General features: G+C 37.0%; 1 protein-coding gene and 2 long non-coding RNA genes across 5 annotated transcripts; 2 read left to right on the top strand and 1 right to left on the bottom strand.

Annotated features, from left to right (window-relative positions):
- Nucleotides 1-34,791: 34,791 nt before the first annotated feature.
- On the bottom strand, nt 34,792-50,787 carry LOC131626254 (GPI ethanolamine phosphate transferase 1-like). The gene is made up of 18 exons (XM_058897087.1): nt 50,353-50,787; nt 48,830-49,021; nt 48,159-48,314; nt 43,684-43,977; nt 42,544-42,761; nt 42,365-42,439; nt 42,086-42,152; nt 41,473-41,795; nt 41,018-41,251; nt 40,614-40,801; nt 39,973-40,114; nt 39,760-39,868; nt 38,624-38,726; nt 38,334-38,523; nt 37,657-37,755; nt 37,515-37,573; nt 37,093-37,198; nt 34,792-36,082 (listed from the first exon to the last, which is right to left on the bottom strand). The coding sequence occupies exons 1-18, from the start codon at nt 50,594-50,596 to the stop codon at nt 35,918-35,920; spliced, it is 2,964 nt and encodes a 987-aa protein (XP_058753070.1). The 5' UTR covers nt 50,597-50,787; the 3' UTR covers nt 34,792-35,917.
- Nucleotides 50,788-58,628: 7,841 nt separating this feature from the next.
- LOC131626253 (uncharacterized) lies at nt 58,629-60,966 on the top strand. Of its 2 annotated transcripts, XR_009291080.1 has the most exons (3): nt 58,714-59,084; nt 59,987-60,129; nt 60,489-60,966. It is a non-coding gene; the product is annotated as an uncharacterized LOC131626253 (long non-coding RNA). The 2 variants fall into 2 exon arrangements; XR_009291079.1 differs by having other exon boundaries at nt 58,629-59,084; nt 59,987-60,966.
- A 7,826-nt stretch (nt 60,967-68,792) lies between these two features.
- Nucleotides 68,793-71,130, top strand: LOC131626252 (uncharacterized). Of its 2 annotated transcripts, XR_009291078.1 has the most exons (3): nt 68,881-69,248; nt 70,151-70,293; nt 70,653-71,130. It is a non-coding gene; the product is annotated as an uncharacterized LOC131626252 (long non-coding RNA). The 2 variants fall into 2 exon arrangements; XR_009291077.1 differs by having other exon boundaries at nt 68,793-69,248; nt 70,151-71,130.
- Nucleotides 71,131-72,089: the final 959 nt, after the last annotated feature.

The following is a 72,089-nucleotide window of genomic DNA, read 5'->3' as shown; positions in this document are numbered from 1 at the left end:
ATGAAATGATGTTTGATCTCAATATGTTTAGCTTTTGAATGTAAGATAGGATTCTTAGATAAACATATAGCAGAAGTATTATCACAGAAGATAGGAATGTTACTCTCATATATCTGATAATCTTCTAGCTGACTTCTCATCCAGAGCATTTGTGTGCTACAACCAGCAACAACAACATATTCTGCTTCTGTTGTTGAGAGGGCAATAGTAGCTTGCTTCTTTCTGTACCATGAGATCAGATGACTTCCAAGAAATTGACAACTTCCAGAAGTGCTCTTTCTTTCTATTCTATCTCCAGCATAGTCAGCATCACAGAATCCTACTAAGTTGTAATCTTTGGATCTTCTGTAAACTAAACCAACATTAGTAGTACCTTTCAGATACCTCAGAATTCTCTTAACCGCAGTTAAATGAGATTCTCTCGGATCTGATTGGAATCTAGCACACAAACAAACACTGAAGAGAATGTCAGGTCTAAAAGCAGTTAGGTATAGAAGAGATCCAATCATACCTCTGTACAACTTCTGATCTACCTTCTTACTTACCTCATCCTTACCTAGGACACATGTTGGATGCATAGGAGTTTTGGCTTCTTTGCTTTCAGAAAGATTAAACTTCTTCAGAAGCTCTTTCACATACTTCGTTTGATGAACATAGGTTCCATCATAAGTTTGGTTGATTTGAATCCCAAGGAAATACTTGAGTTCTCCCATCATGCTCATTTCAAATTCAGCCTGCATAAACTCAGCAAACTCCTTTCCAAGTGTAGCATTAGATGTTCCAAAGATAATATCATCAACATATATTTGACAAATTAAAATATCCTTTTTAAATGTTTTACAAAAGAGAGTAGTGTCCACTTTTCCTCTAGTGAAACCATTTTCTAGAAGGAAAGAACTCAAACGTTCATACCAAGCTCTAGGAGCTTGTTTCAATTCGTATAATGATTTCTTTAATTTAAAAACATGATTTGGAGATATGGAGTCTTCAAAACCAGGAGGTTGATGGACATAAACTTCTTCATCTATGTAACCATTTAAGAAGGCACTCTTAACATCCATCTGATAAAGAGTGATGTTGTGTTGAGTGGCAAAAGAAATTAATAGACGAATAGATTCTAACCTGGCCACTGATGCAAAGGTTTCTGTGTAGTCAATTCCTTCTTGCTGACTATAACCCTGAGCCACCAGTCTGGCTTTGTTTCTTACCACTTCACCTTTCTCACTCAGCTTGTTTCTGAATACCCACTTAGTGCCGATGATGTTAAATCCTTTTGGTCTAGGAACCAAGTCCCATACATCATTCCTTGTAAACTGATTTAGTTCTTCTTGCATGGCAATTATTCAGTCTGGATCTTCTAGAGCTTGATCAACAGAAGTTGGCTCGATCAAAGAAATAAGACCTAATTGACATTCTGCATTGTTCTTAAGGAATGCCCTTGTTCTGATGGGATCGTCTTTCTTTCCAAGGATCACATCTTCTGAATGAGCTGAAGCAAGTCTAGGTGATCTTCTGACTGTTGGTTCTTCAGAAATCCTGAGATTCTCTAAAGATGCAGCAACTTGATCTTCTGATCCATTGCTTCTGAGACTGCCAGCTTCTGAAGCTTTGCTTCTTGGTTCTTCAACTTCTGAGATATCAATATCAAAATCTGCAAAATTCTCAAACTGCTTTGGTTTTTCAAGACCAAGCTTATCATCAAACCTGATATTGATTGGTTCTTCTACAATCAATGTTTCAGTATTGTATACTCTGTAGCCTTTAGAGCGTTCAGAATATCCAAGAAGGAAACACTTTTGTGCTTTAGAATCAAACTTACCAAGATAATCTTTAGTATTCAGAATAAAACATACACATCCAAAAGGATGGAAATATGAAATGTTGCGCTTTCCATTCTTCCACAATTCATAAGGAGTCTTATTTAGAATAGGTCTGATAGAGATTCTATTACGAATATAACACGCAGTGTTTATTGCTTCTGCCCAGAAATGCTTAGCCATATTGGTTTCATTGATCATGGTTCTGGCCATTTCTTGTAGAGTCCTATTCTTTCGCTCTACAACTCCATTTTGTTGTGGAGTTCTAGGACAAGAGAAATCATGGGCAATACCATTTTCTTTGAAGAACTCCTCAAAGAATTTGTTCTCAGATTCGCCACCATGATCACTTCTGACCTTTATGATTTTGCACTCTTTCTCAGATTGGATCTGAGTGCAGAATTCAAAGAACACTGAATGAGACTCATCCTTGTGTTTCAAGAACTTTACCCATGTCCAGCGGCTATAATCATCAACGATGACTAATCCATATTTCTTCCCTCTGACAGATGCTGTTTTGACTGGGCCAAACAGATCAATGTGCAAGAGTTCTAACGGCCTTGAGGTAGAAACAACATTCTTAGACTTGAATGCAGGTCTGGAGAACTTTCCCTTCTGACATGCTTCACAAAGAGCATCTGATTTGAATTTCAGATTTGGGAGTCCTCTGACTAGATTTAGTTTGTTAATCTGAGAAATCTTTCTCAAACTAGCATGTCCTAATCTTCTGTGCCAAACCCATTGCTCCTCAGAAACAGACATAAGACAAGTTACCTTCTGCTTCTCAAGATCAGAAAGATCAATCTTATAAATGTTGTTCTTCCTCTTGCCTGTAAATAGGATTGAGCCATCCTTCTGACTTACAGCCTTGCAAGACTTTTGATTGAAGATTATATCATAACCATTGTCACTTAATTGACTTATGGACAATAAGTTATGCGTTAATCCTTCTACAAGAAGTACATTAGTTATGGAAGGAGAGTTACCAAGACTTATGGTTCCAGAGCCAATGATTTCGCCCTTCTGATCTCCTCCAAACTTGACTTCTCCATCTGGTTTAAGCACCAGGTCTTGGAATGTAGACCTTCTTCCCGTCATGTGTCGCGAGCACCCAGAGTCCAGGTACCATAACATTTTGCTTTTTGTCCTCTTTGCCGCCAAGGATATCTGCAACAGAAATTATCTTCTCCTTAGGTACCCACAATTTCTTGGGTCCTTTCTTGTTAGTTCTCCTCAAGTTCTGATTGAACTTGGGTTTAGCAAAATATTTAACAGGAGGAACAGCATGATATTCTTTAGGTTTGTCAGCATGATATTTCTTAGGATGTGTCACAAGCTTCTTGGTGTGAACAGTGTTAAACTTCTGTGCATGTGAAGTGAGCCTAATATCATGTGCATGGCCATATTTGAACTGATCATACAATGGCTTGTATGTGATCTTCAGATCATCAATAGGTTCAAATTTATGTGAGGTATCACCCTCATAGCCAAAACCAAACCTTCTGTTTCTTGAAACACCATATATCATAGAAGCAAGATGACTTCTGCCAATACTTCTAGATAAGAACTTTCTGAAACTCGAGTCATATTCTTTCAGAATATGATTCATGCTAGGAATGGATTTTTCTGTTTCAGAAGGAGATCCACTATCTTTGGATAGATTTAAAACTTTTTCCTTCAGTTCAGAGTTTTCCACTTCCAGCTTCTTAGTTTCAAATTCAAACTGCTTTTTCAGCTTTTTGTATTTGATACTAAGATGAGCCTTGAGTTCCAGAAGTTCTGTTAAACTGGAAACTAACTCTTCTCTAGATAGTTCAGAAAATACCTCTTCAGAATCTGATTTTGATGTAGATTCTGATCCATCATCTTCTGTAGCCATTAGCGCAAAGTTGGCTTGCTCTCCTTCAGAGTCTGATTCTGATTCTGATTCAGAATCATCCCATGTTGCCATAAGACCTTTCTTCTTATGAAACTTCTTCTTGGGATTCTCCTTCTGAAGTTTTGGACACTCGTTCTTGTAATGTCCAGGCTCATTGCACTCATAGCAGACAGCCTTCTTCTTGTCAGATCTTCTGTCACCAGAAGATTCTCCTCGTTCAAATATCTTTGAACTTCTGAAGCCTCTGAACTTCCTTTGCTTGCTCTTCCAGAGTTGGTTTACCCTTCTGGAGATCATGGACAGTTCATCTTCTTCTTCAGATTCTGATTCTTCAGGATCTTCTTCTCTAGCCTGAAAAGCATTAGTGCATTTTTTAACATTAGATTTTAATGCAATAGACTTACCTTTCTTCTGAGGCTCGTTTGCGTCCAGCTCTATTTCATGGCTTCTCAAGGCACTGATAAGCTCTTCCAAAGAAACTTCATTCAGATTCTTGGCAATCTTGAATGCAGTCACCATTGGACCCCATCTTCTGGGTAAGCTTCTGATAATCTTCTTTACATGATCAGCCTTGGTGTAGCCTTTATCCAGAACTCTCAATCCAGCAGTTAGAGTTTGAAATCTTGAGAACATCTTCTCAATATCTTCATCATCCTCCATCTTGAAGGCTTCATATTTCTGGATTAGAGCAAGAGCTTTAGTCTCCTTGACTTGAGCATTTCCCTCATGGGTCATTTTCAATGACTCGTATATATCATGGGCCGTTTCCCTGTTAGATATTTTCTCATACTCAGCATGAGAGATAGCATTCAGCAAAACAGTCCTGCATTTGTGATGATTTTTGAATTCTTTCTTTTGATCATCAGTCATTTCGCTTCTTGTGAGCCTTACACCAGTAGCTTTAACAGGATGTTTGTAACCATCCAACAGAAGATCCCATAGATCAGCATCCAGACCAAGAAAGTAACTTTCCAGTTTATCTTTCCAGTATTCAAAGTTTTCACCATCAAATACTGGTGGTCTAGTATAACCATTGTTACCGTTGTATTGCTCAGCAGAGCCAGATGTAGATGCAGTTGGATTTGTTTGAACTTCACCAGCCATCTTTTACTGAAGCGTTTTTCTCTTCCTGAATCTTTTCTAAACACGGTTAAGTGCTTGCACCTTAGAACCGGCGCTCTGATACCAATTGAAGGATAGAAAAACACTTAGAAAGGGGGGTTTGAATAAGTGTAGTCTAAAAACTTGAACGATAAAAACAATATGCACAGTTATTTTTATCCTGGTTCGTTGTTAACTAAACTACTCCAGTCCACCCCCACGGAGTGATTTACCTCACCTGAGGATTTAATCCACTAATCGCAACAGATTACAATGGTTTTCCACTTAGTCCGCGACTAAGTCTTCTAGAGTATCCTGATCACAACCTGATCACTCCAGGAACAAATGCTTAGACACAAGCTAAGACTTTCTTAGAGTACCCTGACCACCACGTGATCACTCTAATTACAACTGCTTAGACACAAGCTAAGACTTCCTAGAGTATCCTGATCAACACTTGATCACTCTAGTTACTTACAAATTAATGTAATCAAATAAGAGTATTACAAATGCTTCTGAAAAGCTATAATCACAACAGTGATATTTCTCTTAACGTTTAAGCTTAATCTCACTAATATATTACAACAGCAATGTAGTGAGCTTTGATGAAGATGAAGATTCTGAGCTTTGAGTTTGAACAGCGTTTCAGCAAGTTAATTGTTAGCAAATCGTCAACCTTGCTTCTCATCAGAACTTCATATTTATAGGCGCTTGAGAAGATGACCGTTGGGAGCATTTAATGCTTTGCGTATTCCGTACAGCATTGCATTTAATGTTTCACGCTTTTGTCAACTACCTCGAGCCTTGTTCACGCTAGGGATGGCAAACAGACCCAAACCCGCGGGGCCCACCCGCACCCGAACCCGAGTCAACGGGTGAAAACTCGAGTTGACTGGGTTTGGGTTTGGGTTCGGGTGCCACCCGATATTTCGGGTGCGGGTTTGGGTAGTGTGAAACCCGCGCCCGAAACCCGAAATTACACCCGAATATATATATATATATATATATATATATATATATATTATATAATATATATATATATATATATATATATATATATATTATGGAAAGTTGTAAGAAAATTGTAGGAAAAATATATTTTATGTATTTTATTGCGAGTTTGGGTTTGGGTGAAAAAATCCGAACCCAACGGGTGTGGGCGTGGGTGTTATTTTGTCACCCGAATAGCTTTTGGGTTTGGGTTCGGGTTCGGGTGGTAATTTCGGGTGCGGGTTTGGGTAGTATAAAACCCGCACCCGCGGGCACCCGTTGCCACCCCTAGTTCACGCTGTGTCTACTGACGTTGCCTTTAATAGCTTCCAACGTTCCTTTTGTCAGTCAGCTTAGCCTGCCACCTGTACTTTCTTCTGATCTGATGTTTGTGAATATAATATTTGAATATCATCAGAGTCAAACAGCTTGGTGCAAAGCATCTTCTTGTCTTCTGACCTTGAAGTGCTTCTGAGCGTGATACCATGAGAACTTCAGTGCTTCTGCTTCTGATCTCAAGTTCTTCTGATGCTTCCATAGACCCATGTTCTGATTCTGCCTTGACCATCTTCTGATGTCTTGCCAGACCATGTTCTGATGTTGCATGCTGAACTTTCTGAGACAAAGCTTCTGAGCGCTGATTTGTGCATACTCTTTATATATTTCCTGAAAGGGAAATTGCAATGTATTAGAGTACCACATTATCTCACACAAAATTCATATCCTTGTTATCATCAAAACTAAGAATATTGATCAGAACAATTCTTGTTCTAACATACATGACTTATAAAGGACTAGATATGGGTATATTAATCATGTGCAATAACTTGCTTTTTTGGAAAGATGGCATGCATAGACGTCGTCGTTTCATCTTCCGACCGGTCAAATGTCTATCACACTTGATGATGAATCATTCCTTTTACATCTTCAGATCATGGGAAAATTATTAAACTATTCCAAAACGAGTAGACTTGGGACACTCGACATGATGGTGACTTATTTAGGAGCTGGCCTGGGAAAATCCCAATAAAAGATAGATGGCACCAAAGGATGCCATGCTAGATTTTTATTATTTGGTGGATCTGTTTGAACACCACCAGGATGCAATTATAGATGATGATGGTGATGATGCACATGTTACATACCATAAAGTATGTGGATTAAGGTCATATCTACTGATTTTGGTCAGCACGTCCATATTTATGGATAAAAGTGTGACATAGGTATATGTTATCTATAACACCCGGTATTTAATTAATTATTTAATTAAATATTTTCAAATTATTTTGAATTTAATTGTTGAATTTGTGGAGTGTTGAGAATTGTTGACATGGGTTGTTATGATTAATTAGTCAATTAATTAATTGATTAAGTTGTAGAAATAGCATTGAAGAAATATTAGATTTATTATATGGACTTAATTAAGTGATAATGGTAGTAAAAGGTGGAGTGAGAATGTTAGGCCCAATAGGTTTAATGAAATTAGGTTAAGATAGAGATTAGGTTAATTAGAAGGGAAAAAGTCTTGGGGAATTGATCATGGGATGTTGCAGAGAAGAAAGAAAATAGGAGAAAAACTCATTCCCGTTTTTCTTGCAGCAGTCTCACTAAATCAACGATCCCCGATTCGTTAACCGTTGAATCGTGGCCAAATTTTGAGGGTAGGTTCGCAACACCTATATCTAACTTTTGACCGTTGGAATCTTCAAAATAAGGTCTGAGTTGCGAGATATCATCATCGCACTATAGCTGGATATTTGAGAAAATTTTCAGCTTTAGATTCTGATTAAAAGAGGTAAAGGTTAGAAGCTAAGGCTAGAAGGCTTCGATCGGTAGAATTATAGAGTAATCTTCAATCCAAGGTAAGGGTGGGGTTCTGACTCTATAATGGGATTTATGATAAATTGTATGTGGGATTGGGTTTGTATAATCGCCTCTGTTTGTGGTTGTGTAAAATTGTTGCGGTGTGTAGTTGTTTGTGGTGGTTGTTTCTGATATTTCTGAAATTGTTCTACTGTCAATGAATCTATTGTTGAAAATTGTTCTATATTGATGTTGGTATGGTTGGTATGTTGATGTAATAATACGTTGTTGATATTGTGATGTTGGTGATGTGATTATGATTATATTATCGTTATGATTATGCTGTTGATACGATGATGATGTTGTAGGCCTATGGCCAGTGTTGTAGTGGCGATATAGGCTTTTGCCTTTTGTGATGATGATTACCTCTAATAATTGGTAATAATAGTGATATAGGCGTATGCCTCGTGATGAGAGTTTAGTTGTGTTGTATGTGATTGTTGCATTCATTGAATCACATCCATTGCATAATGCATGCCTAAAAATTAGGGCAAACACGACGGCCTGAAAATTATGGCAAATACGATGGCCTAAAAATTATGGCAAACACGACGGCCTGAAAAATTATGGCAAACACGACGGCCTAAAAATGGCAAATGTTTAAGTTGGCCTGAAAATGGCAAAAGTGACGATGGCCTGAATGACTAATGTTTAAGTGGGAAGTTTTACTCCAAATGGTACCACATACATATGCATTGTTATGAGTCGTATTTTGAGTTGATTAATTGTTGTTGATGATGTTGTTGTGATGATGGATAAGTGTTGTATTAAATTGATGATTTTGTTGTAATACGTTGTTGATGACTTAGTGTGAAATTATGCTAACGATTTGTTGTGACAGGTATTGTTGGAAAGATGTGTAATGATTATTATAACTATTATTATAATTGTTGTTGCTAATTGCTATTATAGTTATTGTTATAATTGTCATTGCTATTTGTTATTATATTTGTTGTTATAATTGTTGTTGCTATTTGTTATTATATTTGTTTGAAAGTTGTGAAGTGGTAAATTATACGATTTTATTTCTATTATATTATTTATCATGCATCGTATTATATTGTTAGATATCTCACCCCTTCTGCTGATATTTTCCCTACCATGAGAAATTGGCAGGTACTCAAGTATAACTGTGGAAGTTTGAAGTTAATTTATAAAGTCTTCATGTTACTCTATAATAAGTCAAGAGGGTCTTGCTCTGATACGTAGCACTCGGGGGATGGACGATTGTTGTTATGTTTAAATGTTGTTATTACCTTAAGTTGAATTATGAATTATCATATTGATTTTGAAGTTGTTTAGTCGAATATATATGTTAAGCGAATTGAAGTTGAATAATATTAATAGTTGCGAAGTGTTTTCAGTGAATAAAAGATGTGATGTTGTTACCGTTGAGAAATATGATTCCGCTGTTTAGTTGATAATTGAAATATGTAGCTATAAGTTCATCCAAGTTCTAAGTGTTATGTATCTGCATAATTATGATTAATGTGTGTAGCTTATGTAAAGTAAATGTGACATCCCTTGTATGATTAAATTTTCCGCACTCTGATTTTATTAATATTCGATGGGTAGAATTAGGATGTTACATTAGTGGTATCAGAGCAGATCGGTCCGTCCGGCCAAGTTGTCTAATGTTATTTATTCCTCTGTATGCGACAAGTAAGTGAAACACTCGCGGTACTTGTTGCTTTATGGTTGTTGCAGGAATTAGTTTGAACAAAGTGGGGGAGAAGCTTTGCTTCTCGGATGTGGTTCAGTTGCAAGTTCACAAAGAGGATTGCAGTCTTGGTGTTTCGGAAACTGAATTTCAGCGAAAGAATGTGTCTCTCGAGTTATAAAAAGTTTGGGAGTAAGGAGATATATTAAGGGTTGTTTGGAATATGTTTAAGTTGAAGAAAAATGAGTTTTGGAGTGGAATTTCCGTAAGCAAAACGCAGAAAATTGCTGAATTTTTTGTGAAACTTCAAAAATTCATAACTTGAGTTCTGGACATCTGATTCGAGTCCCGATTGAAGCGTTGGAAAGCTAACGAGATGAAATTTATTTTAAAAATGGTTCCAGCAGCTGTAATAGAATTATTTGTAACAAAATGGTGTTGGAAAGAGATGAAGTTTGTTGTTACGCTTGTCTTGGAAACCAGACTTGTGTGTTGGTGTCGCGCGGGATATCAGCGTCAGAGTTTAGTGAATTTAAGGAGCAATTAAGAGGTACAGTAGAGGTGATCCTATAGGGAAAGATTCCGAATTCATTTATGGAAGCATGAAGCTTGTTGAATATGAACGATTATTACCACAATTGTTCGAAACGAAGTTAAGTAGAATGTGTTGTTGATGAATAAGTTGAGTGAATGAGATGTTCAGTATTAAGAATGATTGTTGTGTCGATGGATTTTAAGTAGAAGCGAAGTAGTAATGAAGGAGAAATAAACTTTTAGAAAGATTGAAGTCGTGTTTGGGATGCCAAAGTGGCGTCATGTGTAAAAGAAGGATTGTAGAGGATTTTTAACACCTATTGATGTGATGAAGACTTTGTTGAAATTCCGAGTGGAATGATATTTGGAAGTGGAAGATATTATGGGAATTAGAGAAAAAATACGAGTTAGGAATGTTGTTGCGGTCTTTGGTTGGGACTGTAACACCCCTTTCTAATACCCCAAATTAATAATAATAAATAAATATCTAGAGTAAACATGCATATAACAGGGGCGTCACATCGACGTTCTCAAAAACTAAAAGCTTTTAAAAACCAACAAACATACATCTATAAATATACAATGCATCTGGTCATCATAATAACACATTTTACTTAACATAATTCATTAAGAATATGCATACACAGCGGAAATAACGAATACTCATGAATTTCATAATGATCCATGTCCCATACCATGATCATGTCACAAATAATATCCAAGACGGAATCATAACATCATATCCAAAATATTTGGCACTAAGGCCTCTCATAACCACAATAAACATCATGCCAATTAGAAAGGTAGTATCAAGATACAAATCCGAATAAAATATGAGTTCAACACCACTAATCCTAACTCAGTGTTACATGACCAGAGCATCGACTCACTACCTAATCAAATAAAGAAACTCGGAGCTCCTCGGCTAAGTCCTCGGACAAGCAACTACTCGTCTGAACCTGTACGTTACCAACAAAGGGTAACATTCAAATAGAAGGGTGAGAATTCAAATTATTATAGAAAATATAATAATGGGAAATGCAACATAAATAAGCATACATTTTACAATTTATCACTCTTCATAAAAACATGCCTTCATAACCATACATCAAGTTAACATGTTTTATCATTAAATCACCAAGTTCCATCATTCAAGTAATTATATCTAATTACTAATTCAACAATTATAATCCACTAATGCCATCAAGTATACAATTATCACACAAAATCCATATTATGCATCACTCATCACATAATTAATTCACGCCAATCATATTGCAAAATCACACAAAACATAATTCTCACCGACACGTGCGACTCAAATGTGACTCTCTGCAATATACATGTGGATCCCATCTATTATTATTTCCAGTCGTGCCGATTGTCTTTCCTCTATAGACTAGATAACCACCTCAAAAGCCTCATTCCACGTTAAGCTTACAAATCTCATTCGGCATTAGATTTGGGACAAGTAAATAACCTTCGCGAGATTACCCAACATTGCCACTTTCAAAGACTCATGCTTGTGTATGTGTGCAACAAATTAAGACTCATGCATTTAAGACGATCTCTCTATCTCTTAAACTACACAATCACATCTTTACCACTTTGCACAACATTACACAACATGACATGCAATCTAATTCTCACCACCAATTAGCATTTAGCAATCAATTACATAATTTATGATTATCATTATCACAACATTCATGAACATTGATTATAAACAATTCATCCATAACATACATCCATAATTACATGTTATTCATAATCAAAATCATAGTTAATTACACAAGTGCCAACCAATCCTATTCTATCATGTAGACAATCATTTTAGCTTCAATATGCTTCAAACGACACGTAAAAAGGAGTTACGAATCAAAAGATACAACATTTCAAAGTTTAGAAAAGTTCCATACAACAAGGTCCGCTAAGCGACCTTCAAGCGCGCTTATGGAATTGAAATTTCAATAACCCCGCTTCAAGCGGATGAAAACAGTAGTGAAACATTTCTGAGCTCCGCTTAGCGAGCCTTCTTTATTTTTTAAAAACTTACAGTGTCCGTTTAGCGGCCTCGCGTCCGCTTAGCGGACCCGCGATTATGCAGAACAATAGCAGTAAACTCAGAACTGCGAAATCACACGCCCACTACTCCCAATCACTTCCAAACATAAATAGACATCAAAATCATGTTTAATCATGTCAATCCATAGAAATTAGCATAAAAGTTAGGGTTCATACATATTCATGAAATTCCAAAGATTGAAGAGATTCAGACAAACACATACATTACCCAATCATAGATTCTAAAAGAATTTGGATTCTAACCCTTACCTCTAGCTCTTAATCCACCCTCTTCAAGAATATACTTCCTCTTCTCTTTGTTACTCTTCTCTTCTTTATGCCTCTTTTCTCTTCTTTCTATCTTTTCTCTTCTAATTTAGGTTAAGTCATAAAATCATCTTCTAACTCTTATTATCTCATTGGGCTTAACCCATCCACTATTCTCATTTCTAATGCAACTAAGCCCAATAGCTAATTCTAATATAATTCTACCATTTATTAATTAGCCAAATGATATATTACCACACAATTAAATAATTAACATTCAAATAATAATTAAATAAAACACACAAACAATTATCAAATATCAAATAATCCTAATTAAATAAAATCTAATAAAAATAAGGTGTTACAGGGACAAGACGAATGGTATGTACGAGTATACTAATAACTCTAGAGTTTGAGAATAATTAACAATTGTGTAATGCTAAGAGGGTCTTGCTCTGATACGTAGCACTCGGGGGATGGACGATTGTTGTTATGTTTAAATGTTGTTATTACCTTGAGTTGAATTATGAATTATCATGTTGGTATTGAAGTTGTTTAGTCGAATAAATATGTTAAGCGAATTGAAGTTGAATAATATTAATAGTTGCGAAGTGTTTTCAGTGAATAAAATATGTGATGTTGTTACTGTTGAGAAATTATGATTCCGCTGTTTAGTTGATTAATTGAAATGAAATATGTTGCTATAAGTTCATCCAGGTCCTAAGTGTTATGTATCTGCATAATTATGATTAATGTATGTTGCTTATGTGAAGTAAATGTGACATCCTTTGTATGATTAAATTTTCCGCACTCTAATTTTATTAATATTCGATGGGTAGAATTTGGGTGTTACATTATCTACCTTATACATTCATTGGCATGGAGAGAATTCACGAGTAAAATTGAAGGGTTTCTTGTTTGGTGCACCTCTACTCCAAGTTAGCAGAGGGTATTTTATGGAATACTAGACAGTTGACAGGAAACAACTGTCTATTTATGATAATATTTTGCACTCCTTGTTGATATTAACTTCATAATACTTGTGTTACACCATCGCTTATATTTCATATGAACCATTTTCAAGCATGAATCCACCAGTATTTTCCATATTTTATCAACTAGACATATGTGGAAGACTACTTTAAGGCTTTTCCATGTGTGTGCTCGATCATCCCACTAAGAGGGAATTAGGCGACTGATTGGTTCTGATTTGCTCTTGATCTCATCTTGTCATATGATATTTGATTTATGTTGTTCAACAATCACTTATAGATATTACCCTTGGAGTTGATAGCCTTGTACTCTGGATGATTGGCTTGTGGGTCACAAGTTATGTACCCCCATCTACCTCCGCGATGTTAGAACAAGATTTGTTCTGATCAATTATCTTAGTTTTGATGATAACAATAATATGAATTTTGCTTAAGATAATATGGTACTCTAATCCAATGCAATTTCCTTTTCAGGAAATATATAAAGAGTACGCATAATTCAGCGCTCAGAAGCTTTGTCTCAAAGGGTTCAGCATGCAACATCAGAACATGGTCTGGCAAGACATCAGAAGATGGTCGAAGCAGAATCAGAACATGGGTCTATGGAAGCATCAGAAGAACAAGAGAACAGAAGCACTGAAGTTCTGATGGTATCACGCTCAGAAGCACTTCAAGGTCAGAAGATCAGAAGATACTATGCACCAAGCTGTTTGACTCTGATGATATTCAAACGTTGTATTTACAAACATCAGATCAGAAGGAAGTACAAGTGGCAAGCTACGCTGACTGACAAAAGGAACGTTAAAAGCTATTCTAGGCTACGTCAGTAGACACAGCGTGAACAAGGCTCGAGGTAGTTGACAAAAGCGTATAACATTAAATGCGATGCTGTACGGAACACGCAAAGCATTAAATGCACTCAACGGTCATCTTCTCCAAACGCCTATAAATATGAAGTTCTGAAGTGAAGCAAGGTTAACGATTCTGCACCAAAAACAACTCAAATCAACTTGCTTAAACTCTGTTCAAATCAAAGCTCAGAATCTTCATCTTCATCAAAGCTCACTACATTGCTGTTGTAATATATTAGTGAGATTAAGCTTAAACGTTAAGAGAAATATCACAGTTTGTGATTATCGCTTTTAAGAAGCATTTGTAAACTCTTAGAATTGATTACATTAAGTTGTAAGGAACTAGAGTGATCGTGTGGATCAGAATACTCTAGGAAAGTCTTAGAGGTTATCTAAGCAGGTTGTAACTAGAGTGATCGTGTGGATCAGTAGACTCTAGAAAAGTCTTAGAGGGTATCTAAGCAGTTGTTCCTGGAGTGATCAGTGTGTGATCAGAAGACTCTGGAAGACTTAGTTGCTGACTAAGTGGAGAACCATTGTAATCCGTGCGATTAGTGGATTAAATCCTCAGTTGAGGTAAATCATCTCCGCGGGGGTGGACTGGAGTAGTTTAGTTAACAACGAACCAGGATAAAAATAACTGTGCAATTTATTTTTATCTGTCAAGTTTTTAAAGCTACACTTATTCAAACCCCCCCTTTCTAAGTGTTTTTCTATCCTTCAATTGGTATCAGAGCGCCGGTTCTAAGGTGCAAGCACTTAACCGTGTTTAGAAAAGATTCAGGAAGAGAAAAACGCTTCAGTAAAAGATGGCTGGTGAAATTCCAACAGACCCACCTGCATCTACATCTGGCTCTGCTGAGCAATACAATGGTAACAATGGTTATACTAGACCACCAGTATTTGATGGTGAAAACTTTGAATACTGGAAAGATAAACTGGAAAGTTACTTTCTGGGTCTAGATGGTGATCTATGGGATCTTCTGATGGATGGTTACAAACATCCAGTAAATGCCAGAGGCGTAAAGCTGACAAGGCAAGAAATGAATGATGATCAGAAGAAGCTCTTCAGGAATCATCATAAATGCAGAACTGTTTTGCTGAATGCTATCTCTCATGCTGAGTATGAGAAGATATCTAACAGGGAAACGGCCTATGACATATATGAGTCCTTGAAAATGACTCATGAAGGAAATGCTCAGGTCAAGGAGACTAAAGCTCTAGCTTTAATCCAGAAGTATGAAGCCTTCAAGATGGAGGATGATGAAGACATTGAAAAGATGTTTTCAAGATTTCAAACTCTTACTGCTGGATTGAGAGTTCTTGACAAGGGATACACCAAGGCTGATCATGTAAAGAAGATCATCAGAAGCTTACCCAGAAGATGGGGTCCTATGGTGACTGCATTCAAGATTGCAAAGAATCTGAATGAAGTTTCTCTGGAAGAGCTTATCAGTGCCTTGAGAAGTCATGAAATAGAGCTGGACGCAAATGAGCCTCAAAAGAAAGGTAAGTCTATTGCATTAAAATCCAATATCAAGAAATGCACTAACGCTTTTCAGGCTAGAGAAGAAGATCCTGAAGAATCAGAATCTGAAGAAGAAGATGAACTGTCCTTGATCTCCAGAAGGCTAAATCAACTCTGGAAGACCAAGCAAAGGAAGTTCAAAGGCTTCAGAAGTTCAAAGAAATTTGAACGTGGAGAATCTTCTGATGACAGAAGATTTGACAAGAAGAAGGTCATGTGCTATGAATGCAATGAGCCTGGACACTTCAAGAATGAATGTCCAAAACTTCAGAAGGAAAATCCCAAGAAGAAGTTTCATAAGAAGAAAAGTCTTATGGCAACCTGGGATGAGTCAGAAGATGATTCAGACTCTGAAGATGAGCAGGCCAACTGTGCGCTGATGGCGACAGAAGATGACGGATCAGAATCTACATCAGAATCAGATTCTGAAGAGATATCCTTGACTGCAAAAAGGACAAAGCACAACATGTCATGGTACCTGGACTCTGGATGCTCACGACACATGACAGGAAGAAGGTCTATGTTCCAAGACCTGGTGCTTAAATCTGGAGGAGAAGTCAAGTTTGGAGGAGATCAGAAGGGCAAGATAATTGGCTCTGGAACTATAAAGTCTGGTAACTCTCCTTCCATTTCTAATGTACTTCTTGTAGAAGGATTAACACATAACCTCTTATCTATCAGTCAATTGAGTGACAATGGTTATGATATAATCTTTAATCAAGAGTCTTGCAAGGCTGTAAATCAGAAGGATGGCTCAATCCTATTTACAGGCAAGAGGAAGAACAACATTTATAAGACAGATCTGCAAGATCTTATGAGTCAGAAGGTGACTTGTCTTATGTCTGTTTCTGAAGAGCAGTGGGTCTGGCACAGAAGATTAGGTCATGCTAGTTTGAGAAAGATTTCTCAGATTAACAAACTGAATCTGGTCAGAGGACTCCCTAATCTGAAATTCAAATCAGATGCTCTTTGTGAAGCATGTCAGAAGGGAAAGTTCTCCAAACCTGCATTCAAGTCCAAGAATGTTGTTTCTACCTCAAGGCCATTAGAACTCTTGCACATTGATCTGTTTGGCCCAGTCAAAACAGCATCTGTCAGAGGGAAGAAATATGGATTAGTCATCGTAGATGATTATAGCCGCTGTACATGGGTAAAATTCTTGAAACACAAGGATGAGACTCATTCAGTGTTCTTTGATTTCTGCATTCAGATTCAATCTGAAAAAGAGTGTAAAATCATAAAGGTCAGAAGTGATCATGGTGGTGAATTTGAGAACAGATCCTTTGAAGAATTCTTCAAAGAAAATGGTATTGCCCATGATTTCTCTTGTCCTAGAACTCCACAGCAAAATGGAGTTGTAGAACGAAAGAATAGGACTCTGCAAGAAATGGCCAGAACCATGATCAATGAAACCAATATGGCTAAGCATTTCTGGGCAGAAGCAATAAACACTGCATGTTATATTCAGAATAGAATCTCTATCAGACCTATTCTAAATAAGACTCCTTATGAATTGTGGAAGAATAGAAAGCCCAACATTTCATATTTCCATCCTTTTGGATGTGTATGCTTTATTCTGAACACTAAAGATCATCTTGGTAAGTTTGATTCCAAAGCACAAAAGTGTTTCCTTCTTGGATATTCTGAACGCTCAAAAGGCTACAGGGTATACAATACTGAAACATTGATTGTAGAAGAATCAATCAATATCAGGTTTGATGATAAGCTTGGTTCTGAAAAACCAAAGCAGTTTGATAATTTTGCAGATTGTGATATTTATATATCAGAAGTTGTTGAGCCAAGAAGCAACGCATCAGAAGCAGAACCTCTCAGAAGCAAAGAATCGGAAGATCAAGTATCAGCTTCTCTGGAGAATCTAAGCATTTCTGAAGAACCATCTGTCAGGAGATCATCCAGACTCATCTCTGGTCATTCAGAAGATGTCATTCTTGGAAAGAAGGATGATCCAATCAGAACAAGAGCATTCCTTAAGAACAATGCAGATTGTCAATTAGGTCTTGTATCTTTGATCGAGCCAACTTCTGTTGATCATGCTCTAGAAGATCCAGACTGGATAATTGCTATGCAAGAAGAACTGAATCAGTTTACAAGGAATGATGTTTGGGATCTTGTTCCTAGACCAGATGGATTCAATATAATCGGTACAAAATGAGTCTTCAGAAACAAGCTCAAAATTAGAAGACGAGAAGTTCTTATATAAGGGTATCTTCTGAAATGAAAACTTTTCTTAAGAAGTTCTGATTAAAATCAATTAGAAATTGTGATTCAGTTACTACTAACGTTTCATTGTCTAAGTTGATTCAGAATCTCTTTAGAAGCAAAACAGCTGTAACTGGCTATCCAGATGGTAAACACGTGTTCACTATTCCTGGACAAGCGTGCGTGCAGTTGAGGGGACGTCTACTTAGGTAACTGTGCAAATCACGTCTTTTGTCTTTATTATCTCTCCTCATGTCACGTAACATTAAATGCTTTTCATCATTAACTCCCTTTCAGTTTTCTTTTTATATTCTTCAAACGTTTCTTTTCCCTCTTATATTTCTCTCACTTTGCATACAGTTTCTTTTTCGTTCTCTCTCTTTGCATTCATATCATAAACCCTAGCAGTCTCCAATATCTGCAAATCCATCATGAATCCATCGTCAAGCTCTGGGAATCAAGAAAATGATCGGAAACAAAAGAGAAAGGCGACTGCTGAACCAGAGACCAAACCAAAAAGAGTAAGGATCACCTATGACCCTCTCAAAGTGTATCAACCCCTTGACGGTACCCCTCAATCACCTCCCTCTTCAAAGACCTCCACCACCTCTTCCTCCTCATTCATCCTCTCGGAACCATCTTCTTCACCATCTGATATCTCCTCTCCTTCAACCCTTCCATCAGATATTTCTTCATCTCTCTCACACCCTTTTCCCACCAGAACACCTAATCCCTATAGTGTTGTTCTTCCCGACTCCAGGTTCACCGTCAACCCTCCAACCCCTACCACTCAATCATATCTGGAGCTTTTACATTCTGATGTAAATGGCTGGCTGGAGATTCTAGGTGCTGCTCACCTTAACCATCTGGATGAGTATGCTACAAACAACCTTTGGAATACCTTTCGTCAGGATTTTCTGGATAAGGCTACAGACACTCAGAGAAGGATCATGTCTGAAGCTCCTGGTATTCGTGGTCTTCGGCTGGAAGCTAGTGAAAGCAGCCGTCACCATCTCATCGGGAACAGAAGTGTTCTTGAGAAGAAGATACCTGCAGATGAGTTGGAAGAAGAAAATCTCTGCAGAGACATCGTGGTGTGGAAACCATGGTTTCCTGTGCTGACTGGAGATTTTCAGTGGCTGTTCAACTGGTTCAGAATGAACCCTTCTGAAAAAGCACCTCACATGGTCTTTCTAGTAGTGGTTTATCGTGCTGAAGTTGCTGGTCCTACTCCTCCAACAAACCTAGCAGCTATTCTTCAAGCGTTGGAAGCTGGAACTTCTGAGCTGCCTGAACCAGAATATGCTAAGGCTACTTCTGAGTCAGACTCAGATGAGGAAATGGTAGATGCACAAGCTGTAGATCTCCCAGAAGATCACCCTGCTGAGATTGCTGTCCCTCTTGGCAGAAATACTGGTGCCTCTTCTTCTGGTGAAACCTCAGCTCTGATGGAGACCTTGGAAACTCTTCATCAGAATCAAGCTTTGCTGGCTTCTCGCTTGGACGCGCAAGAAGCAGCCAATGCTGAGTTTCGCTCCTTCATGACAAGGCAAGCTACAAGCACTGGCGGGATTCATGATGTTCTGGCACGGATTTTGCGTAGGCTAGGATCTTAGTCTTTTGGTCTTTGTAGTTTTCTTTCCTTGTTGCATCTGTTTTCCTGCATTCCTCTTCTGTAATCCTTCGTTTGATTATCAATGAAATGTTTCTTTGCATTTACATTCCAGTGATTTTATTTGTCGTTTTATATCATCTGAATCTTTTGAAATATTCTTTTTGATGTTATGACAAAAAGGGGGAGAAGATAAATGATAAATGATTTGATTAATCTATCAGTTGCTGGGTAAGGCTCCCACACATTTACTAACAAGAACTGCAAGTTCTATATGGTTTAAGTGTTTTGCAGGTATAAAGAAGTGAAGAGAATCTTCAAAGCAAACACAAGAAGCAAAACCATGGAAACTGAAGCAAGCTGAGTGCTGTCAAGCTTCAGAGATCAGAAGCACTGATAATAGAATTTGATCCATATTTTTCTATTTGATCTGACAAAATTCTATTTGCTCTGATACATTATTTTAGCCTATATGGCTCTGATACATATAATGTGTTCGAATATACATTTTATGTTCTAACTCGTTCATGCTGACTTTTGTCGTTTAGTTTTTGTTCTGTAACATTTCAGGATGTAGAGATGCTCAGATGATGCTCTGGTACATTCAACAATGTTCTGATACAAATCTAGCATGAAGTGATGTTGGTAGAAATTCAAAGCTCTGAAGCTATCCGAGGGAAGCAGAAATCAGAAGCTGCGAATGTTCTAAAGATCCAGAAAACTCAAGTTCTGAAGCTGTCCTAAATGGAAGCAGAAATCAGAAGCTGTGAATGTTCAGAAGATCAAAGAAATTCAAGTTCTGAAGCTGTCCTAGATGGAAGCAGAAGTCAGAAGCTGTGAATGTTCAGAAGATCAAAGAAATTCAAGTTCTGAAGCTGTCCTAGATGGAAGCAGGAATCAGAAGCTGTGAGTGTTCTAGGGATCTAAAGAAATTCTAGTTCTGAAGCTGTCCAATGGAAGCAGAAGTCAGAAGCTATGAATTCTCTGAAGACAAGAAGCTTATATGATCGTCTCTACCGAAATAATCAGGGAAGTCTTTTATTAAAGTTCTTCGAGTATTTATTTCAGGGGGAGATTATTTATCTCAGGGGGAGATTGTTAATCTCAGGGGGAGACATATTCATATGCTTATGCTATAGCTGTGTAATTTGTCTTTTGCCGTCTGTTCTTTCTGATCGCAAATTCATATCATTTATATATGTTTTTGTCATCATCAAAAAGGGGGAGATTGTTAGAACAAGATTTGTTCTGATCAATTATCTTAGTTTTGATGATAACAATAATATGAATTTTGCTTAAGATAATATGGTACTCTAATCCAATGCAATTTCCTTTTCAGGAAATATATAAAGAGTACGCATAATTCAGCGCTCAGAAGCTTTGTCTCAAAGGGTTCAGCATGCAACATCAGAACATGGTCTGGCAAGACATCAGAAGATGGTCGAAGCAGAATCAGAACATGGGTCTATGGAAGCATCAGAAGAACAAGAGAACAGAAGCACTGAAGTTCTGATGGTATCACGCTCAGAAGCACTTCAAGGTCAGAAGATCAGAAGATGCTATGCACCAAGCTGTTTGACTCTGATGATATTCAAACGTTGTATTTACAAACATCAGATCAGAAGGAAGTACAAGTGGCAAGCTACGCTGACTGACAAAAGGAACGTTAAAAGCTATTCTAGGCTACGTCAGTAGACACAGCGTGAACAAGGCTCGAGGTAGTTGACAAAAGCGTATAACATTAAATGCGATGCTGTACGGAACACGCAAAGCATTAAATGCACTCAACGGTCATCTTCTCCAAACGCCTATAAATATGAAGTTCTGAAGTGAAGCAAGGTTAACGATTCTGCACCAAAAACAACTCAAATCAACTTGCTTAAACTCTGTTCAAATCAAAGCTCAGAATCTTCATCTTCATCAAAGCTCACTACATTGCTGTTGTAATATATTAGTGAGATTAAGCTTAAACGTTAAGAGAAATATCACAGTTTGTGATTATCGCTTTTAAGAAGCATTTGTAAACTCTTAGAATTGATTACATTAAGTTGTAAGGAACTAGAGTGATCGTGTGGATCAGAATACTCTAGGAAAGTCTTAGAGGTTATCTAAGCAGGTTGTAACTAGAGTGATCGTGTGGATCAGTAGACTCTAGAAAAGTCTTAGAGGGTATCTAAGCAGTTGTTCCTGGAGTGATCAGTGTGTGATCAGAAGACTCTGGAAGACTTAGTTGCTGACTAAGTGGAGAACCATTGTAATCCGTGCGATTAGTGGATTAAATCCTCAGTTGAGGTAAATCATCTCTGCGGGGGTGGACTGGAGTAGTTTAGTTAACAACGAACCAGGATAAAAATAACTGTGCAATTTATTTTTATCTGTCAAGTTTTTAAAGCTACACTTATTCAAACCCCCCCTTTCTAAGTGTTTTTCTATCCTTCGCGCGAGTGATGCGGAAGTTAGGGTATATGAAAGGTATACCTAGAGACCCACAAGCCAACATCCAGAGTACAAATTTAATCATGGGGTTAATTCGAGTATTGGATTTCAGAAGTGTGTTTTTCCCAATTATTAAGGAAAGACAAAAAATATGCAAGCAAGGTTAATCCAGTGATTGGAATTTGGACCATTTTTTTTAGCAAAAATGGGTCGTCACTCTAATGAAGTCATTTGGCGTATAATAGGTGCATTGGTATTTTAAAATTTGGAGGACACGAGGGACATTATGGAATTTTCATATAATGTGTGATCATTACATGGAGTGTAGATAATAACACCGTAGAAGTTTAGGCCGATAAATTCTTTGAAATGATCCAATGGTGGGGCTTTCTGGTGCCTAACTATTTCCTTTTTGAAATATTAGCGGAGCTGGTTGCCTCTGCTCCTTTGACGTCGTTATTAAAGCCTAGTGGTGGGATATAAAAATTATTATGGGTTCTATTTGGAGGCAGTGGGTATCCAAGGTTACTATGAAAGGGGTCAGTAAAGATGTGGCACGTTATCTCAATGACTTTCAATTTGGGGTTGGGATATTGAGTGGTGTTGAGGGTATTTCGCATAGTGCCAATAGGGTGTTATGCAAGCGACACAGAGATGGTTCCTTGGCTATGCTAATTATAGATTTCTCGAATGCTTTCAACATGGTAGATCGATTATCCCTATTGCATGAGGTAAGGGTCAAATGCCCATGTATTTCTTTGTGGGTTTAGTTTCTTTATAGCTAAGCAGCAAGGTTGTACCTTAGGGGTATGAATATTATATCATCCACCAGAGTGCAACAAGGTGACTCGTTTGGGCCGTTCCTTTTTGCCATTGTGTTACACCCGCTCACTCATCAGGTTAAAGAGAATTGTAAGCTTTTTCATTCCTGGTTTCTTGATGGAGAGATTATTATATGGGATTCACAGGAGATGGCTAAAGCTCTTAGTATCATTCGGGAGACACGTTCAAGATTAGGTCTCGAATTGAATATTCTTAAGGCTGAGATCTTTTGGCCTTTATGTGATTGTAGTAAACTTCGTGAGAATTTGTTCCCATTGAACATTTGAAGGCAGATGTTAGGGATGAAGTTGCTTGGATGAGTTGTTCGTCGAGATAAACGTTTTATTAAGGGGTTATCCATGAAGAGAGCATTTAGGGCTATTGAACTAATACACCTTCTACCATAACTAAGGGATCCCAAAATGAGCTTCTTCTACTTTGATCCTACATTGGTATTGCCAAATTATTTTTTGTCCTAAGAACGCGTTAACTTAATCATATGGATGAAGCAACTATATTTGATTTGATAAAGAGTTGCGAAGGGTAGTTGAAGACACTGTGGTTTGTGGAGGTCCTTTCTTCGGGGACATTCAATGAGGGCGGCTTCTTTTCCTGTTAGAGTTGGGGGTTTGAGTCTGTACTCGGCAGTAGAGGTTGCCTCGTACGCTTTTTTGGCTTCTAAGGCCCAATCTTGGGTGTTAAAAGATCATATATTGAGAGGCAGTGGGGTGTATGGTATGGAATCAGATTTCGACAAAGCTTTGGATGGTCTTAGTGTTGCGATTCCAGATTTTGACCTTAGCAATTTTACTAGCAAGGGCACCGTCCTCTTAAAGCATAACATGTTTTGGCAAGTGCCCTTTTTAGTAAAACTGTTAAGGACATGGATCTAAAGTTTCACATGAGCATAAGGCAAAAGACAGTTTTTGGTTGTTTGCAAGTCGCACATGCTCAAGACTTTCTCCTTGATATTTCTATTAATGAGTTGGGCCAACATATGTCACCAGTGGAGTATCGTACTATCCTAAGATACCGCCTTATGATTCCTTTCTTTCTGATTGATGAGGTTCTTCCTGTTTGCCGTAAGGAATGTATGAATACATTTGGTAAACACGTGATTCATTATAGGGAGCTTACAAGCTTCAAATATCGACATGAGCTTGTTAGGGAGGTCCTGTTTGATATATTTTGACGTGTTGGAGTATTTGTGAAGAAAGAGACGCCTATGAATTTTTTGACAGACCCACTTGAGGGAAGATCGACACTTAGGCCAATAGATGTTCTGATGTACAGGTGGGTAGGAGCGAAACATGCTTGTGTGGACTTGACAGGAGTTTCTCCACTCGTGGAATTGAGGGCTGGTGGCTTTACTGTGGGACAGACAGTTCTCAAAACTACTTTAAGTAAAGTGGTCAAACATGAGAAATCATATTCCAACAATTAATATGTTTTTATAACATTTGTCTTTGACACTTTTGGTTTCCTAACACCAGAAGAAGTTGATCTTTTACAGAGAGTTCAAAGACTTATGAATAGAAATGATGTATCTCTTAAGTCTATGAAACTAGTTTTTAAGATAATTTTTTTTTTGAAAAAGAAAAATAAATTAAAAGAACAACCCAGGCACAAGTTGTGCACAAGGTGATTCAGCAACAATACAAAGTCTGTCCCTTTCAACTACAGGCAATAAATATTCCACCAGAAAAAAGACCCACTAAACTACTCCCTCTTAGGCACTCACCACCATTATTACAAATAAGTTTAATACATGTTAAAAAAATTTATATAACAAACAGATTCAAAACCTTATACTGGAATAATAATATACTAACTGCATAACTATGTAGCAGCACCACTGATTCAAGATTGGAATTTTCAACAATTGCAGCCAAACTGATAATACTGCTGGAAACGAAACTTGCACCACTGCCTCTGCACCTCCAACAGAAAAATATTGATATCTCCCCGCAACCTCGATATCAAGATCCGAACCGGTGCCTCTTATGCTCAAACTGCCGCTACATTTCGACTCACGCATGCCACAGTCAACAAAGACTCTACACCAAACTCTTGTTCGCAACAGACAAAAGACAATATCAGAATTGCATCTCAACTCGGGTCCTATACTCCACATCCCCTAGAAACAGTGTGATTCAAACAAAGAGCTGCAAATAACCGATATGCCACAATTTCAAAACACTACTTTTCACACATAGCCTGCAACAGCTATCCTGAACCGCAACTTTCACCCTTGGACCCAATAGCAAAGCCTAACTAAGAATTCTCCTTGGGTCTGATGCCAGTGCTGCACATTACATCGAAGAGATTTCTGCTTGTAGCATAACCAGAACCAAGACATCCTTTGTACTCCTTCAAACATTTGGTCCGATGTTGTTGTCTTGTTCTTGAAAATAAATTTATTTCTTGCTTTCCAAATAATCCATATGCAGGCGAACCATACCGTTCTAACTCTTGATACTATATTTCTTCCATTCCCAATGAGCGCACCAAATTGATCAAAATGCTCCCAGCCATCAATAGGCAGCACCGCTAGTACTCCAAACCACATGATGACACGGGACCATAAACCTGCAGAGCTAGTACACTCAAAGAAAAGGTGAGAGCCCGTTTCAACTACATTGCAACCTCCCACGCACTTGTTACTCTCATGAACTATGACTCCTCTTCTAACTAAGTTATCCTTAGTTGGCAGCCTATTGTGAAAAAGCCGCCATACTAGGCACGATGTTTTGACGGCACCGACTTGAGCCAAATCTCAGGCCACTCTCTAGAGGTCTCAATTCTATTTTTCGCTCGCCGCGCATTATAACTCTCCTTCATCGAATACTCCTCTGCGTTTTCTCGAACCCCTATGTCTAGAGTACAAATGTCTTTCCACCATAATGAACTAAATTTATCACTCGTTCAAAGTATACCCTCGGTGCCACCGTATCGATCTGTCAAAGCTTTGATCCATAGACCACTCCTCTCCTTCCTAATTTTCCAGACCCACTTACCTAGTAACACGAAATTAAAATCTCTCAAGTTCTTTATTCCCACCCCACCCTCTTCTACAGGTCTACAAATTTTATTCCATTTTATCCAGTTAATTTTCCTCGCCTCCTCACTTCCTCTCCATAAAAAATGTTTAAAAAATGATTCGAGTTTAGAGATGATACCTGATGGAGTTTTGAAGAAGGATAAGTTTAATATTTTTGTATAAATTTTATTTGATATAAAAAAATTATTAAAAAAAAAAAACATATACAATATTTGCAATCACCATACTTTCCAGAATATAACACAACATCGTAGGGGTTAAACACACGGTTAAAATGTTCAAACATTGGATTTGACGACACTCTAAGTATGAGTTGTTTTTAGTCGGTTTTCACCTTTTGTATTATTCCATACTCTCAAACATTCAAACAAATGTGTCATAAGATGTCATCATACTTCATGTTGTTGGTGCACAATGAATAAAGATGGTGACAAAGAGAATAATAGAATAACGGCGCAAAAGAGATGAGAGAATAAATGTTGTATTCTACTATTAATGATAGCTATTACAAGGCTATTTATAAGAAAAGAAAATCTTGCCACATAAGCCCTAAAACAGTAAACTTAGTGAACAAGTCTAAGGTACAAACAGTACAGTACTACAAAAATACTAAAGTACCCTTACTACTAAACAGCTAAGCTAATGGGACCCAGATAACATCTTCTGGTCAATACTATCTTCTGAGTAACCATCAGAAGATCAGTCCATCTTCTGAATATTGAATTACTCTTCAATACCATCCCTTAATTCATATTCTTCAATCAAAACTGACAACGCCAATTCCATCCCTCAAGAGCAGAAATTGATCCGTCTTGATCGCCTTCGTCAGAAAATCTGCCACTTGCTTCTGAGTGCTACAGTGCACAACTTCTAATGTTCCATTCTGGACTTGGCTTCTCAAGAAATGATACTTAGTCTCAATATGCTTGCTTCTTCCGTTTAACACCGGATTCTTGGCAAGATTGATTGCAGACTTGTTATCAATCATCAGCTTCAGAGGCTTCTTCACCCTAATCTTCAGGTCTTCTAATAGATTCAGAAGCCACACAGCTTGACATGCAGCTACAGCGCCTGCGATGTACTCAGCTTCACAGGTTGATAGAGCAACAACAGGTTGCTTCTTGGAACTCCAAGAGATAGGGCCTCCCAGAAACATGAACAAATATCCAGAAGTACTCCTTCTATCAACTCTGTCTCCACACCAATCAGAATCAGAATAACTCAATAACTCTGATTCTTCCTTTCTCCCAGAAGGAAACAATATGCCAAACTTCAGAGTTCCCTTGACATATCTCAAGACTCTGACAGCAGGTTGGTAATGGGACCACTTAGGTTTACTCATGAACCTACTAACCAATCCAACTGCATAGCATATATCAGGTCTGGTATTACACAAACACCTTAGAGAACCAACCAGCTGTTTGAATACCGTAAGTCCAACTTCTGATTCACTTCTGACGGTGTAACAGCAGCTTTGCAATTCTCCAACTTGAATTTCTTCAGAAGTTCTAACTCATACTTCAACTGATGCAGAATGATACCATATTCTGAGTACAGAATCTCCATCCCTAGAAAATATGACATTTTCCCAAGGTCTGTAATCTCAAACTCATTCATCAGCACCTTCTTGAACTTCATCAGATCTTCTGGACAACTCCCCGTAAGAAATATGTCATCAACATAAAGACACAACAGAATCATATTGCTTCCAGAATGTTGCACATAAACTCCATATTCCATCTCACACTTCTGAAACCCTTGCTTCTTGAAAAATGAATCAATTTTCAAATTCCAAGCTCTGGGCGCTTGCTTCAATCCATACAGAGCTTTGTGTAATTTGTACACCATCCCTTCCTTATTCTTTTTCACAAAGCCAGGGGGTTGTGACACGTATACCTCCTCTTGTAATGGACCGTTCAGAAATGCAGACTTTACATCCAGATGCATCAAGGACCAACCTCTGTTCACAGCTAACGCAATCACCAGTCTGATTGTTTCATGTCTAGCTACAGGAGCAAACACCTCAAAGTAATCTAGTCCAGGTTTCTGAAGAAAACCTCTAGCCACTAGCCTTGCTTTGTGTTTACCAACTGATCCATCTGGCTTCAGCTTTACTTTGAAAACCCATCTGACGCTGATGGCTTTCTTCTTCTTTGGAAGTTCTGTCAGCTTCCAAGTTTTGTTTCTTTCTATAGCCTCAAGTTCTTCTTTCATGGCATTCAACCAGACCTTCTTCTTGAGCGCTTCTTCTATACTCACTGGTTCAGAATCTACTAACATGGCGCACTGAATGACCTCTCCTTCTGAGTCAACTTCTGTGTCTTGCAACATGTCAAAATCTGCAAACCTTCTTGGTATAGTTCTGACTCTTTGTGGTCGCTGAGCTACTTCAGAGTCAGCTACTCCAGAGTCACCACCTCCATGATCATCTCCAGAAGCTTGTCCTCCAGACCCTATGTCTTCAGAGTTTTCCCTTCCAGAATCATGACTACCACCAGACTCTGGATCATCATCAGAATCTGGATCAGAATCAGATTCTCCATCTGACTCATCTTCAGAAGATGCTTCATCTTCTGACTCGTCTTCAGAAGATTCTTCATCTTCTGACTCTAACTTTTCTTCAAAAGTTATCTCTACATCAGAAGTTGGTTGAGACTTTCTCCAATCCCAAACTTCTGATTCCTTCACAATGACGTCTCTGCTGACTTCAACTTTGTTAGTCTCTGGACAATAGAGCTTGTATGCACCTGTACTGTGGTACCCCACCAATAACATCACTTTGCTTCTATCATCCAGCTTCTTCCTTCTAGCTTCTGGAACGTGTTTGTAACACACAAAACCAAAAATATTCAGATGACTAACACTCTGTTTCTCTTTAGTCCACTTCTCTAAAGGAACAATTTCCTTCAGCCTCTTCGTTGGACACCTGTTGAGCACATATGCTGCAGTAGCAACAGCTTCTCCCCATAGATTATGAGGAAGCTTCTTCTCTTTAAGCATACTTCTCGCCATATCAAGCAAAGTACGGTTTCTACGTTCAGCAAGACCATTGTGTTGAGGAGTATAAGGAGCAGTAACTTCATGCTCAATTCCATTATCATCACAGAACTTCTGGAATTCTGTATAGTTATACTCGCCTCCACCATCCGTTCTGAGAATCTTTATCTTCTGACCACTCTGCTTCTCAGCCTTCACCTTGAACTTCTGGAATTCTGTAAACACCTCATTCTTAAACTTAATGAGAATTACCCACGTCATTCTTGTGAACTCATCCACAAAAGACACAAAATACCTATTTCCTCCAAGTGAAGGTTCTGGAAATGGTCCACACACATCAGAGTGCACTACTCCCAGAGCATGCTTTGCTCTTGGAGCAACTTCTGATACAAATGGCAATCTGGGTTGTTTGCCTTTCATGCATACCTCACATGACTTCTCAGGCTTTATAATCTTAGGAATGCCACGTACGATCTTCTTAGAACTTAGATGCCCCAGACTTCTATAGTTCAAGTGCCCCAACCTCTTGTGCCACAGCTTACTATCACCTTCTGAGCCTTCAGCACTCAGACACTCTGTTTCAGCTGTTTCTACATTCACCTTGAATGTTCTGTTGATTCCCTGTTCAGATTGCATAATCAACTTCTGATTGGAATCATACAACTTCAAGAGGTTGTTCTTCATAACAACTGAGAAACCTTTCTCAATGAGCTGACCCACACTCATCAGATTGCTTCTGATTCCAGGAACATACCAAACATCCTTGATCAGAACAGTCTTTCCATTCTTCACTTTGGCTTTGACATTTCCCATACCTTCTGCATATAGGTACTTATCATCAGCACATCTGATCTTTGTCCTCCTTTCAGAGTCAAAGTCTATCAGCCATTGTTTGTTTCCAATCAAGTGATTTGAACACCCAGTGTCCATATACCACCATTCTGACGAACATCTTTTGTCCGACTCTGAAGCCATCAATAGCACAGGTTCATCATCTGATCCTCCTCTGGCTATATTTGCTTCTTCTGACCTCCTTCCTTTGTTTGCCAAACAATCTCTAGCAAAATGGCCAAACTGTTTGCAACAGTAACATTGAACTTTCTTCTTATCCTTTCCCTTCTGATATCTCTTCTCATCAAAAGTTGAGGCTTCCTTCTGGAATCTATCACCACGTCTATGCTTCTGGTCCTTCTTGACAAAAGAAGCCTTCAGAGCTTGCTCAACTTCTCTCTCAGAAGTTCTCTCAGTCAGACGCAACTCTTGTGCTTCTAAACTGCTTTGCAACTCTTATATTCTCATGGTTTCCAGATCTTTAGAATGTTCAATGGATACAACAATATAATCAAATTGAGGAGTAAGTGACCTCAATATCTTCTCAATGATTACTTGTTCAGAAAGAGTTTCTCCACAAGCCTTCATCTCATTAGTGATCACAATCACTCTAGAGATATACTCAGAGACTTTCTCATTGTTCTTCATGTTGAGATTCTCATATTGCTTTCTCAGGGATTGAAGCTTCACCTTCTTCACTGATACGTCACCACCGTAACACCTGACCAGTATATCCCACGCCTCCTTTGACGTCATAGAATCAGCAATCTTCTCAAACACATTCACATCCACACATCGATGGATGAAGAACAACGCATTTTGGTCTCTCTTCTTCGTCTCTCTCTGCGCTTCTCTTTGTTCTTCCGTTGCATCCGCTGCAACCGGAATATATCCTCCAGTGACAAGATCTAGAACATCTTGAGCACCAAATAATACACGCATTTGAATCATCCATCTATTCCAGTTTTTACCATCAAGAACTGGAAGTTTGGTATTCAAGTTGCTTCCACTCATCTTTAAACTTGTGCAGACAAAAACAGATTTCACTCACACTCACACAGTGTTTCCCAACCCACAAACAATCAAGCAAAATGTGATTCAACACAACTTTGTTTCCCAGAAACAAAATCAATCACACAGTCACACAAACTCACGTTCACTCGTGTTTCCCTGTGTTTGGAACCGGAGCTCTAGATACCAATTGTTGGTGCACAATGAATAAAGATGGTGACAAAGAGAATAATAGAATAACGGCGCAAAAGAGATGAGAGAATAAATGTTGTATTCTACTATTAATGATAGCTATTACAAGGGTATTTATAAGAAAAGAAAATCTTGCCACATAAGCCCTAAAACAGTAAACTTAATGAACAAGTCTAAGGTACAAACAGTACAGTACTACAAAAATACTAAAGTACCCTTACTACTAAACAACTAAGCTAATGGGACCCAGATAACATCTTCTGGTCAATACTATCTTCTGAGTAACCATCAGAAGATCAGTCCATCTTCTGAATATTGAATTACTCTTCAATACATGTGCCATGTGAAATAAATTCAAGAAGTCAATCATGCAAGAAATTACAATTGGCACCGATGTCTAACATCCATCCTAACTTAGCTGCAGGTGTCACATGAGTGGAGATAACAATGAGTAAGGAGTGTACATGAGTTTAAGTCATTATAAATAGGAGGATAATTTCATGTATGATCATTCACTTCATACCTCACTTAAGCTCCATTCTGACATCATAATATCTTTGTGGTATACCCCACTTATTTAGATGAGCATGTAAGAAACAAAGAGCACATAAGTAGGGGTGTTCATGGGTCGGTTTGAGTTGAATTTAGCCAAAACCATAATCCAACTCGTACATGGTACACTGGTTTGGATGAGGAAAAATAACCACCCACAATATCATTGGGTTGGTTTGGGTAAAACCACAAATTTATGGGTTGGATTGGGTTGGGTAATGGGTTACTCAATATTATTTTTTCTTATATAATTATTAATGATATGTTATATTTTTTCTTAATAAATAGCTTAACATATTTTTTTTTTAACATCAAATGTCAAAATGTATAATGAAATTTATCATAAACATATGTTTGTAAAAACCAAAGTTACATTAGTAAAACCTAGAATTGCATAAACTACTTGCAATTTATTAGAATTAGCATCAAAATAATCAAAATGTGGCGTCCTAAATAAGTTAAAATCATTACTTACTAAATAAAAGATCTTCAAAAAGTTGAAATTAAATAAAGCAAAATTAAAAACATCAAAGTCATCACTTGTCAAATTACAAAAAAAAGAGAAAAAATATAGTCACTCAGTAACCCATGGGTTTTATGAGTTGGGTGTGATTTTACCCATAACCCAATTATTTTGAATGGGTTTTCATTTTTAAAAACCGTATTCACCCAATAACCCGACCTAACCCACTTTTTTGGATCGATTTAGATGAGTTTTACTAGATTTATTGGGTTTACCCAACCCATGAACACCCCTACACATAATAAGTTATTGGATCCGGGTTCTCTAGTGGGAATTTTAGAGTGACTTTCGCTCATTTTCAAGCGTATGATAAATTTAATTATTTAAATTCTACTACATGCTCAATTTTACCAAAGAAGAAGATGAAAATAGAAAAGCGACGGGAGGATAAAAGCACAACCCGCAATTTTTTAACTGTCATCATGTTGTCTCTGTCGACTTGAAAACATGCCCTTCTTTTCTTTTTTTCTTTTTTTTTTTTTTAAATTCAAAACATGCCTTGTTAATTGAAGAGGAAAATGAAAAAGAAGATAAGGTGTAGCATTGAAGAAAAAGAAGTGGAAATAGAGAAAATGTTTGGTTAATTTTCTCTTTGTGACCATGCCACCAATGTGAGTGGATTGTTGTTGCTTCTTCTTTGAAAATTCAATTGATTTTGGTTTTAATTGTGTTCTATAAAAATTGAAATATTCAGCCCTAAATTGGATTTCAGTAATGATAAATGGTATGAAGGTTTAGTTTAAAGAATTGCTAAGAATGTATAATTGTCTTAATATTAGTGATGGGTCAACAAGTCAAGTGCTATTTAAGAATCATGGCATATTGTTGTTAGTTGGTCACATATATATAACTTCGTGTTTTTTTTCTTTCCAAACAACATTTTTCATCAATTTTGCTTCCATTGTTTTTTTTTATAAAAATCTTAGTATCCGGTACGACCGATTAATCTAAGGGATCAATCCCAAGTGAAGCTATATATGGACTGACCCAACACATAAATTGTTTGCACCTAATGGGATTCAAACTTGAGACCTTGAGAGAAACACACTCTTAAGACCCTAACCTCAATCACTAGACCACCCCGCAGGGGTTATTTTGCTTTCATATTCAGCCATAAATTAAATTTGAAAATTTCTTTGGCCACCTCCCTATGGGGGTCACCCCCAGCGAAAATACCAAAATACCCCTGCTTCGGAAGTTCATTTCCGAAAGCGTTTTTTTTTTTAAAAATTGACTTATTTCGGAAGTTCATTTCCGAAAACATTATTTCGGAAGTGAACTTCCGAAATACTGCGATTTCTACAGATTTATCAAAACACTCCCCCTCCCCCAATCATTTACCCTAAATCAAAACAAAAAGTGGCAAAGGCGAAAATTTGTGCAAACAGAATTCCAAAGCTGCATCAAGGCTCCAATCACAATGCTAAACAACATTCAAAAGCCCTCAATCCTAACACTTTGTAAGTTTTGAAATTTTTAGATCTATTATTGAAATGCATGTTATTTAGGGTTTTAATTGCATAAATGATATATGGTTAGGTTGTTAGTAGTATTTAGGTTGTTTAGAAGCATTTTGATTTGGTTTGAATTTTGGTTTAGGGGTCTGCCATGGAAGTTGCAGAAAAGTGCATCGCAGGGGTGTTTCGGAAGTTCATTTCCGAAAACACCTCCCTCCCAGTTTTCGGAAATGAACTTCCGAATTGTATCAGAAGTTCAAATTTTTTTGTTTTTTATTTTGTCTCGCATATTAATCGATTTCAACTGTTTACAGGAACATGTCAGACAACCAACAAGCACGCAGGACTGCGTCTTCTAAAGAGGGCGCTAAAGGAAGAAAGGGTTCTTCAAAGAAGGAGGTGAAGGAGGTGAAGGAGGTGAAGGAGAAGAAGAAGCTTTTGACTGGTTCTGCTTCTCGTCCCCTGGGAGTCCATGGCTCGGACGCGCAGGCTCAGCCTTCAGGCGTGATCAACGCTGATGGTTCTGATACTGAGTGGGATGAAGATTGGTATAATTATCTTCATTCGGAGGAGTTCGCTCGTCGAGAAGAATAACGTGTTTTTATTTTGTTTGATGTGTATTTTGTAACGCTCGTCGGGCAGAATAACATGTTTTTGTTTTGTTTGACGTGTTTTGTTTTGTTTTGTTCGGATTTCGGATTGTATCGCACAATGTTTTTGTATTGGATTTATCATGTTAATAAAAATACGTACTACTGTAAGTAACAAATGACGGAGGAGGTGTAACCGGGGCCGGAACATATGACAGAGGAGGTGGATGTCCGGAGGAAGAAGAACCGGAGGTACGTCCACCGCGAGACAAAGGAGCCAATCATTGTAAGCTATAGTTTATCATTATCATCTGGGGACGTCATTTCTAAAAAATCAAGATTAAAAATAATAAGATTTTTTCCCAATTTTTTGTAATGACGTCCCCTGATGATAATGATAAATTATAGCTTACATTGATTGGCTCCTTTGTCTCGCGGTGGACGTACCTCCGGTTCTTCTTCCTCCGGACATCCACCTCCTCCGTCATATGTTCCGGCCCCGGTTACACCTCCTCCGTCATTTGTTACTTACAGTAGTACACCTTTTGAAATTTGGAAGCCTTTTTTTCTCCCCACCACTCTCTCATCCCCACCTACCCGTGTTCAACAATATGTAACTTTAATTTTATGTAATATTATCGTTGTAATATTCACCCGATTAAATAAAGCGAATTGTTGTTGTTTTTCATTTTATTCTGTCCAGACATATTTTCGGAGGTTCATTTCCGAATTCTCCAAGGGGGTGCGTTCGGAAATGAACTTCCGAAACACCACATTTTCTGAAAAGTAACTTTATTTCGGAGATGCATCTCCGAAATCAATATTTTATATTAAAAAAAATACGTTTTCGGAGATACATTTTTTAAAACACCTTTTTTAAGAAAAAAAGTACAGTTTCGGAAATGAACTTCCAAAACAAGGGGTATTGTGGTAAATTCACCAGGGGTGGGCAAGAAGGTTAGGAGGTGGGTGAAGAAAAATTCTTAAATTTTGCTTTCATTTTGTCTTGATGACAGTTGACGGCAGTTCAAGTGACCACAAAGGACATAAAAGCAAAATGTAGAAATAAATTGCAAATGGTTTTTTTCTACAGAAAATTTTAATTAGTTTTGTTAGTCACTTTTCCAAAACTTTGACTTTCTTGGTTGAAAAAATTGATTAGATGGCATCATCGCAACAGTTCAATTAATCAAACGGTGAAAAATGGATCAAAATAACTCTAACGTTCCCGCACAAATATTAGAGAATCCAGATCGTAAGTTATTCTTACGATCCCTTGTGTTCATACTGAAGCAATAACTTAGTAGATTGTCATCCACTCCAATGAAAGCACACCACTTGTCTTTCTTGGATTCCAAACTACTATAAATAAGGGTAAACTCCTATGTATTATCACTTCACTCCAATCACTTAAAAAACTGCTTAAAATTTTCCTCTTTACTTTAACATCGAAATGTATTGACAAATAATTCTCTCTATTATAGCATTAATGATTCAACAAACAAGATCCAACTTTGACATCATATTTGTCCTTGATGGGTTTGTGTTTCACTTTCATTGATTCAATATGCTTCTCTTTTATATCTGAGCAAGTGAAAAGATAAAGCAATTCCCAACTATATATACTCACTCATAAACAGCCAAAGTTACATCAACTACAATATACATAACATAAAATCAAAACTTCTTTTCACTTGCTTTGGACAAGCAATGCAAGTGCAATGAAATCACCTGGACCTACACTCGCCCACTGCTCAGTTGTGTACAACTCAAATGCAATATATAAAAGAAAACCCCATCGATGAAGGTTCGATGTATTGCAGCATAGAGTTTGCTTGCTTTGCCTTCACCATCACTATACCTCAATCCCATTTTTGAATTCTATAGCTGGGAATGAATATCGTTCCAAAATTTCAGCACCAGTTGTATTAATATCAGCGAGCACCAGAAATTCCAAGTGAAAGTTAGCCAGGGTAGAAACATTAAAGCGGGTTGGTCATAAAACCATCAAGGCCACCACCAAGAAATGTGTAGAGTCATCCATGATGATAAGACTGGTTGTGAAACCTAATTTGCCTTACGTGTGGTCTTCGCTGCTGAATTGCATTGGATATTTTTTGTGTATGTATTTGTGAGAGCAAATAGTAACAGAACAAAAACAACTTGGGCACTCACGATACCAAAATGACTGATACTATTTCCAATTTCCATCCAACTTCCTGTATTGCGAACCTGCCAACCATCAATTTTGATATATAAGATACCTGACCTCAAATATTTATCCCCCAGCATCAAAATTAGCTAATGAAAAATATCCAAATTGACGTTAGCAGTTACAGTAAAAAGACAATAATGAAGAAAGTAGACTAGAGGCCATTTTAACACGACGATCATTGAAGTTTTTTGTGATCACATTCTCAGTTATGCATTACATAGCTGATTTCAAACACCCAAAAAAGAGGAGGGTTTGTGTTGGGTAATCAATAGGCAACCTAAAATATAGTTAAATCTTCAAGGCACGGATCCAGCAGATATGAATTATTTAGTATCACAAAATCTGATTTTGACACAATGTAAATGATTACTGGTTAATGGTTATGCTTAAGTTAGAATTAGAGTATTTTAATCATTTTGGGTGAGAAATATCATTGGTCTCTTGAATCAAATGAGCACCATGTAAACTACCAGAATTATTATAAAAGACCAAGTAGGAAAGTGTGATAAATCCAAGTTGTGAACCTGAAATCAAGGACGATAATCAGGGATTCATTAGTTCATTAATGAGATCATTGGTAGACAAATACACCGTTGTAGATTCTTCACTCTAAATGTACTAAAAGTAATATGTTTGTCAGCTTCCAACTTTTTACATAGTCTTTTCTCTTGTCTGTCTTTCAAACCCTTTTCTCTTTCATATTATCAACATGACTATCATTTTTTATTAATAAACATATATTAAATCTTAATTAACATAATAGATTAAGAAAGTGAAAGAAAACAACAAAGGACATGGCGCTATGAGCCTAAACAAAAAGAAAACTGGTGAAAAAAGCATAGAAGCTGATGGTAACAGAAGAAAAGCATTCCCAGCATTTACGCCATTTCTATCTGTTTGCTTGATCAATTTGTAATAATGGAATAAAGGCATTATAAGGATATGAAAAATCAAGAGCTGTGAGACAAAAGAATCTATAAAAATCTATGAAACCTAAATGAAATTATGAAGAAAAGAATGAGTATACCAGAAAGAAAAAGTGAATGGTCATCACGTCTGAGAATAATATAACAAGAAAGTAGCATCCCATCCTTGGAACTTGGTTAAGTTTGGTTATTGCACTAAATGCACATCTGCAATTCCGTCCAGCGCAAGTAATATTAGAAGAATAATTGTAAGAAAGATATAGAACCACAACAACTGCTACAAGTCATAACTAGTAATAAATCTATCTATGAAAAAAATTGTTCCAGCTTTATATTTAAAAAAATAATGCTGACAATTAATCATGGGAAAATCCATAGCTTAAGAGGTTAATATGATCACACATCATTTATTTGAGATGCTTTGGCGGCAAGAAAGGACTTCCCATCTATTTTAGGAATTGAGTCTCAAAGATGTATACTTAAGGGATAGTGATAAATAGTGTTACCAGTAAAGTGCACTTACATTACAAGTATAAAGGGTATAAATAACTTGAATATAAGCAGCGCTGCCATCAGAAATGGCTGCAATTGGGAGGAAATATATTAGTACAAAAGCTTATTAAAGTAATAAGTCAAAAATTAAAAGAAGTTCAATTTTCACTTACACTAAAGACAGTAATGAACCGATAGACTGATGAAATCTCAAAACTAGCAATACTGGCAAAGTTTCCCGTTCCAAAGAAGGCAATGTTGAACAAAACCATCTGCATGATGCAGTAATTCATTAACATGTCAAATAAGTACCATTTATGTAAATAGTGACTTAGAGCCTATCTGATTTATATTATGAATATAACAAGAAATCTATGCGTAATTATACATGCTTTGATTGGCACTGAATCTTAATAAGCACTATTTTTTAGTATTATTAGAGTATGCTTCAATCATGTCATATTGTGTACCTTCTATTGTCTCTTATAGCATCAGATTGTGTACTGTTCATTAATAATGATGCTTTTGCATACTAATTTTGCATAAAAGAAAGATGGTGCACCATAAAATGATGTATGATAAGATATTCAATGGACAGGGCAAAGCTATGAAAAGCAAACCATGGATAACTGTTGAGGTTTCTTTTTTTTCCCAATGGATAATTGTTAAGGTTAACCAAAATATTCCATCCCATTTTAAAAATACTAGTCAGAGGAGGTTAATGGGATAGGGATGTGCATCATTTCATGAAGCTTTATGCAGCATTAATTTAATTTACTTAACTCAATAAAAGGATCCTCAAATTTAATCAAGTAATGAAGGGAAAAAGACTGAGAAAAATGAAACTTACAAAGGCCAATGGGATTCTCACATCAGAGAGCTGCAAAGATCTATTATCATATCCAAGAATGAGATGATTCGTAACGTTTTTAATGGAATTTGATGATGAGTTCTTAATATTTAAGTTGAAAAGTGTATTTTCAAAAAGTATCCATGCCATGAGTACAAGAGCAAGAGCAGCATAGAATACAGCTTCATATCTGCACAGGATTCCAGATAGAAAGGGTAAAAACGTAAGCATCATTACATCAACAAAAGATTCAGAGAGCATCTATAAAAGGTTTGTTTAAAGAGATTTACCCAATGGAGAGAAGAAGGAATGGAGGTGCAAACCCAAGGAATATGGAAGTTAGGCGAGATAAGATGCTATTTTCTGAAAACAATGGGAGTACCATAGAAAAACCTAAAGAAGAGGTGGTCAATATTACTCTGTACTGAATCTTCAATTTTAAATGGTTTATGCAGCACGGTAAATTTAGAAGTCAGCAACAACTATAATCAAAGCATTTTCCTACTATGTGGGACCGACAACACAGATCAAAATCAAATGATATCACAATGTCCTTTACGAATCATGTCTAAAGATAGACGTAAGCAAAGACGTCAAAGTAGATGAAAAAAGGTGATTACTCCACAAATGAGAGTATCTAAAATCCCGCAGAGTATTCAATTGCTTGAAGCCGCGAAGAACTAAAAGACAGATAGTACAGCATATACAAGTAATAACAATAACTTATAAAACTAAAAGAATCTAAATTAATAAACCTTGACTAAATACATTATTCAAATCTATAAATCCCCGTTTGCTATCCATATTGATTTTATGTATATTAGGAAGATCCTAAAGTCTCATGGAGATAGAGCATTGAAAGAGTATACATAGAGGGACACTCCTCACCTTACCAACCGGTTTTGTAAGGATGAGTTAGGTCAAACTCTAATATGGTATTAGAGCCTATTGATCGGACCATGAGCCGCCCACCGTTAATATCCACGCACCAAGCCCAAAAAAAAAAGTGTTGCGCGTGAGGGGGTGTATTAGGAAGATCCTAAAGTCCCATGGAGATAGAGCATTGAAAGAGTATATATATAGAGGGACACTCCTCACCTTACCAACCGGTTTTGTAAGGATGAGTTAGGTCAAACTCTAATAATGTAAAGGCAGGCTGGAGCTAGACATTTCATATTGGAAATCCAAAGAGGTAAAGTAGTATAATGTATCAATACAAAACAACCAAAGTTTGTTCACTGGATGGGGTCAGCTTCATGAACAAAAGATCCCATAATGTGAAATCATACATTATTTCTAATGAAAAAACGGGTAAGCATTAAAGTGTTTACCAGTAAGCTATCTAATACAAGGAGCAAGTATAGCTGTGTGATACAACATTGGTTTAAAAAACAAAAGGGAGAAAAATGAAAAGTCAAAACTATACCTGCAATGCTCCAATTTATCAACTGGTGAAATACAAGCAACTCTTGCTTTTCAGCTCTGTGAGTAGTTGATAAATACACCATGAGTGAAGACAAAGCAACCAAAAGAGCCTGGGCACGGAGAACAAACGTTAATCAGAGGGTTTATCATATATTATTGCATAACTAAGCTTCCAAAATTCATACACAAGTGGCAAGGAAGTGACGAGATGAACCTGAAAGTAAAATAGTGCTGAATATTTGGGATTTTTCAGTTCACAATTGCATATACTTAGCCAAAACTTACTCCCTCCAGCATGTAAAGCTAGCCACCTCGCAGCTATTCCTATAATGATAATAACAGCGCCACTACTAACTCTGCAAACATAACAGTTTGACATGCTCAACAGTGTTGTATGGATGGAATCTTAATATGTACTTATTTTAAATATTCAACGAGAAATTAGATAAATAAGTTTACAAAGATATCCCTTTAGTATCCTATCGGAATGGAAAACACAAGGTTTGGAGAGAAATTGAGGAAAAAATCATATTACAAAGGTTTCTGTATTTTGAGCAGAATGAATTATCATCTGAAAATTACAGTATACATTGGTCTATATACAACAGAAAAATAGGCATAATAATAAAACTACCTAACTGATTTTACATCAGAAAGTGCTGACTCGGCACTTTCAATTATGTGTTCAAGTAATCATGTAACTTTCAATTAAGTGTTCAAGTACCATTCTTAGTTTTTTAGGTTACAGTTTGTGAGTTCAGTTCAGCAGCGTCTCAGCATAACATTTCCAAACATTATCAAACTTGGAATTTTGCTAACAGTGTGGTAATTATATATTCAGTGGAAGTGACTTACACTAATAGATTATTGTCAGGAATTTCTGCTGGCATCAATGTGAAAATAGACAAAAACCAACATGAAATGCAGACATATATCGGTATGCCAGATCTCCAGGGAATTGATTTAAAAAGATAAAATGAAGCTGTGGCCCCAGCTAATAAAAAACACCCAGTATAGAGTTTCCTATCAGTGAAGCTGTTAACCTGCAATGTATACCAAACATTTCATCAGATGAAACAGAACTTACTATTGTTGACTCAAGTCATTATTAGGATTATTATCTCGGTTTTCCTATCTTAGTTTGGTTGGTCAACTATTTTTCTGTATTTTGAGATATTCTCTCTTGTGTATATATAGTTGAACAGTTATTCTAAACAATTCAACTGCTAGCTAGACAATATTATGAAAAATATACATACCAGGAATTCAGCAATAAAAACTGCGACAGCAGTAGTGGCGAGTAGCTTAATAATGCGGTACATTCTTCTTTCAAATAAGTGTTTCCATAGTGCCTTCATAAACTGGTATTCACTAATTATTTGAATCCATAGAAATGATGTCATTATCATGTATGCATGGTAAAGAGGAGGAGAATGCTCCAGCACAAATAGCAAACAAATCATTCCAGTCACAATACATCCACATAGATATATCTGCAAAATAAGATAGCATAGATTATTGATAATGCTTGTATGAACAGTAAATAAATAATACTAATAATTGAATTTTTCTTTCTATAAATATGTGCATTTTCTCCACAAAATTCCTTTCTTACATTTTAATCCATGTAATAGTAGCTCACACAAAGTTAATAATAAAATGGTAAAACAATTAGGAAAAACAGCGTATTGGTAAAACTAAGCACAAACATTACTTTTCGTTGGCTATTTCTCTCAGCTGCTCGCTCCATTCCAAAAATATTTCCTGGCAGTGAAGTATAAGACTGCAGAACGTGAAGAACAAGGTAGATCATCCAACCAAGATACCCAAGGGTGATTACAGACATGAGCATCAGCCAGTCATAAGTCTGAAAATAGTGAAGTCCTTGCAATGCCAAGCTTCTAAGGTTTTCGGATAAGTCCATTGCAGCATCATAATCTTTAGCCAATATCAGACCCTCAAGTTTGTCCAATATTGAAGAATAATGAGACAGTGGTTTGAAAGGTTTAAAGTATAACAACTGTGACTGCTTTATATCTGAAGTTGTTAATGAAACCAACAATCTTCAATCTATTTTCTGTCTACATTGTCTTCAAGAGAGAAACATAATTTCTATTATTTCCTTATATAACATGTATCCCATGAAATTCATGAATTGACTGCTGAATTCTTTATGTTTTTCAATTTATTGTTACACCCTTTGGCATATTCTTGTTCCCAAGAAGAAAAAAATGTATCTTCATTTATGTAAACCAAAACGGAAGATGCCTAGAGACAATGAAAAATCATTACATTCAACTACAATAAAAAAATTATGTGAAGGATACGGGATTTTTGAAGAAACTGGTTCAGAATTTCCTTTGTATTGGATAGAACAGCTTCAACTTCTTCAGCCTGGAACATAGTATACACTATATCTTAGTCAGAGCATCAACTGATTATCTTCAGCACATAAATGAATTTTAGTTTCCTACCCTTTCACCACAAGTAGAATGATGATCAATTCATAGAAACTACATAATAGTCCAATGAAAATATTGAAGAAAAGCATATTAACATGCTTTCCACTAAATCAAGAGCCCGTTATCAATCAGAACTAAAGGTACCTTGGTCATGTTAATGTAATCTCGTGGTAGAATACCGACTGAATTAACAGGACATGGCAGACCAAGTAATGTAGACTGTAAGAAAATTGAACAAGTACATCAGATAATGAAACCTAAAATTGAAAAGAGAGATATGCAACATGCCTTGAACATGTATCCTCTAAGAAAAAAATTACAACCATGAGTGGTGCAATATCAGCCTGATTGACATCCACCCTTTCTATCCCATGCAAGCCCCATTCAATTGGTGTTGGCGCGTCATGCACGTGGTCGTCAACAAACCTAAAACCGCGATCAGAATGATTGCTGCTCGATACTGGCAATGGATGTTTAACACCAGCTCCCCATACAACAAGAGGAGTATCAGTGTTTGTAGGATGTCCATCTCCATGGCTTCCTATGATGACAAATGAAATAAATAATTAAATGAAACACAATAGCATAATATAAACCCTTTTTTATTCCAAAACAGAATTCAAGCAAAAGAACAACTCAATTACTTGGAAACCAGAGATTCTTTGATGTCTAAAGTAACAGAACCCCAAAGCAATGACTCAATGTACACAATTTTGTAGATGGTATAATCCTATCAGGAGAGACAACTGAGAGTATAAATGCTAAACTAGAGTTGTAGAGAGAGTTTCGGAATCACATGGTTTCCAATTGAGTAGAAGTAGAACGTAGTATATGGAATTGCAAGTTCTATCAGACCGACATGAGTGCTATTTGGAGGGGAGAAAAAAATCAATCACAATGTAGCCACAAGATACATTGTTTAGGCATCTTCAATTATTATACAGAAGTGACAAAGAAACAGAGAGATGTCAGTGAATGAAATGGAGAAATGGTTTAGGTGTTTTATGATTGAAAATTTCCTCTTGACCTCAAAGGAAACTTTTACCATGGTGAAAATCCTTATCATTGTTTATGGTAATAAACAGATTAAGGAACAGATCAAGAAAAAAGTAAGCTGAAAATAATCCAAATATAGGAATTCAGAACACCCATATGCTCCTTGATAATGCATTGCCTTCCCTACTGATGTTGAGCTTTGTAATATCGCCTTCTCGATCAATGATTGGTCTATACTTAGGCATTATTTATAGTATTTCCTTGATAATTCATTGCCTTCCCTAGTAATAGTAGTGATTGGTTTATACTGAGGCATTCTTTTGACAAACTATTGCTTCAACATTTCTAACATCTTCAATGAACTTAACAAGTTTAAACTTAAGTATTGCAACCTTTGTCTCTTTATGAAATGAAATATAACATAAGAAAATATGCAGTTAAAAAGATGATGAAAAAAGTGTTGCAACCTTTATCACTCATTCCATGATCTGCTGTAAAAACATATGATGTAAGATTATCCTTGAAATAATCTTCAACAAGATTATATACACTTTCAGCTACATGGTCAACAACCTTAACATTGTTGAGATAGATAGATGAAAAGGGCCTGTGTGCATGACCATTAGAGTCACATCCAAGTAGGTGCAGGAATACAACAAGATTATCCTGCTGCAGCAACTTCTTTAATTTTGGGTCTTCATTGGACTGATTAAGAAGGCTTTGAAATTTATCAAGAGACCACAAGTCCAAGAATGATGCATCTGCATGAAGAAATGAAAAGTACCAAGTTAATGAAAATAAGGATTGGACAGTTTATTAAATCAATTGCCAATACGTTTAGTTTTAATATCTTAAATTCCTAATTAGCAAGATCAAGAAAAAAATGTTAATATAACACTTTGAGTACACCATTGTATAACTTACCGGTAAGAAAGTTTTAAAAAGTAGCAGTGTTTGAAATAATGGAGAAAAGGATTCTCAATATTTATACAATTAGAATTAAATATAGTCAAATTTTATACTACCTCCATATCTAAATATAAGATCCTATATAGTAAACCACAGGAATTTCAGAAAGTTTGTTGGAGTATTAAGTTTATTGACTATTTTGTAGAATCTTACAAGTTTATCCTTAGAAGAGAGAATTATTTAAGAGGATATCTCAATCCACCCCTTGATACTCTTAGGCACCCGGTGAAATTCCAATTATGCTCTCTACTTCCAAAGATATACGTCAGGAAGCACCTTTTTTTTGTCCAAAATTTGATTTTTTTTCCGGAGGTGTATCTACGGAAGTAGTTTAAAATCGTAAACGTTGGAAAATTTTCATAATAATTCAGTTAAAAGAAGGTTCCGTAGATACACCTACGGAACAAATTGGGATGATAATTTAGTTAAGAGAAGATTCCGTAGATACACCTACGGAACAATTGAAGCGCTCACAAACTACACAAAGTTGTCCCTTCGGGAGGAGATACCGGAATCAAGTACCCTGCCGCAGACTTTTCTAGCTTGATTGCTGGCTCTAAGCCTACCTCCTTGCTACACGATTAGTTCAAGTCGATTCGAATGACTGGGTCTGCTGGAACTAAGGCTATTTCCAGTTTTGCGGCTCTTTCTAAGAGACGGGAATGTAAATAGAAAACACTGTGCCCCGGAGACACGGTCGAAGCACGCCCGCCTGGGGAAAATTTCATAATAATTTAGTTAAGAGAAGATTCCGTATATACACCTACGGAACAAATCAACATTGAATAAAAAATAAGGTGCTTCCGTAGATACACCTTGGAAGCAGGGGTATTTTTGGAATCGCGCATGGTGCGTGAGAAGCCCAAGGGGTGGAATAAGAGATCCTCTTATTTGATGTTTGTATAAGAGTATTTAGTGCATATTGAAGAAAAGATGCAAGATAATTAGGAGTATATGGGTAAAAAAAATCATTAATACAATTTGAAATTTGAAGAGGATTTAATAAATGGAAGAAAGCAAAAACTTAAGAGGGTCCTATATTTAAGTATGGAGGTGGTAACTTTCTAATTTTAAATGCCTTAAAAAGTTTAGAGCCATAGATTTACAAGAACTTTCAAATTTTTGAATTTACAAAAAAAAATTGAATTTACAAGATAATGCTAACTTGTGCCCCCTAAGGGCACGTATTAAGAATTTCACAAATGAAAAGTTTGTATTGAAAAAAGTAATAAAAAAATTAATTATATACTTTTAATAAAATCAATATACAATTAAAAAAAACTACATTTAGCTCTTAACTTGTGCCCTTAGGGCACAAGTTAAATTAGCATTACTCTTCCAAGAAAACCATGTTTCTTGATTTACCCAACTTCTCATGCTTGTTTGCTGGTCGCCAAAAAGAAGTAAAGAGAGGAAGGGTGGGAAAGCACCAGTAATGAATTTTTTGCAGATGTATGCAATGAAAAAGTGATAAAAATACTGAAAAAAAGCATAAAATGACATACACAATTTAAAAAGTATAGAAACAGAAGCATCAATAAATTTGCTGTTTCTTCTCAGAGTATATGATCTTTGATCAGAAAGTCCCTTGATTGTTAAATCTATCCATCATCAATTGTAAAATCTGATCCTTCTATCGGGTCTAATCTCTCACTGATCTCATATAAACCAATAAAATCCTGGTAAGCAAATTTACAATTACCAAAGTAATATGATTTGATCTCCAAAGTATATACAGTTACAATCCATAACACTAAGGATTAAGATAGTAAACAGGATTAATATTGAGGTATGTGTAATTACAAATTCAAATAAGTATCAATTATCTTCCACACCTTTTTTATATCTTGACTCTTGAAGTTTGCGGCTATTTGTGCTTTAGCACTATCCTTAGCATCTTAGATATAAGCATGTTAGTTTCAATCCTCCACCTGCAAGTCTAAAACCTTAACAAGTGGATTCATTCTCATACTTCATGTCATATATCTGAGAAACTACAAATAGACTTAAAGAACAAATAGCTGCAAACTTCAAGAATCAAGAGTCAAGATATAAAAATATGAGGGACATAATTGACACTGGTTTGAGTTTTTCATTATGTAGGCCTCTTCATGTTGATGCTTAAGGTTTATGTGGATTCAATTATTTATTTTAGACATGGGACATCAAACTGCGTTACTTTAAGAATTGAAAATTTGTTTATTTGTTTATTCCGTAATCCTTATATTATTTGGTTACATCATGACAAAAACTTCAATTCGAATAGTGAGGTTTTATCTGGTTTATATGATACCATTGAGAGAATGATCCTGGTGGAAGGATCAATTTTTACAATAGCCAGTCGCTTGTAGATTCAAGACAGTCAAGGGACTATTTGGAATGAGCATGGAAATTAAGGGACAAGAATCTACTTGCTTATATACCAGAGGATGTGGATTAACCAAGTGATATTTATCTTGTAGATGATGAATGAGTTGAGAGTAGTTAGATTAAACTTTGTTGAGCATTTGCACTAAGTTTTTGTCACTTTGTTTATGACTTAATCTTGAATTATTTTGTAATTTTACTTGTCTTATTTATTTTCCTCTTTAAAGTGCCATACTTTTATTGATCATTTATCTTGAAACTCATAAAAGAATTGACTCACAATTTAGGAAATAGGTCTTCCAATTTAGTATAATACTGTATTTATCTCAACTTGATAACCACAAATCTGAGATAGTTGGGGCCAAATTTCATCTAGGACAACTGGACCATATGACATTTAGGATAGTTAGGGTCATGCAATACCTGAAACATCCGAGGCTGATAATTATTGATATAAGGCCGGTTGAAATTGCGAGTAAGGACTGTAAAATTTATGCACACTTGACCAAATTTTATGGAACCTGATAACATATTTGTCACAGCATATTATGGAGCAAACCACCCGTGATGAAATTATAGGTTTTCAAATAAGGGAGATAAGGAACTTAAAAATATATAAGTTGTTGATTGCTGCATCAACTAGAGATACTGTCCAAGGTTTTAAATAAAGTCCGTTGATGCAATTTAGGCTGTGACAAAACCGTTTTTTCTACTTTAACAGAATGAAAAAAATCACACCGAAACACTGTTACGGCCATGATATAATGTCGTTCATAAAAATGGATAGAGAATAATGTTTTCTTCAATTGAGATGAATAAAAGTCACATTTTTTTTACATATCTTAATATAAATTACATAATCATATCTCCTTTTGGCTCTTCCTCACTCTCTGAATTTGAGTTTTATTCTCTCATCTCTGGTTCTCTCTGTAGGTTGCATTGAGGGATTTGGTTTTTTCAATACAAACAAAAAACTAAGCAGTACATGAAATTATACCAATCAGACTCCTATTGCTAAACAAATAAGGAAACAAAAGCATGAAATATAAAGAAATTTGAAAACTAATTCTAGGCTATAATCAAGAGATACATTTCATATATTCTAAGCATTTTTAAGTAGACGGTATGCAAACTATGTGCTATTATATTGATTTTAGTATAAAATAAATTTAAACATATATAGTCTATAGTTCAATAGCCAAAAATTCAAGAAGCTAATTCAAAAATAAAAACCTTTTATAAAAAATAATGCCACTAAATTTTAAACATGATAATTGATTTGGTACCAAAGAATGAAAAGACAGGGCTGAATTTTGAAGGAAATAGAATGGTGTACACTTGTATGAAATATTTTTGGTACTAAGGGGAGTCTGTCACATGGATAAAATAATTAAATGAAGCTGTTATTCATAGAAATAAAGACCAAGAAGAACCTAGAACCAAAAAGAAAAAAAAAACAAGACCATGAAGAACCAATTTTCCAAACACATTAAGGTATTATATGAAGGTCCAAGTTATGTGTCTTAAACAAAAATCAATGGTAAAGGTTCTGTTCATTATTGAAACAGCGTATAATGAAAAACTACTGTGAAACTCAAACCATTACCCGTTGCAAAGTCTTCAAACTCGTGTGGATAGGTATCCCATGTGCTATGCTGCAAGGCACCACAAAAAATCGGAACTATGTCAGGACTTCCAAAAGAAATCGTATGGCGGCTTCTGTTAAACACAGAATCAAACTCAACAGGATTAGCCTTCCACCCTGTAACAAACCAAAACCAATCTTTTAGTAGACACTAGGCAGAAGAATACAGTCAAGCCTAGCTAACCATCTAAGTTGCTGACTATGTTCCTATGCGAGGTTTTCAAAATATGATCTGAAATTAGACTCTATTTGGGTAACCAGCTTAATTCGCAGCTTATAACATAGGGTTTATCATGAAAAGTGTTTACATATACGCTAATTTCTATAACAAAAGATAAAATAAGTTAAATTGTTTTTGTAAAAGATATAACTTGTTTTCATAAGCTATCTTGGAGAGCTTATGAAAATAAGCAGAAAACGGACATAAATTGTTTTCACAAGTTTTCTTAAACAACCTCACGAGTGCTTATGCTAGTAGATAAGTTCAAATAAGTCAATCCAAACAGACTTTAGTTCTTTTCTTCATTTTTCATCATTAAATTATCCAACTAATAGAGAAGTAATTTCATTCCATCTCATGCCCTTGTGTTTCTGTTAGATATAAAAATATAAAATGAGAAAATAACACAGACCTTTCAAAACAGCACTAGGATCTTCATAGAAGCCGGCAATTATGGAAACATGACCAGGCCTTGACTCAGTAGGAGGGCGAGCATGAGAAACCCCCCAACGACCTTGGTTTTTAATTATGCTCCTCAAAAACGGTGCTCTGTAATTCCCTTCCGAATCAGGCTCATAGAACTTGTCAGCACGCAAACCATCAGCTGCATCCAAATTCAAGTAAATCAAAATTTTATTACTTATTGCTCAATGCTGCTCAAACCCCTTGCGTCCCATAAAAAATGTTTCATTAGGATATTTGGTCTCGTAAACATTTTGAACATTTAATTGTCACAAACTATTTGTCAGTTTAAATCATCTAGCGACACCGACTAATATTTTCCACTACTATACTCTTATCTCAATTTAGCTAATTAGTATTTCATACATAAAATTATTTAACAAATGAAACTCATTTTATTCTTTAAATTATTTAGTACACTCAACACTTACATTAAAAATTGTTTCTAACCATAAACAACAATTAACATGAGACAGAGGAAGTATTTGACAACACCAACTTTAGTTTCACAACTTCAATTTTTGTTGCCAAGGCATATCTAGTCTATATTTGGATTCAACTTAGGGGGCATATTATTGTGCCCCAATGCTTTATGGACGTGATATTTGTGAAGCTACAGTTTGTCAGAGTGGCCAAATACGTCGACACCACAAATACAAATACACTCTAGGGATTTACTTATCTTAACAAGTACTTTTTGACACACAATAATCAGGTATTAGGACTCGGTTTGGCAAGGTCAATTTTGAGCTTATAGTGAAAAGCTTATAAGCTCGTATAACCAAAATAGATCTATTTGTAAACAACTTTTTCTTACAAGCTTCCTCAAGTATTTCTGTCCATTTTACTCTTAATATTTTACAAGAACAACAACCAAGCCTCTAGTTGTTTGACTTCTCTCTCTATCTGATCTACTCTCCTTACCACATAATCTACATGTCTTCTCTCTACATGATCAAACCACCTAAGTCTATTTTCCACCATCTTCTCTACTATAGGTGCTACCAACACTCTCTAATATTTTCATTTCTAATCCTATCATGTCTAGTCTTACCACACATCCAACGCAACATCCTCATCTCTGCTACACTAACTTTATTCTCGTGCTTATTCTTAACCGTCCAATATATTAATCAAAAATATATTTTATCATTTCATATTTATCAAATAGTTCAACTGAATTCTGAACACTACAAATTCAAATTTCTAGCTTATCCGATATCCATTATAAATCCATCTTCCATTAGCTAACTTATCAACTACTTGCTATGTTTTTACCAAAGAGAGTCTAATGTACCGATCACATTGGTATGAACCCAACTATATATCAATCATGATTAAATTAAACCACTGACGATCATATTGGTAATTTATACTGAACAACACCAACTAGTACTTAAAAAGGTGAAAGAAACATAACATCAAACAGTTGGTGTGCGAGCGTGTGTATGTGAATTTTGAGTTTGGGCATACCAACTAACAGAACGAGTCGTTTGGCAGGTGCAGAAAACCTCGGAGGAACAGGATCTACACCACGAACAATGGGAGATTTGAAGTATATATCAAAAATGCTAAGCATGTAAACAGCATGAAGAATCACACCGAGTACCACCAACCATCGCTCCCTTCTCTGCAACCACTTCACTCGCTTGCTCGTGGTGGCTTTGACTCCTGTTACTTGATCGTTTATGTTTCCTAAGATCCCATCGCTGCGCATTTTTGCTTGGATCGAGCTTTGAGGTGTAAGGTTCAAATGTTCGAAAAAGAGTACGAGTGAAGTGTGAAGTGACTTCAATGAATGTTTTTCACGTCTTCGGTTTAGTTTTGTCTTCTGTTGGGATTTGATTTGATTTTCGATTCTTTAGATTTGGTTGATGGTTTTCGGTATGAACCGCGAATAACCCATGACCCGATTGTGTCCAATATCTAATGGATACTATACCAGGCCGAGTCAATTATTTAAGGCAACTTTTTTCTCCACCTTTGTTTTGTGAATCGCACTTTTGAAAATTTAAAAACCCTCTCATCAATTTTTCGAGATGCATCTTTGAACACATTGTTGATATTTTTATTAAAATTATATTCGGAGATGCATCTGTAAATACTTTTGTGGTGTAATCTATTATTTTGAAAATGCATATTCGAAAATTTCTCTGCATGCATTGTGGACATAAATAGTGTTCAAGTTTGTATGTTTTTAATCCAAATTCATTTTAATATGACTAACAATTCCATAATCTATAATTTGATTCAATCATTAAAATCTCAAAACACGAAAATGCGTTAATAATTAAAGGGTTAAATGCAATTCACCCCCTGCCATTAGGGCGAGTTTCGGGTTTGTCCCCCTGAACCTTTTTTTTTAAGAAGACACCCTTATAAAAGTGTAAAGCCAAATTCACCACACCCTTTTACTCCACATGCTGACTGGGCTTTGACTGAATGGCTGATGTGGCAAATGATTAATTGCTGACTGTGTTATCTTCTTCAAAATAAATTGATTTCTAGGGTTTTCATACTCCCCCAACCTGAAAATTGCGTACCTTGTTCTTCCTCGTCCATTCAATTCAATCCTCGTGGAAACATGGTCGGATGCAGTTCACGCGCGAGCACGGTTGGTTCAGTCTCGTCACATGATTTGCCTAGATGTGGGTGTGGTAGAACAATGAAGATGTGGGTTGCCAACACAGTGCAAAACCCCAACCGAAAGTTCTGGAAATGTCGAAGCGCTGGGGTGAGTTTGTATCTGTCAAAGCAAATTTTGATCTTTCTATATGCTAACTCAGGTGTAAATCATTTTGTGTAGACTGGGAATAGGTGTGAACTATTCCTATGGGATGATGAAATTGGTGAATTCAACAAAGGAGAAACTGTAATTCCTCCATTTTGTAACAAGTGTGATATGCTACAAATGAAATTGGAATCAGTGTCAAGCAAATTGGAGAAAGTGAAGATGAAGGTTGAAGTTCAGAAAAGAAAAAATATGCAGCTTAAGATAACACTTGTCTTGTGTTGTTTGATTGTTGGTTTTATTTACAATTTCATGTAATTTGTCTTTTGGTCAGTAAACTAATTTGGTTAGGGTTGAATGATGTAATTTTCAATGATGTGTAATATACTTGGAAACATGTTTATAATGGAAGGAGTTTGCTTATTCTGTCTAAAATTTGGAAAGAGTTTGCTGATTTTGTTAACAGTTTAATTTGGTTCAATAATATACATGAAGTAACACTACTGATATAAATGAAGTTTGAGGAACATGTATACATAATTGGTTTAATTTGGAAAACCACTTATAAGTAACACTACTGCATAATTGATTCATTACCAATAGCACAAATGTGCATAATTCAGAAAACCACTTATAAGTAATACTGCATAATTGATTCATTACCAATAGCACAAATGTGCATAATTCAGTCACTACAAAAAGCACAAATGTGCATAATTCAGTCACTACAAAAGCACCAAAGTGCATAATTAAGTCATTACAAAAAGCACCAAAGTGCATAATTAAGCCATTACAAAAAGCACCAAACTGTGCAAAAGACATAGTAAACTAATAACACCAAATTACAAGTCATTGATAGACTTCTTCTTTGGGGTCTTCATCAATTTCTTCTTAGGAGTAGTCTTCATCTTCTTTTGTGATGCATTGTTATCTTCTTCTTCTGTCAAGCATAATGGCTGTTCTGGTACAGACCCAGGGCCTGTGAAAGGTTTTGGTTTTTTAAACCAATTTTCTTTAATTCTCTCACTGACCCTCTTTCTCACTGGTTTCACTTGAGCCTTTCCTTTGTTTTTGGCACTGACTTCAGCTGGAGTTGGGTTGGCTTTAGTTGTGTTCACTTCACTTGGATTGACTTCATTTGGATTGACCTCATTTGGATGGACTTCACTTGGATTGACTTCATTTGGATTCACTTCATTTGTGTTGACCTCATTTGGATTGACCTCATTTGTGTTGACTGCACTAGCACATGGAGTGTCTACACTTGCAGTAGTAGCAGTTCTCAATTGCCCTTTTTTCTACAACATAATTAGATTATCAATATATAATTTACAGTAAATTGCAATATCAATATCCACTAATAACATACCTTTCTTTTCAAGGCACTTGGATTTTGCACCTTGCTCTTGCATGACTTAATATTATGCCCAATCTTGTCACATTTAGTGCACCTGTAAGACACACCGGGTAACCTCCTCCTAGCACCTTCCTCTCCAGTCTCCCTAATCCTCAATTTCCTTGGTCTACCAGGACCCTTTTTGAAGGTAGGAGGTAAGAGATCTTCACTTTCAATCACATTTATAGGACTAATAGGAAAACCATAGCATAAAGCATATTTTTCCCTGCTATAACATTCATGAACAAACATTTCTGGATTTTGATGTTTAAAGCCTAAGGCAGCAACAACATGCCTACAGGGAATACCAACTAGCTGCCAAAAGTTACATGAGCATGACCTTTTAGCTATGTCAACTATAAATTCTTGGCTGTTATAAGAATGTGTGACTTGAAATTTTTCCCCCATTGCCCAAGTTGGTAACCACTGACCACTCATAGCTACCTCAGTGTCATACCCCAAAATTTGCCCATACATTTTCTCCTATACAAATCTAAATTAATACATAAAGCTCTAAAACACACTCTCATATACAAGGCTCTAAAACTATGGTTTGGTTCATTCAAAGGAAATTCAGTGAATCAACGGCTCCAAGGCATCTCATATGGCTCAATATATCTCACACTATTTCTATGACAAGTATCAAAGCTCAATTCAGAGGAATGGTTACTCAATTGTTCAAAAAGTCAACAGTCGACTATCTTGACCTAAAAGTCAACTGTTGTCAAAGTAAAGTCAAAACTCCTGATTTTTTGTCAAGATCCTCATTTTGAAGTATCATTCACCATTTGATCAAGAATTGATCATGGTTCATCAAGGAAAGATCATAAATCAACAAAAGGGCGGATCGGCTCAAATTTGAAAAATACACAAGTGTCAATTCAAAGAATTTAGAGATTATTCACTAATGGACCCATGATCTTAAAAAAGACCATTAAATCGATTCATTTATTTTTAACCCTTATTTATATTTATTTTGATTTTTATTCAATTCAAAAATCAAGTAAGATAAATAAAATACAAAGGAAATGGATTAATGGACATGATTTTGGGCTTAATCAAATTAAGGCCCAAAGAATAATCCTTGAGGTCCATGTGCTAAGCCCCATTTATTTTATGATTTTATTTATTTTTGAATGGAAACTAAATAAAATAAAATCATAGATTAAATAAGAAAATGGGGATTACATGATCATGCTGAAAGGGCTGTAAACGTGAAAAAGCATGGAGGTCCAATTGGAAAGATTTGATATGGATTCCAAATCAAATATCAATCTCTTGATTTATAGAGATTTGGAAAATTTTGTTAAAACCTAATTGAAGGCATATATATACAAGGACCGAAACAGAAACAGAAGGGGATTTTGGCCGCAAGAGAACTCTGTAAAAAACTCAGAAAAACCGTGACATCCAAGTGAAGCATCAGTCGAAGTTTGAAGCGATTCAAAGGCTTTTGAAGGATCAACCGTGTTGTTGGAGTCTTGTTGATCGTATCCCAATCAGAATCAAAGCTTGCCGCACCCTGGATCGAAGCCTATTAACTCACGGTTTAGCCAATTTTCTTTAAATTCGATTATCATCATATAAGCATTATAAATATCAATTGATTGCATATTATGGTTTGTATCAATGTTTAGAACATGTCTGGATAGTTGGATTTGAGTTTTAACGCAGGTGTCATCGTGTGCCATGGCTAGGGTTTCGGTTTCTTGAAATTGGGAACCATGGATACAGGCCAAATTAACCCAAATTGATTGCATTTTCCTGTTCAGGGGCTCGATTAGGGTCGATCTGGGTTATCGTTTTGTGTTTGTTGATGAGTATTTGCAGGTTTCTGAATTGATTAGCTACAGCCACGCACATGAACCGTTGCCTAAAGGTTATATGTTTCTGGAAAAAGCATCGAGGAAGATGATGGGGAGGGCGCGCAGGTTCTGGTTTTAAAATTTCAACTATTCGCGTTTCATATATATGACTGCATGTTTGTTATGTTAACAGCAAGTTGAAAGTGGCGTAGTGGCAAGCGGAGTCACGTTAACATCATGGAGGGCAAGGGCGTGGGATCGATCCACACCCCTTGCAACTATTTTTCTCTATTTTTCTTTAAGAGCTTCCACTTGCAGATCAAGCGCGCACGCTCCCATGCAGGTCCATGGTACATCCCCACTCCAAACCTCATGATCATCTGCCAGCGTGATCCAACGAATGCCAAGGTGCAAGTACACCATAGACCATCACGGACGTGCCACACCAGATTATTAAGCTAAGTCTCCTTTTCTTTTTTATTCTTTTTTTTTGTTTTATTTTCTTTTCTCTTTTTTTATTTATTATTATATAACTTCTTTATTTATACATTATTAGTTGTTAAAATCTTTTAGAAAATATGTTCTTTTTAATTTTCTATCCTTTTTAATAAAACATAATCAAATTATTGTTAAATGGTTTTTTTAGTTAAATTAATCTACTTATATTGTTTGTTTAATTAATCGTAAATTTTTTATTAACTAATTAAAATATATTTAAAAGTCGCGCATTTAATCGAAATTTATTCTTTTTTTATTGATTTAATTAATTGGGTTGAAAAACCAATAATTAATTAAATCGATTATTTATTCTATTAATCATGATTAACTTGTGCCCTAATCAGGGTTTACGAAGATCGTACCTACACTGAAAAATACTCTCTTTGTTGTGCAGTATTCAGGGTTAGCAACAGAGTTTCTTCCGACTACGCGCCACGTCAAAAGAACGAAGCTAAGTTCTAAACCCTTCTTTTATTATTATTGTTATTTATTTCATGTAATTAGGGTTTAGTTTCCTCGTCAATAGAACTCCTCCTACACTTATATTTTTACAATTCTCTAATGATCAGGTTCAATACTACTTGAGGCTCGAGGCGAACCTTTACCCATCAACCTTCCAATCAAAGCTAAGTATTTAATTTATTTTATTTTAAAAGCCTATTTGGTTTCCTTTTGATTTTAGGGTTTGCCCTTATATTTCTGAACTGCCTATACACTCACGCCTTGATGTTTCTTCTTTCAGTTCTTAATGGTCAGAGTCAATGCTTCAGGCAAACCTTTGCCCACCAACCCTGTCAGGGCAAATGCCAAGCTAAGTACTCTTCATTCGTTTACTTTTAATTTCTTTATTCTTTTGTCTTTTATGGTTAATAAAGTTCGCCTTCGAACCGATAATGCACTCACTCTCTGTTTTCTGTCTCTTCTTTTTCCTTTCCAGGGTTTGTCAAATGCCAAAGCTACGTCGTTGGTAACCCTAAACCCTATTTTATTTTATGGCTTTTATTATTACTTGTGCCAAACCCTGTTGGGGATCCGCTGGTTTCACTTTCCCCTCCCCTTTATTGCTTTATATACTGCGTGGTTAGTAATTTAGGGAGTGCAAATTTAAACTGGATTAGAGTCACTAATTACAAGGTAAATAACTGAATTGAACCACATGATTGATGCACACACGCACTCTTTTGGGGTAACCTCTCTGTTGCCTTGTTGCCTGTTGCCTGTTGCCTTGTTGCCTGTTGCCTTGTTGCCTGTTGCCTTTGTGTTTTTTGCAGAATAAGCCATGTCCCTCGAATACGAGGATACCTCAGCCATGCTGCCCCGATAAATAAAGGTCATGCGACCCTAAATGATGCTGCCTTCGATACACAAATATGACCTCGACCCTCGGAAGTTGCCTACGGAAAAGGCTGAGGTATCCTCTGGTTGCCTACGAATAAGGCTTATTCTGATCCTTACCTTAGACTACCTGCCCTTCTATGGCATGGGACAGTCTTATGGCAAAGGATGTTTCGACGACCCTTCTACCTCCAAACGAAAGGTTTCCTGCCCTCTTATGGCAAGGACTGACCCTTTCATTCTGAAAGGCTAAAAAGAGACCTATCATCTGAGTTTAAGGTAATTGCCCCTAATTGCCTTGCCATGCTCTATTTTCTATATTCTTTCTCAAAATTCTTCAAAAACTGGCTACGCTCATTTACGAGCTAAAGTCCATTTTTTTTTCCTCTTTCATCTACATTTTCTGAAAACGAGCAAGCAAAGCAATTAAGAGCCCATGGAAAACCATGGATGCAAAGGGTGCCTTACACCTTCCCTTTGCATAAATTACCCCCCGAACTTAGATTTCTTTAAAAGGTTTTTTTCTGTTTCTTTTAGCCTTTCTGAATTTGTTTGGATAAAATAAAAGTCGGTGGCGACTCATGCTTGTCGCACGCTCGCGAAAAATGAACAGAGTCGCCACCAATATATTTATCCCATAAGGGAAAGGAATATCAGAAAACCTATCAAAGGAAGGAACAGGGTCTCGCGACCAGAGAATCAAGGTACGGGAGTCGGTTACGCAAGGGGAAGGTATTAGCACCCCTCGCGCCCATCGTACTCGATGGTATCCACCTATGTTTGTTTCTATCTAAAGGGTGTGTACTATGTCTATGTCTATATGCGAATGAATGCAAAAGAAATACGGGGAAAAGAAGGAATTATTTACAAGTGTGCTCGTTCAAGCCCCGCGACTTGATGCCTACGTATCCTTTTCAGGAATCAGAGCGCCGTAGTTCGGCTCCATAGTTTTGTTTTGTTTTTGTGTTTTTTAGTTGGGCGGCGTTAACGTTCGCGCTCTTGCACAAGGGGACAGCCTAGGATGCAATGGAGCGGAAATAACGGTGCCCTTAAGAAAGCGAGAGAAGAGAGAGAGTTTGAGTGTTTCGAGGAAATCCCTTAAGCAAGGGAAACTCGAGTTACTCTTTGGTTTGTATTTTTTAAAGGTTGGGAACTTACGCCTGAATGGAACCCTTAAGCAAGGGAGCTCCAAGCACTCGAACATCCCTTAAGCAAGGGAAGTTACAAGCTATCATTCCCTTTTTATTAGTCAAAGTATTTATTAGTCATTTTTTATGAGTTTTCTTGGTATTTTTTATGGGAATTTATTCAAGTATTTTTAGAGTGTTTTATGGTTGAAAAGGAAAAGAACTAGCCTAAGAAAACTAGCCTAAGTATGAAGGGAATTTCTACCTAATGTTATCATGGTTTCTACCTACGGTTAGGAATAAAAGACACATGAAAATAAGGCGCTAAGTAGAATATTGAAAATAGCATAAAAGCATGAAATCGAACAAGTCAAACATAGTACCAAAATGAATTAAAAAAATACTACTATTTTTATGGTTTTTTATGAAGGAAATGAGTTCAAAAGATTAATGTCAAAATTAACCTAAAATCTACTTATTTTTATGAGTTTTATGAAAAGAAATGAGTTAAAAAAACTATGATGATTAGTCTAAAATAAGAGGAAGAAAATTAGCAATTTTATTGTCTAAAGAATAATGGGAAAAATCTAAGAAGTAAACCTAAATTCTACTAGTTTTAAATGGAGCCAGGGGGGTGAAAGTTGAATTCATGGTGTCTGAATAGTAAAGGCGCAGGGCCCAAGTCTGGTGGCCCAACAACTTGTTTTATTGTAATCAGACAAAAACGAACGAGGTGTACGGGCCTACAAGGGTGTGGAAAGCGATATCTCGCTAGGCCCAACGCCTATGGTTTATGGATTCAGCAATGTAGATTTTTCATGACCTAATTCCTTATGGTCCATTAATCTACTAATTCATCACATTAAATCCACTTTATGAAATCCAATTAACCAGACATTATGTTGAATTAATTATAATAACCTCAATTAACGCAATTAATGACAATTAGAAAAAGTTTACTTAATTAATTAAAAAACGTGAATTGAAATCAAGAGAGGAAATAGGGTTTTCAGAGTGACCTTTGAAGTTCTGAAGAGCTTTTCCCCTTTTTCTTCGACGTGAACGGCGGAGGGTTCGTCTTCTCCAACCAAATCCTCTCAGTCCATCACCGCATGACAATCATACGCCTTCGCTCCCGCAAGTAAACGAGGACAAACACAAATCCTCGCGTATCAGCTTTGCATCTCATCTCTAACCTAACAACTACGCTAATTGCACGAATCGGAGAAGAGGTTGGGGACCTTTCGACCGGAGAGCCTCACGGTGCACCTTCGATTGCGACGAGAACGAATAGAGAACCAGGGATCCTTCAGGTAAATCTTGTTCGATCTTCTTCTTCGATATACCTTCCGCTCTTCTTCTTCTTTTTCGATTTGCTCTTCTTCCTTCGATTCGCTCTTCTTCTTTTTCTGTGTTTTGATCTATCGGTGAACTGTTGTATTGTTGTTGTTGCGTTGAGAGGAGGGTGAAGAGTATGAATATGAGAGATATACAAGAACGTGAATTCTGAGGTTTAGCTCTGTTGATCAGAGTTTCAGTGGTTGAAACTCTAACAACAATGGAACTGAGCTTTAGTGAAAGGGTGAGGGAAATGAAATAGAAGGAGTTGCAGAGAATTGGAGGGAGAGAGGTGGAAGATGAGTGTGGGAGAGTGATGAAGATGGAGAATGAGTGTGTGTGTCGCAGAGAGAGTTGAAGGTTCTGAATTGAGAGTGAAAATGGCGTGAGTTGGTGGAGAGTAGTTTATATAAGGAGAGCTGAAGATGAATTCGGTTAGAGGAGGTTGAATCGGTTAGAGGAGAGTGATTAGTAGCCCTGGGATGAGAGTTTTCTGTTATGGATTGGAGGGCTGAGATTGAATCAGTTAGATAGTTTTAATTCTGTTTTTCTGTTGGTGATGGTTAGAGATTGGGATGAAGTTTAGGTTAGATGTCATTTTTGAAATTGGAAAATGAGAGGGAAGGTTAGTTATGGCAGTTGGATTGGTTACAAATTGGTTAGGGCAGTTACAAGTTGGTTTGACCAATTAGATGCTAGTAAGAGGGAAATGTCAGTCAACAATTGATTAGTATAAAATGTTAGGTGTTATTACTGCTATATAAAAGCCGTTAATAGATTATTAGAACAATTAGTGCTGCTATGTAGGTGGCTATGATTGATAGAAATAGTTAGTTATAAAACTGTCACTGATATTAGGTGTGGTTATGTTCTGCAGGTTATTTTGATTCAAGTGAGCATGGAGCATTCATTTTGATATCAAACCTCGAGCATAAACACGAATTGGATTGTGTACGAGCGACTGTCGAACACATAGAGGTTCTCTGCGCTTTCTTTTGGAACATGATCAGTACGCATAAAGTAAGTAGCCTTTAGGGCATTTATGCTTAGACTGAGCTTTGTGGCAGACTTAACGTTGCTTCAGACCCATTGAACTTGAATTGAACCCAAACTGCTTAAAGGATCTCTGAATATAACTCAGTGGGGATGATGGTGATGGTAGCTATAACTTAGTTTACACTCCTCTTTTAGTTTGCTATTTGAATATGAATGTGGACATGGTATGACTGGAACTGTTAGTTTGTTAAATGGTGCAACAGGCTGTTGGTAAATTTGTGGTTTGAAATGTGTTAGTTAGGAACTGTTTTTGTGTTGCATGATTGTTAGAAATCTTTTATTGAATTTTCCAATGGATGGATGTGTGTTTATTCCTTGTACAGGTCTAGGATGTGGAGAAGTTTTATGGTATGAACATGGGTTAACCTCCTTGCTGCTGCTCAGGCGGAAGCAGCTCGTTCTGGTTTAGATGCGAATTGTTTGGCTATGCTGCAAGTTTGGTAAATTGAAATATGACTGCAAGCAGGTTGACAATTGTGTGAGTAATGCAAGGCTTTCCTTTGATGTGGAAGAAAGTGTGAGCTGTATGTTAATTCCACTGGTTTTACGCTTTGGTTCAGATGCTTGGAGTTCGGGCAGAGAAACAAGTCCATAGTCAAACTAGGATGTAGTTTTTTTTTGTGTAAAATCTTTTTGGTGATGTAATATGAAAGTTTTTTGTAATGGTTTATGACTTGTGCTCATTTGACTCATACAGTAGAATAGGACTTTTTGGATATGATTGAAAGTGTAATGTGAAAGAACTTTGTAAAAGGGCATTGAATGGTATATTCTTTTTGTATGATTTTTCTGTATTGGGTATTTGACTTTTGTAATTTGAATGTGGACCCTTTTGAATATTATGTAACATGAATTGAACTTGTGTATTGAAATTTGACGTGGTTATTTTGAATTGGAATTTGATAGTTTGAATCGAACGCTTGAATGATGATCGGTATTCACATGACTTGGGCTTGAAACTTGGATGATAATGAACATAAACGTAAAGATCTTGAATGAATGGTTGAATGAATTTGAATGGAATTGCACCAATGCCTAACAAATCTTTTTGATGAATAATCATGCACGTCTTAGTCTTGTAACTGGAATACCAAGCACTTTCGATTACTCCTCTCCTTTTTTATGCAAATCCATTTCAAGTCTTTAAGAATAAACTCAAGTCCACTCTAACTTGTATTGCAAGCAACAAGTAAAAATGATGAGAACCAAACTTCTCTGATCAAAATGAATCCACAAGTTCATCTCTCATGCCATGACTCACATCGGTATTTCAATCCACCATAACAATAGTGCATCAAAGAATCCTCGAGGAAGAAAGTATTGAAGCACATGAGAACACCTCAACATGAAATCCAACAAATCTCTGATGAATCGACAATTGTAGACACTGTGTAAGAACCATAGTCTTCTTGCCTCTGATGAATGTTCATGGAGGAAAACCTTGTAGCTTTAGGAGAAAGAAGTCCACCCGAACGACATACAAAGACCCTAGCTTCCAAGATCCTTGCTCCCACGCCTTTTTTAATGATTAATGATGCATGGTGTGTTATATGACCTAATGGAGGTATGCGGATGAATGCAATGCTTAAGCCAGTTAGAAATTAAAGGGTAGGACAAATTTGGGGTATGACAGCTGCCCCTATTTAATCGTCTTAAACCTGAAGGTGAGATTGGCGCTAGCCTTTCGAACATTCGAGGTAGAAGAAGATTAAATATCAAAGTACCAGAAATTTGTCCTGAAGAGAAGATGGTGTAAGTGTTATCCTTATTTTTTTTTTTGATATCTGCTGGGGAAAAAGAAATTTTTTTTTTTTGCTGGTGGAATGATTTATGGATGTTATGGTTGAATGAGGAAAGAGGATAATGACTTGCTGGGGATTGGGAATTGGTTTTATAGTAAGAAATTATGGATGAATGGTGGTTGTCAGGCGAGAACTGACTTCACCATAAAATATCAGACGAGGACTGAAAATGAAAGAAATGATTTGCCAGGGCGAGGACTGGACTTTGAAAAAGGGTTTGCCAAGGCGAGAATTGGACTTTGAAAAAGTTTGCCAGGGCGAGGACTGGACTTTGAAAAGGTTTGCCAGGGCGAGAACTGGACTTTGAAAAGGTTTGCCCGGGCGAGAACTGGACTTTGAAAAAGTTTGCCAGGGCGAGAACTGGACTTTGAAAAAGTTTGCCAGGGCGAAAACTGGACCTTGAAAAAGTTTGCCAGGGCGAGAACTGGACTTTGAAGAATGATTATCAGGACAGGAACTGGGTTTTGAAAGGTGATTACCAGGTATTGGCACCATGGTTTGAGGATATTTGTGATGTAGTAGCAGATATCAAATGGAGTTTGTAAGGACAACTTTTTCTGTGGGGATGTATCATCGTCTTGATTGAGTGTTGATTTGTATTATCTGGCTTATGCTTTGTATGCATGTTTGAATTTTTCTATGGCGTAATGATCCGCTTTGACGGATGTGCTACGCTTTTGAGGATGCAATGTTATATGCAGTGAACACTATATGCAGGATGCCAAGTAAAGGCATTAGTGAGGTAAACACCAGGGAGAATCCCTTAGTGTCAAGGACCATGTACAGATGCCAATAGATATTGGACTTTGACTTGCAAGATGCCCCTTCTGGTTGTTGGCTTGTAGAGTGTAGCATAACTTTTGACTTCTCACCATGTGCCACTACTTGGAGGATTTTCAGCTTGAGGAAATTCCCTCGATTCACCATGTTGGGGATGAGAAATCCAAATAAGGAGCTTTGATTAGGGGAGTAGAACGACTCCTAGGAGAAATAAACTCCTATGCTTGAGGAGAGACCAAAGTTCCAGGAGAAATAAACTCCTATGATCATAGAGAGACAATAAAACTAAGAAGATTGTGCCCCGAGCTTCGTGAACTACAAAGGAACTTGCCCCCCAAGGGATCCTTGGAGAGATTTGTCGAATCTCGACATAACTGCCCCAGATTGGTCGAACTCAAGAGAGATTCCTCGACTTGATTGCCCCAGATTGACCAACGGTGAATGGATGCCTTAGTTGACAGATTCTGCACATAACTTGCCCTTTGGAGTAATCGGCCTTTGAAGTGAATGGCTCATGGAATCGATCAACTTTTTCTGCAGTTGTTCATTGTTTGGTCTTCCTTGATGTCAAGTATTTATTCACAAGTAAAAGATATTTGTTTTGAAGATGATAATCCTAATGCAATGCTTATGCTAGCTTCGAGATCAAAGTTTTTGAAACAAAGTTGTGACATTCAGTGTTTGAATTATTTGTCACATCGATATCAACATGAATGGTAAGCAACATCTAGGAGTCAGTTTTACGCAACTTAGTGTAGTATGCTCTTGAAATAAACCCAGCTTCAATTAGGTCTTTTAAGGGTTGTAACGTGGTCTGGTTCACGGTTTTAAAAAGAAAGGATTTAAGGCTCAAAGTCTAACCTAACCCACCCATTCTTCGTGATGTTCTCCAGTCCTAAGTTCAACTTAACCTGAGGCGAGCATTCGTCCTTCAATAGGAGTTTGAAATGATTGAGGAACCAATGAAGCCTTCTTGGACATGGCAGTCACTCCCTTTCTTTTTGGTGTCTGATCACACGACTTCGTTCCTTTGATGAGGATCTTTATGTTGTACTTCTCGTTTTGCGCTTCTGCCTTTTTGTTTCCCTAATTTTTGCCTGGACCAATTCTTTTGAATTTTATTTTGGAATCCAGCGGGATGCCCTAATTTTTGCCTAAGTCACTTGTTTTCAAGTTGTTGACTTAGCGGGCTTTTCTTTCTTCTTCTTGATTCACTTCTTTTTTGAACAAGTCGTGTGATCCTGAATCTCTAATTTGTTGGAGGTAATTGTGACTGCCTCATTCTTTGATTGATGAGGGATTACCATTGTGGTATTCGCTTTCCTCAACCTTTTTAAAGACAACCATTGTTGTGTCCTTGGATGCACACTCCTGATGAATTTTGATTGCTCGATCAGGTTAATTGAACGCTACCCTGTCCCTGGGTTAAATGTGAGGTTTTTTTTTGTGTAAAAAGAAACTCCTACTTCGAGGCTCAAAAGGGTTAACGAGGGTTGCACTTCCTTATATCTCCAGTGTTTGGGGATTTGAAACAATGCCTGTACATCCTCAGCGGGGTTTTATTCAAGAGCACGCAAATTAAAGATTTTGCATTTTTATTTTTTCATCATTCTCCTTTTGATGTTTTTTGCTTAATCAGGAGTTTGATATCGATAGACAGAAATATATGAGTGAACACGAATGGATTGATTCGAAACTAGCATATGCAGTGCATTTTTATTTTCATTAAAAACAAACAAGTTTTACATGGAAGAAACATTTAACAAAAACAAGGAAGATTACAAATGAAAATGCAGAAATGAATTGATGATTGCCATAGTTGAGGAGGCTTGACTCCGTCTGGATTTGTTGATCTTGAATACTTTTTGCAGTTCTTTCCAAATACTTCAGATTACTTCAAAAGAAAACTCCAACAAAGTCATCCAAGAGTTGTAAATCTTTGTGTTACTTTAGGGATTCGAGCAATGCGAGTGATGCAATGCTCAAGATAAGAGTACGTCTTGCTTATCCCTCGTGCGGGAGCCCCAAGCATAGTTGCTAGAGTAGTAATCGCCATCAAACATGGAGGAACCTTGCATGGCCGCCAAACTTAGAAAAGCTATATGTTGTGAGGAAAGAATTTGTTGATTCTAGAGACTTTCTGAAATCTAGGCATTTATTCGAGCAACGGAATTCCATTCACCCATATGTTTCCTTCTTGAAGGGTTATATGCCTCCCATCAATCAACTGTTGTACTTTGGCTTTGAAAGCATTGCAGTCCTCAGTTGAGTGCCCCATTGATCCGGCGTGATATCCACATTGCACATTAGGGTCATACCCAGGTGGAAACGGTTGTGGTGGAGGCTTTAGAGATTTGGGAACCACCAATGAGCTTTGAACTAGATATGGAAGAAGCTTGCTATATGTCATAGGAATTTGGTCCAACGGAGCATTTCTTCGTTCCAAATTACTTCTAGGTTGACGTTGATTCGGATGACCTTGTTGATGTGGGACACGTTGCTTTTGTGGCAAATACTGAATCGGTTGTTGTTGGACCATCTGGGGTTGTTGATTGATAGTGGTGGCAAAGGCTTGTGGAATACATTGGCTAGGAGAAACTAGGACCATCTGATAGTTAGGAACCTGAACCTGAGGATAAACTGGAGCCTCCTCTTCTTCAATCTCAGAAACTGCATTTGTTTCACTTTTCTCTTCTTCAGTGAATTCGGGAACGTTGGCCATATCTTGGATTTTACCCATCTTTAAGGCGTTTTCAATTCGTTCCCCTACGACCACCAAACTTGAGAATTCGGAGGAAGCACATCCAACCATCATATTCAGATATGGATCTTTCAAAGTATCCATGAACATGTCTACAAGCTCTCGTTCCAAAAGAGGAGGTTGAACTCTGGAAGCTAATTCTCTCCATCTTTGTGCATACTCTTTAAAAGACTCACCAACCTTCTGAGTTAAACTTTGGAGTTGTAGTCTAGTAGGAGCCATGTCACTATTATACTTGTAATGCTTGAGAAAAGCCTCTGCTAATTCATCCCATGTACGGACATGAGTTCGTTCAAGTCGTGTATACCACTCAAGGGATGCCCCACTAAGGCTATCTTGAAAGAAGTGCATTAGAAGCTTATCATTTTCTGCATACGGAGCCATCTTGTTGCAGAATGCCTTAATGTGACTCATCGGACAAGTGATACCCTTGTATTTCTCAAAATTGGGGACTTTGAATTTAGCAGGAATCTTGATATCAGGCACTAGGCACAAATCAATAGCATTCAAACCAGAGGAGCCTCGACATTCTAAAGCCTTCAGTCTTTCTTCCAAGAGATGAAATTTCCTCTCATTTTCCTCAATTGGGAACTTGAAAGCTTCGAGTTCAGAATCGTTCTCATGATGTGAATCCTCCTTGTTAGGAACTTCCACGGGCACAGGTTTTGATCCCCCATTAGCAACAGTAGTAGGAGTACCATTAGCCAACTTAGCAACACTTTGTCTTAGCTCTTCTTGTCCTTGAAGAACAACCTGGAGAGTCTCAAAGAGTTGGGTCATCCTCTCCCCCATAGTATCCAAGTCCTTACGAAGTTCAACCTGATTCTGTTCAAGACGGTCCATGATTCTCTTCTGATTAATCCTTGTATGCTTCGGATGTAGGGAAGTCAAATTTGTTGAAGAAGAAGAAATCTGAAGAAGGGACCCCAATTAGCCTCTGATATGGAACCATGAAATGCAATATGATGTGAATGCAATGTTTCATTTCTGAGGAATTCTAAAGTCTTTTCACACACTCTTTCTTTTTTGGAAATCAAGGCTTTATTCTTTATAGAATATCTTTTCTTTTCTTTTTTTTTTGCTTTTCTATTTCCTTTTTTCTTTTTTCTTCTTCTTTTTTGGAAATAGACTTTAGAATTCCTCACAAAAGAAGTGGGTAAAGCAATGATGTTATGCAATGCAGGCATGGGATCAAGGTCCATATAATCTGAGTAACCACCACACAATCCTCTGAATAACTGATATAAAACCTCTGTACAGGCCAAATGTCACAGGATCAAAGGTTCGACGTCTTTTTGAATACCAGAATATCAAGCACCATGAGAACGGACCAAATAAAGGTCCGACCTCAAATATGAAGAGCCAAAGGTATGTAGGAGTCAAGGTTTCCTGTCCCACCCCAATCTCACGGGTATGAATTCTAGACACGGACAGGTGGTCCCTAATGGTCACTAGGGTCTACAGTTCCCATGGGGTACAAAGTGTTTGAGGCAACAAGCGTGCCAGACACAGTGTTCCATGAAAGAACCTCGCCCAGTTGTGGTACCCCATGTCAATCTCATCCATAGCAAGCGCTACGGGAGTCAACATGAGCATCCACGCTAATCCTATATGTCACTTGGCCTGGGTAGTGGGCCTTTTACCTCAAAAACCCCCCACCTGCAAAACAGAACAGAAGACCCCAAGGAACACAGAATATAATCCATATGCATGATGTGCAAACAGAAATAAACATGATATGCAGGCAAAGAATAAGCATGCAAACATATATACAAGGTATAGACAAGTAAACACCCAGTAAATAAACAAACAAACGCAGGCTAGGATCGACTCACTAAGGATGGACCAGCAACAGGTCTAGCAACATCCCCAGCAGAGTCGCCAGCTGTCGCACGCTCGCGAAAAATGAACAGAGTCGCCACCAATATATTTATCCCATAAGGGAAAGGAATATCAGAAAACCTATCAAAGGAAGGAACAGGGTCTCGCGACCAGAGAATCAAGGTACGGGAGTCGGTTACGCAAGGGGAAGGTATTAGCACCCCTCGCGCCCATCGTACTCGATGGTATCCACCTATGTTTGTTTCTATCTAAAGGGTGTGTACTATGTCTATGTCTATATGCGAATGAATGCAAAAGAAATACGGGGAAAAGAAGGAATTATTTACAAGTGTGCTCGTTCAAGCCCCGCGACTTGATGCCTACGTATCCTTTTCAGGAATCAGAGCGCCGTAGTTCGGCTCCATAGTTTTGTTTTGTTTTTGTGTTTTTTAGTTGGGCGGCGTTAACGTTCGCGCTCTTGCACAAGGGGACAGCCTAGGATGCAATGGAGCGGAAATAACGGTGCCCTTAAGAAAGCGAGAGAAGAGAGAGAGTTTGAGTGTTTCGAGGAAATCCCTTAAGCAAGGGAAACTCGAGTTACTCTTTGGTTTGTATTTTTTAAAGGTTGGGAACTTACGCCTGAATGGAACCCTTAAGCAAGGGAGCTCCAAGCACTCGAACATCCCTTAAGCAAGGGAAGTTACAAGCTATCATTCCCTTTTTATTAGTCAAAGTATTTATTAGTCATTTTTTATGAGTTTTCTTGGTATTTTTTATGGGAATTTATTCAAGTATTTTTAGAGTGTTTTATGGTTGAAAAGGAAAAGAACTAGCCTAAGAAAACTAGCCTAAGTATGAAGGGAATTTCTACCTAATGTTATCATGGTTTCTACCTACGGTTAGGAATAAAAGACACATGAAAATAAGGCGCTAAGTAGAATATTGAAAATAGCATAAAAGCATGAAATCGAACAAGTCAAACATAGTACCAAAATGAATTAAAAAAATACTACTATTTTTATGGTTTTTTATGAAGGAAATGAGTTCAAAAGATTAATGTCAAAATTAACCTAAAATCTACTTATTTTTATGAGTTTTATGAAAAGAAATGAGTTAAAAAAACTATGATGATTAGTCTAAAATAAGAGGAAGAAAATTAGCAATTTTATTGTCTAAAGAATAATGGGAAAAATCTAAGAAGTAAACCTAAATTCTACTAGTTTTAAATGGAGCCAGGGGGGTGAAAGTTGAATTCATGGTGTCTGAATAGTAAAGGCGCAGGGCCCAAGTCTGGTGGCCCAACAACTTGTTTTATTGTAATCAGACAAAAACGAACGAGGTGTACGGGCCTACAAGGGTGTGGAAAGCGATATCTCGCTAGGCCCAACGCCTATGGTTTATGGATTCAGCAATGTAGATTTTTCATGACCTAATTCCTTATGGTCCATTAATCTACTAATTCATCACATTAAATCCACTTTATGAAATCCAATTAACCAGACATTATGTTGAATTAATTATAATAACCTCAATTAACGCAATTAATGACAATTAGAAAAAGTTTACTTAATTAATTAAAAAACGTGAATTGAAATCAAGAGAGGAAATAGGGTTTTCAGAGTGACCTTTGAAGTTCTGAAGAGCTTTTCCCCTTTTTCTTCGACGTGAACGGCGGAGGGTTCGTCTTCTCCAACCAAATCCTCTCAGTCCATCACCGCATGACAATCATACGCCTTCGCTCCCGCAAGTAAACGAGGACAAACACAAATCCTCGCGTATCAGCTTTGCATCTCATCTCTAACCTAACAACTACGCTAATTGCACGAATCGGAGAAGAGGTTGGGGACCTTTCGACCGGAGAGCCTCACGGTGCACCTTCGATTGCGACGAGAACGAATAGAGAACCAGGGATCCTTCAGGTAAATCTTGTTCGATCTTCTTCTTCGATATACCTTCCGCTCTTCTTCTTCTTTTTCGATTTGCTCTTCTTCCTTCGATTCGCTCTTCTTCTTTTTCTGTGTTTTGATCTATCGGTGAACTGTTGTATTGTTGTTGTTGCGTTGAGAGGAGGGTGAAGAGTATGAATATGAGAGATATACAAGAACGTGAATTCTGAGGTTTAGCTCTGTTGATCAGAGTTTCAGTGGTTGAAACTCTAACAACAATGGAACTGAGCTTTAGTGAAAGGGTGAGGGAAATGAAATAGAAGGAGTTGCAGAGAATTGGAGGGAGAGAGGTGGAAGATGAGTGTGGGAGAGTGATGAAGATGGAGAATGAGTGTGTGTGTCGCAGAGAGAGTTGAAGGTTCTGAATTGAGAGTGAAAATGGCGTGAGTTGGTGGAGAGTAGTTTATATAAGGAGAGCTGAAGATGAATTCGGTTAGAGGAGGTTGAATCGGTTAGAGGAGAGTGATTAGTAGCCCTGGGATGAGAGTTTTCTGTTATGGATTGGAGGGCTGAGATTGAATCAGTTAGATAGTTTTAATTCTGTTTTTCTGTTGGTGATGGTTAGAGATTGGGATGAAGTTTAGGTTAGATGTCATTTTTGAAATTGGAAAATGAGAGGGAAGGTTAGTTATGGCAGTTGGATTGGTTACAAATTGGTTAGGGCAGTTACAAGTTGGTTTGACCAATTAGATGCTAGTAAGAGGGAAATGTCAGTCAACAATTGATTAGTATAAAATGTTAGGTGTTATTACTGCTATATAAAAGCCGTTAATAGATTATTAGAACAATTAGTGCTGCTATGTAGGTGGCTATGATTGATAGAAATAGTTAGTTATAAAACTGTCACTGATATTAGGTGTGGTTATGTTCTGCAGGTTATTTTGATTCAAGTGAGCATGGAGCATTCATTTTGATATCAAACCTCGAGCATAAACACGAATTGGATTGTGTACGAGCGACTGTCGAACACATAGAGGTTCTCTGCGCTTTCTTTTGGAACATGATCAGTACGCATAAAGTAAGTAGCCTTTAGGGCATTTATGCTTAGACTGAGCTTTGTGGCAGACTTAACGTTGCTTCAGACCCATTGAACTTGAATTGAACCCAAACTGCTTAAAGGATCTCTGAATATAACTCAGTGGGGATGATGGTGATGGTAGCTATAACTTAGTTTACACTCCTCTTTTAGTTTGCTATTTGAATATGAATGTGGACATGGTATGACTGGAACTGTTAGTTTGTTAAATGGTGCAACAGGCTGTTGGTAAATTTGTGGTTTGAAATGTGTTAGTTAGGAACTGTTTTTGTGTTGCATGATTGTTAGAAATCTTTTATTGAATTTTCCAATGGATGGATGTGTGTTTATTCCTTGTACAGGTCTAGGATGTGGAGAAGTTTTATGGTATGAACATGGGTTAACCTCCTTGCTGCTGCTCAGGCGGAAGCAGCTCGTTCTGGTTTAGATGCGAATTGTTTGGCTATGCTGCAAGTTTGGTAAATTGAAATATGACTGCAAGCAGGTTGACAATTGTGTGAGTAATGCAAGGCTTTCCTTTGATGTGGAAGAAAGTGTGAGCTGTATGTTAATTCCACTGGTTTTACGCTTTGGTTCAGATGCTTGGAGTTCGGGCAGAGAAACAAGTCCATAGTCAAACTAGGATGTAGTTTTTTTTTGTGTAAAATCTTTTTGGTGATGTAATATGAAAGTTTTTTGTAATGGTTTATGACTTGTGCTCATTTGACTCATACAGTAGAATAGGACTTTTTGGATATGATTGAAAGTGTAATGTGAAAGAACTTTGTAAAAGGGCATTGAATGGTATATTCTTTTTGTATGATTTTTCTGTATTGGGTATTTGACTTTTGTAATTTGAATGTGGACCCTTTTGAATATTATGTAACATGAATTGAACTTGTGTATTGAAATTTGACGTGGTTATTTTGAATTGGAATTTGATAGTTTGAATCGAACGCTTGAATGATGATCGGTATTCACATGACTTGGGCTTGAAACTTGGATGATAATGAACATAAACGTAAAGATCTTGAATGAATGGTTGAATGAATTTGAATGGAATTGCACCAATGCCTAACAAATCTTTTTGATGAATAATCATGCACGTCTTAGTCTTGTAACTGGAATACCAAGCACTTTCGATTACTCCTCTCCTTTTTTATGCAAATCCATTTCAAGTCTTTAAGAATAAACTCAAGTCCACTCTAACTTGTATTGCAAGCAACAAGTAAAAATGATGAGAACCAAACTTCTCTGATCAAAATGAATCCACAAGTTCATCTCTCATGCCATGACTCACATCGGTATTTCAATCCACCATAACAATAGTGCATCAAAGAATCCTCGAGGAAGAAAGTATTGAAGCACATGAGAACACCTCAACATGAAATCCAACAAATCTCTGATGAATCGACAATTGTAGACACTGTGTATAAGAACCATAGTCTTCTTGCCTCTGATGAATGTTCATGGAGGAAAACCTTGTAGCTTTAGGAGAAAGAAGTCCACCCGAACGACATACAAAGACCCTAGCTTCCAAGATCCTTGCTCCCACGCCTTTTTTAATGATTAATGATGCATGGTGTGTTATATGACCTAATGGAGGTATGCGGATGAATGCAATGCTTAAGCCAGTTAGAAATTAAAGGGTAGGACAAATTTGGGGTATGACAATGCTTAACCGCACATTTTCGATTATAAAAGTCAGTTCACCGTATTACAGAACTGGCGACTCTGCTGGGGACTTATGTTTCGATAAAAGAGGGGTCATCTTAAAAGTTTAGGAATCACTTAAATGT

The sequence above is a fragment of the Vicia villosa genome, unplaced genomic scaffold (genome assembly GCF_029867415.1).
Source record: "Vicia villosa cultivar HV-30 ecotype Madison, WI unplaced genomic scaffold, Vvil1.0 ctg.000278F_1_1, whole genome shotgun sequence".
NCBI lineage: Eukaryota > Viridiplantae > Streptophyta > Magnoliopsida > Fabales > Fabaceae > Vicia > Vicia villosa.
Note: the sequence above shows the minus strand (reverse complement) of the source record. Positions and strands in the feature narration are given on the sequence as shown.

What these genes read in the sequence shown, in the direction of transcription:
- LOC131626254 (XM_058897087.1), bottom strand. Translation starts at nt 50,596, where the DNA reads ATGCGCAGCGATGGGATCTTAGGAAACATAAACGATCAAGTAACAGGA. An exon ending in CCTGACAATAATCTATTAGT is followed by an intron (nt 40,115 to 40,613) that starts GTAAGTCACTTC and finishes TTATGTTTGCAG; the next exon opens with AGTTAGTAGTGGCGCTGTTA. An exon ending in GGTTCATTACTGTCTTTAGT is followed by an intron (nt 37,574 to 37,656) that starts GTAAGTGAAAAT and finishes TCCCAATTGCAG; the next exon opens with CCATTTCTGATGGCAGCGCT.